We start from the raw sequence: 72,089 nt of genomic DNA, 5'->3' as shown, positions 1-72,089 counted from the left end.
TGAATTGACATCGAATCGAATTTAATCGGTTGCTCATTGAACCGTCTTTGATTCCGACTAATATTTAGATCACATGAGTGGTCTGATTGATACGGTTCATTATATAAAATGTCCTTTTCGTTTAAAAGTTAAGATAAAATACTTTGGGTAAGGCTTGAAGTTTTGCGAGAGCAGAAGATAAAAGGCTTGAAAGACAATAGGAACTTTCATGGAGAGGCTTATAGGGTTGCCGTGGATGCCCTTAACAAACAAATTAAATGCAACATCACAAAAGAGAAAATTGTTAATCGTTTGAAAACTTTAAAAGCATAATGCATCTTGCTTCACTTAAAAAGAGTGGTATCTCATGGAAGGATACCACAAAGAAGATAGAAGCAGGACCGGAAGTTTGGAATGAGTTCATTAAGGTACATAGAAGTATAACAGAAGAAAGCATGACCAAAATGCCCCTCAACATGACGGCCATAACTCTCATAGATCAATAATCTTTTAATTGAACTTAATTTAAAATCTCAACATTGCAAGTTGTTGCTAAAAGATATAGGCTGATGAAGCTTACGAAGGTTGAAACCATATATCTCATTTGGAGTATGCAGTGGTTCTTGCTTCGTTAATATAGGATATGTGATTTTTATTTCATATTTAATGAAACAGGTATTGCTTCCGACATTCTCTAAAAAAAATGATTTTAGTTTGTTCTTGTACTTCCAAAAATTCAGTACTACTGGTAAGAAACAGGTGTACCAGTACCACTGGTACGCATTCTGGTACAGCAGGTTTTGGAGATCCAGCGGGGACGATTACTGGTAAGAATTTTGGTGCGAATCAGTTTCTGGTACAAACTTCGGTACCACTGGTATGATTTATGGTACGTGCACTGGTACGGATTGAAAGACTGATATTAATCCCGCCATTACTGGTAAAATTTCTGGAGCTGAGTAGAAATACACCCAAGATGGATCAGAAGTGAAGCAACAATTTTTTTTTGTTATATTTTTAACTTCTGTTTTCTTAGTCCCATTTCATGTTTTCCTTTTCTGTAATTTACATTTATTTTTTATAACTCAATTGTATTGAGCTTTTTTTTTCATTTTCAACTTGTAATATTGCCTTGTTGTTTCTTGTATCCTCCGATGATCCTATTTAAGCCAATTAGTAGTTCTTTGCCATGCCACTTTGGTTGCAAATAGATCAATTATTTTTCTAGTTTTTCTTAAGATGACTGGTACACTTAAAATGGTTTACTGTAGCAAGGAAAAATAAGGCTTCAGATGGCACACTTATTAGTAAATACGAGTAAGATGAATTGATGGGATAGAACTGGGGTCACTCACCCAAGTTTCTAACTTTTTTTTTATTTCAAAACTCTGATGTATGGGACCTACAGGCATGTAAGAAACCAAAAGAAAAAAAAAAAAATTTAAGTTATATGAGATATTCTATATTGCTGAGTTAGACGAGATGTTGACCCTCTATATATATATATATATATATATATATATATATATATATATATATATATATATATATATATATATATATATATATATATATATATATATATATAGTGTACGGCTAACGCGCTTCCTCTAGCATATGGGCCGAAATGCTTTCGGTGGAAAATTAAAATTTCAAAATCCAAAAAGTCGATCTGAACCGTTCATCTTCTTCTCCATATTAATATCTGCTTGGAGACCAAATTTTACATTTTTCTGAAATTTTTTACTATTTATTAAGCCATTTTGAAAATCGCTGATCCAACGGTAGCTTCTGATTTTTACTGTTTGGTAAGCCACCGTTGGATCAGCAATTTTCAAAGTGGCTTAATAAATAGTAAAAAATTTTAGAAAAATGTAAAATTTGGTCTCCAAGCAGATATTAATATGGAGAAGAAGATGAACGGTTCAGATCGACTTTTTGGATTTTGAAATTTCAACTTTCCACCGGAAGCATTTCGGCCCATATGCTAGAGGAAGCGCGTTAGCCGTACTCTATATATATATATATATATATATATATAGGAGTTAGGCTGGGGTGCTATGGATAGCATAGTGGCCTCTATGCTACGGCTCAATATTCGAGTTTTCAAAATCCAAACGGTCGATCCGAACCGTTCATCTTATTCTCCATATTAATATCTGGTTGGAGACCAAATTTTATAATTTTCTGAATTTTTTTACTATTTATTAAGCCACTTTGAAAATCGCTAATCCAACGGTTTTACTGTTTTGTGCAGCCACCGTTGGATCAACAATTTTGTAAAATACTTAATAAATAGTAAAAAAATTCAGAAAAATGTAAAATTTGGTCTCCAAGCAGATATTAATATGGAGAATAAGATGAACGGTTCGGATCGACCGTTTGGATTTTGAAAACTCAAATATTGAGCCGTAGCATAGAGGCCACTATGCTATCCATAGCACCCCAGCCTAACTCTATATATAGATGGGCTATGGTGCATTGCAATGCATGGAGGGATTTGTGCATTGGATCATGAATCTAAAATTCAAAATCCAAATGACCGATCCAAACCGTTTATCTTGTTCTCCATATTAATATGTGCTTGGAGACCAAATTTTACATTTTTCTGAATTTGTTTACTATTTATTAAGTATTTTACAAAATTGTTGATCCAACGGTGGCTTAACAAAACAGTAAAATCAGCAGCCACCGTTGGATCAACAATTTTGTAAAATACTTAATAAATAGTAAAAAAATTCAGCAAAATGTAAAATTTGGTCTCCAAGCACATATTAATATGGAGAACAAGATGAACGGTTTGGATCAGTCATTTGAATTTTGAATTTTAGATTTATAGTCCAATGCACAAACTCCTTCATGTATTGCAATGCACCATAGCCCATCTCTCTCTCTCTCTCTCTATATATATATATATATATTAAATCTTAGCAGTTGCTGCTAAGCGGACCCTATATTATTAACACTCAACTTTGATGTTATTTTTAGTTCAGCCAAAGAAACACTAAGCACAAGGATAAAAGTGTCATTTTTTATTTAAAGTGAAATCATTTCTTTCTATTATATAGACTTTTCAATAAAAAATTAGAAATAAATTTAATTCTTTTCTATTTTTATTCTGATCAACAAAATTCAATTGAAAATCATGTCTATTGAATACTATTGAATTGAAATCAATTCTTTTCCAACAAATTGTTAGACCAATCTTTTATTTGACGAATATATCATATGATTTTAAAAATTGGCGACAGTTAACAGTTCTCTATTATTGGCTTTTGAAATTTAGGCCCTTTTCAAGATATCTAGCTCCACTTTATCCCTGTATCGCCTCTCCCAATCTATGTCACATGTCATAAAGAAAACGAAGCAATAATCTAGTACCTGTTCGGCAGCCTTCCTTAACGCTCCTTAACGTCTTAATCCGTCTTAATCTTGCCGAACGGAGTCTCCTTTGCTCAGATTAAAGGGACCTCCTTAGAGTTGCAGCTTAATCTCGCTCCCCCCTCTCCTTCCTGTTCGGCAAGGTAAGGAATAGCAAGAGAATAGAAGAATTGTGGAATTGAGAATTGATCACTCTTTCAGTCTATTCCAAACGTGTTCGGTAGACGCAACAATTAAAATAATGAAAGTAGACATTCATTTAAAATATAAAATAATAGGAAATGACTTGTGATTTTGTTGAGTTTTGACTTTTGATTAATGCTTCATAACGATGAATATTAACAGATAAACAAAATGCATATTCAGCAAAATACTAACAGCGAAATGTGATAAGTAAATTTATAAAATTAAATTATACTGTTAACTTCTTCTAGCTAGTTTTATGTTTTATTTGTTCAATTCTCTTAAAATATTTAATATCTATTTGCATTAAATAAAACTAGCATATCTATTGTTTAATAAAAAAAGACGCTAAACATTGCAGAAATATATTGTTAGAAGATATCTATTGTTTAATAAAACTAAATATTGAAGTTTATTTTAGTTTACTGTTTACTATCTATTTCTTCCAAACTGGCATAGAAGAAATAAATAAACTAGCTATAATAAGTTTTCATAAACTAAACTGTAAATTGAAGATAGAAATGAAAATATAAATTTGCAAAGAAGCATTACAAATAGCAATGAACATGAGTTGATTGAAGAAATTAGCTAGGAAGAGGAAACAAACAAAACAAACTTCAATCAAATATAAATTTACAAAATGTAAAAACGGAGTTCACTCAATGAGAATCTTTATCAATCTAAACTCGTGCGTAGGACAGATCATATTTCTTTAGAGAAGGCAAGATGTGTGACAGGGAGAAAGAGACGGACATACAAGCATGCTTGTATCTCGTAGTTAAGAAGCCATTGATGTCCGCCTTGAACTTCTTCGTTAAAATGTCAAGAAGGCGACTCTGACTAAACCAAGGCATTATGAAACTCATTTAAAAAAGAAAATCGAGTATAGTACTCTCCTAACATTAGATTTGTTGTTTGCTCAAAAGAATCGCCGGAGATGTGAGTTAAAATGAAATGGAGAAGAAACCCTCTCTCCTCTGGAAGCGTGCAAATTAAAGAATAGGTTGAATAGAATTGAAAGTGAGAATACCACGTCAGCACAAAAAAATAGTAAAATAATCTTCTCAATTCTCTATTCCACCTCAATTCTCAATTCCATGTCTCCCCCGGAATTAAAAAGTGGGGAAAAGTACTCTATTCCATCCTCTTTAATCCTATCAATTCCATAACTGTTCGGTAGGAATAGAGCTCTAATTCCATAACTGTTCGGTAAGAAAAATGCCTTCTTATGGTCTCCTTAAAACAATTTTGGTGGACTCTTTTTACGTTTAAAGCAATTTTGGTGGACTCTTTTTACGTTTTCACCCCGCTCCTTAAGGAGTTGCTTTTTTTTATTATTTCTCTTGTTCTTCTTTCCTGTTGCCTACACGGAGCCCGAGGTGAGAACTAAAACATTTTCTTCTCTCCCCGATCTAGATAAGTAGTTATTAAGCGATAAATTCACGAATCTAACACCACAGGAGGCTTGCCGTCAAATTCCTCTTTCATTCGATATCCATCTTGATAAGTTTTTCCTCCGTTCCTTTTCTCTCTTATTTCTTCATTTTTTTTTGATGATTTTCATTTGTTGTTCTTAATTAGTAGATTTTGGATTACAAAATAGTTGTTTACAATTCCCTTGTTTTCTGATTTTCGTTTCTTCATTTCTCTGTCCTTCGTCTGTTGTTTTCTGACAGCTCCATCTCATTCGTTTCTTCATTTCTTTTACTGGTTTTCGTTTTTTTTTTTTTTTTTAATACTTTGGATCAAGAATTTAAGGACGGTAAATCAAATGAAAGTCCAAATTCGAAGTTCAATAAATCAATTGGAAGTTCCTTTCTTTTTTGCACTGTAGTCTTCTCTCCTTACCGTAAATCAATTGGAAGTCTAAATTGAATGTCTCAAATCCATAAATCCATGTCCAGTGCGTTGTATTAGTTGGTACCGGTTGGGTGCTTGTTGTTACTGTTCTGGCACTAGTACCAGTCAGTACCAGTGTTGTTACGGTTCTGGTACCAGTTAGTTAGAATTCAAATTTTGTATGAATTGGTAATTTTGTACGTATGAATTATTCCTTATTAGAAAGATCTGAATATAAAATTGAAAGTATGTCTGATGTACATGCACATATAGAAATAATTTTCATTAGAAAGTTTTTTTTATTTGGTTCAAATGCTTCTACCGTTGAATATATTTTTTTCGCAGCTTGTAAGGTGACAGTAAAAGGAATGAAAGAAACTTTTTGAATCATATTTTTCTGCTATTTGTTAAATATGCAAGGGTATTTAAGTCTTTACACACTATAATCAATATTTTATTCATATTAAGTCTTTGTTCTTAATCTTACTATCAACGAACAAGTGTTCCTTAGTAAGGATTAAATTTTTAATCCTTCACCCTTAAGGAGCTCATGCCGAACACCTATATGACTAGGCATGCATCTAGGTAATTTTAATTATATAATCTTAGAGATGATTTGTTATCGTAAAAACAATACGGAAAAAATAAGAATTATCAAGATAAAAAAGTTTGAAAAGAAATACCATCATCAAATAGTTAAAACTATAAAATAGACTGACTGAGCTCTACAACTCTTTGAAATACTCGTTTCAAGCCATTATACTTGCATATGATTTATCAGTTTTTTTTTTCTTTTATTTTGCTCCTCAAACTTTTAAACGTATATCTACAATCCTTTAAAGTACCCGTGTTAAACATTTTAAAGTTTATATATAATTTTTCAGAATTTTTTTCTCAAGTTTTAAACCTTTATCTACATAGTACCCATGTCAAGTCTTTAAATCTCAGTATCTAATCATTCTTAACTTATTAGTTTTTATTTTTCTTTAAAATCTTTTAAATATCTATCTACAATCCTTTGAAGTACTCGTGTCAAGCATTTAAAACTCTGTCTACAACTCTTAACTTAAAAGTTTTTTTTTTTGTTTTTTTTTGTTTCACAAGCCTTTAAACCGAGTCAAATCGATGAAAAACCACCCTCAACTGCCAACAGTGAAGGCCAGAGGCGCCATTTTGGAGATCGTCGGCGATCTGTCATTTTGCCCAATCCAGTCTGTTCGGTGTGTTGAAGATTATCTGAATCATCCAAAGCCAATCTTATAGCTAGATCTCGGATCGTATTGTGACGAGACGAAGAGAGATAAAAGAGAGAGAAGCACGATTCAATATTAGAAAGCCGTTTGAAGACGGTTAAACTAGTTAGGTGTTAGGACGGGATTGAGGGATCGGAGAGTATGACTAATATAACATTAGTGTCATTTCAGCTTATATAACATCAATTATAAAATTTATTGAATTGACTTCAAATGATAAATTCAAACCGATCTACTTCATTAGTTGTGTGTTTACATTAAAATTTATAATTTTTTGAATTTATTTAGTATCAAGTCAAGCGGTCAAATATGTAAGTTTAAAGTTAATTTTAATACATTCATTTTCCAATATTTTTACCGCTTGGTTTGATACTAAAATAACTTGAAAATATAAAAAAAAAAATTGTATATAAACACATCACTCATAAAGTAAATCGGTTTGAACGGTTTGGATTAGTTTGTTTGAAGTCTATTTAATTGATTTTAAAGTTAGTGTCATATAACACCGATGTTATACTAGCCGGACTCGGGTTCGGAGGTCCGAACATTATTCTTTACGTAGAGACTTAATATTTCTCCTTATAAATAAACTTTGCTTTTTTGTATTTTAATAAATTAACTTGCCGTTTGACCCAATTTTCCTTAAATAACTTTAAAAGTATATAGTACTCATGTGCACAGTTGACATATTTTTAATATTCAAAGGGCTGTTGCTGATACTGGTCCAATTTCATGCATGTTAATTGGCATCTGATTAATTAATTGTGTACTACTTTGCACAAACAAATATGAAACTTTCTTTCTCCGACTTCTCGACTATACTCGGAACGGTGCATGTATGCATTAAATATATGATGGTGCCCAGAGTGCAGGGGAGGCAGAAATTTATTTTAGGAGGTACAAGTTTATTTTATACGGTTGGTATTATACGAATCTTCAATACACAATTACACATCATATATATAGTCATACTTTAGGTCAATTAATGATGCAAAATAGATAGTTCAAATTTGTACATTTAGCATATTAGTCCCTGTATCGGTTTACTGGTACGCATTGTAGCACCAAGTTAAATAAACTGTCAAGAAAACGGATGTGCATGTGTGTGCTGATATCAAAATATTTCACCACTGATTTTGGTTATAGTTAATAATGGGTAGCAAATAGATTTAGGAATTAGTCTTTTGAGTGTATTAAGTTGTGATTTCAATTAAATGAAACGGACATTTGTCTTTTTTCATTAAAAAAAAATATATATATATACTCATATATACTTTAAATTTACCGCTTCAGAGAATATGGAAAATCGACTAGTGAAAACTTCGAGACTAATTAAGTGAAAATTCTATTTAATTCTTCCAATTTATCTAAACGAAGCATAATAATTGGCGTGTTTTGAAAAAAAAGAAACATGCAAGGTGTCAATATATTGAACCTTCAAAAAAAAAGTGTCAATATACACATATATTCAGATAAGTGTTTATGGATCGATGTACAGACAAGTGCATATTTAATACTACTAAAATTTACACGGTTGAATTTACTATAAAGTGTCAGTATTTTGATTCAAAAAACAGATATAAAATTATAGGGAAAATTGATTATTTGTCTCTCCAAAATCTTCAAATTTGAAATATGTCATTCCAAAATTTAAAATTGTAATAATATTACTCTAAATTTCATTAATTTCTAATTTTGTCGCTCCAAATAATTAATGATTAAAATACCCTCATTTCTTTTCCTCCTCTTCTTCTTCTCCTGTCATGACAAAAGGCTCATTCTTATCTATTTGTTGTTTTCTATATCAGTATAACTGATTATAGAATAAAGTTCATGAATCCAAAATTATACTTGTATCCTGTCATATATGCACTTATTTGGATTGAGAAAGGATAATCATTGGGTGTTTATTAGTTTATACCAATGGTTTAAATAGCGTTTATCGCGAAATAGCGTACGGGTTAAAAAAATCGCGCTATGCTCAAATAGCGGCGCTATAGTGCGGAATAGCGCGCTATAGCGGCGCTATTTGGACATAGCGCCATAGCTTTTTTTGGTCGGAAAACGCTATAGCGCCGCTATAGCGCACTATTTAAAACACTGGTTTATACGGATATCATGTCCTTTCAGATTTTTTTTTTTAATCTTTTTTAACTAAAATGAATGGCTTGTATTTCTCTTTTGTGTGAACTCAAGCTGGAGCTTAATTTGAAATTTGTCTTTGCACAAAAAGAGGAATGTTTAGGACTAACTAGGCTAGACATAGTTCTCGATATTCTTTCCGTGTTAATTCTATTCTTTTGATTTTGTTTCCATCAAGGTATCAATCGAATTGACAGACTGGATCTCAATAACAGTACCTGTTACCTGATGTGTCAATTAAGGTAGGCAAAGCGAAGTGGTTTTCTAGATCGAATAGGCCTTTCGTCATGGCAGGAGAAGAAGAGGAGACAGAAGAAGAAGAAAAAAAAGAAAAGAGAGTATTTTAATTATTAATTATTTGAAGTGATAAAATTAGAAATTAATGAAGTTCAGAGTGATATTATTATAATTTCAAATTTTAGAATGATATTTTTTAAATTTGAAGACTTCGAAGTGACGAATAACTAATTTTTTCAAAATTATAATGTGGTGGGTACACTTCTCAAAAGTTGAACTTTAAAAAAGGAAAGTGATAATGACGCGCGTACGGGTCAAAGGTTTGCATAAGCAGCCAAGCAAATTATTTTGGGGAAAGCAATAATAAGCCAATTTAAAGATGCGATCATGTTATAGTGACATTATAATTAAATTTTGGGTAGATTTAAAACTTTTAATTATACGCATCATACCTGTACGTACTAATTAAAGGTCGACTAATTAATTGGTCCAAATTGAACAACTCAACCAAAATCATATCGTTATGCTTCTGCTTATGATTATTATATTTAACGATTTTTGATGAAATATTAAATCAAATTATATAAAATTTAACGAATAATTAACTAAATTAGCAACATGTTTATAAATTATATAAACTTTAGTAACACGTTTATATTTTTTAATCTTTTAAATTATTGGGCTTACTTTGCAAAAAAAAATGTTTTAGAGTTACACATTTATCATTTCCCATAAGAATCTACTTTTTTTTCATTCGAAATTTACATTGAAATCTTGTCTTTTGTTATTATTTTCTTGTTAGAAGATAGTGTTTTGCCACTAGATGAAATACTGTATTTTTTTGTTATATTATTTTTATAGCATACCTTTATAATATTTTTTTAATTAACCATGTTATATATATATATGTGTGGCAAAGGCTTCTATCGACATAAGGACCTATTTGTAAAAATGAACATATTTTTATTTTCAAAGTTCAAATGATCGATCCAAACCGCTCATATTGTTCTCCATATTAATATGTGCTTGGAGATCAAATTTTACATTTTTTTTGAATTTTTTTACTATTTATTAAGATGGGTACAAAAAATATCAAATTCAGACCATTGAATTTTGTACCCATCTTAATAAATAGTAAAAATATTCCAAAAAATGTAAAATTTGGTCTCCAAGCACATATTAATATGGAGAACAAGATGAACGGTTTGGATCGATCATTTGAACTTTGAAAATAAAAATATGTTCATTTTACAAATAGGTCCTTATGTCCATAGAAGCATCACTCTATATAGAAATTTGCGAAGTAAAGCGATTATTTTACTTCACACTCATATTTTGTGATTTTAAAGTTCAAAACGTCGATTCGAACCGCTCAACATGATCTCCATATTGAAATTTGCTTGGAGACCAAATTTTACATTTTTTTGGATTTTTTTTTACTATTTATTAAGTCACTTTGAAAATTGCCGATCTGGTGGTTCAGAAATTTTTAATGTTTTTACTGTTCACCCGAATTTTTAGATTTTCAAAGTGGCTTAACAAATAGTAAAAAAAATTCCAAAAAAATGTAAAATTTAGTTTCCAAGCATATTTTATTATGAAGAATATGTTGGAAGGTTCGAATCGGCTATTTGAATTTTGAAAATTAAAATATTGCGTGAAGTATAAACGTGTTTTACTTTGCAACTCACCGTAGCCCATTTCTCTCTCCCTCTATATATAGAGTTGGGCTATGGTGCATTGCAATGTATAGGTCCTATTGTACATTGGACTACAAATCGTTGGTTTCAACATCAAAACAACCGATCCAAACCGTTCACCTTAATATCCATACCAAAATGTGCTTGGAGACCAAATTTTACATTTTTTGGAAATATTTTGCTATTTTTTAAGAATTTTTAAAAATCGCTGATTTTCTATGGTCCAGAAATTTCTGAAAAACAACGATTTTCAAAAATTCGTAAAAAATAGCAAAAAATTTGCAAAAAATCTAAAATTTGGTCTCCAAACACATTTTGATATGGAGAACATGTTGAGCCCTTTAGATCAACTATTTGAACTTCGAATCCATTTGTAACCCAATGTACAAGATGACATATACATTGCAATGCACCATAGCCCAACTCCTATATATATATATATATGGTCCGGCTAATTTGCTGCTGGAATTATTTTAGTCGGAGGTGCTGCCACTATTTTTTCTATTTTTTGATGTTCAAATGACAAATTTAAACCGTTAGATGTTTAATCTATATTATAATCTACTTGGAGACCAAATTTTACATTTTTGGAATTTATTTACTATTTATTAAGCTGGTTTGAAAACCGCTGATTTTAGTAAATTTCTGCAGCATTGAAATCAGTGGTTTTCAATCTAGCTTAATAAATAGTAAAAAAATTCCAAAAAATGTAAAATTTGGTCTCCAAGTAGATTATAATATAGATTAAACATCTAACGGTTTAAATTTGTCATTTGAACATCAAAAAATAGAAAAAATAGTGGCAGCACCTCCGACTAAAATAATTCCAGCAGCAAATTAGCCGGACCATATATATATATATATAGAGTTAGGCTGGGGTGCTATGGATAACATAGTGGCCTCTATGCTACGGCTCAATATTCGAGTTTTCAAAATCCAAACGGTCGATCCGAACCGTTCATCTTATTCTCCATATTAATATCTGCTTGGAGACCAAATTTTATAATTTTCTGAATTTTTTTACTATTTATTAAGCCACTTTGAAAATCGCTAATCCAACGGTTTTACTGTTTTGTGCAGCCACCGTTGGATGAACAATTTTGTAAAATACTTAATAAATAGTAAAAAAATTCAGAAAAATGTAAAATTTGGTCTCCAAGCAGATATTAATATGGAGAATAAGATGAACGGTTCGGATCGACCGTTTGGATTTTGAAAACTCGAATATTGAGCCGTAGCATAGAGGCCACTATGCTATCCATAGCACCCCAGCCTAACTCTATATATATATATATATATATATATATGAGGAGGCTTCAAATGCACCCAAATGTACCCTATCCTTTATCTCCGTTTTCAAAGTCCGAATAGTCAATCCGAACCGTTAGATGCAATCTATATATTAAGATGTGTTTGGAGACCAAATTTTACATTTTTTGGAATTTTTTTACTATTTATTAAGCCACTTTGAAAATCGCTGATCCAACGGTCCAGAAAATGCAAAATCAGCGATTTTCAAAGTGGCTTAATAAATAGTAAAAAAATTTCAAAAAATATAAAATTTGGTCTCCAAGCACATCTTAATATATAGATTACATCTAACGGTTCGGATTGACTATTCGGACTTTGAAAACGGAGAAAAAAGATTTGAAAGATAGGGTGCATTTGGGTGCATTTGAACCCTCTATATATATATATATAGCAAACATTTAGTGAATTTCTTCTATGCGTTGTGTGTACATTATAATTAATATACTAGATTTGACAAATGGCAAAAAAAATGTAGCTAGTTTAGAAGGTGGGATTACAAAAGTGATATTTTTATTTTTTATTTCTTAGCTCATTAAAACTGTATATCATACATTGTGCAAGTTTGTCGTTACTAATTTACTGTATAGTAATTATAAGTTTCGTTAACCATAATAAATTCAGATTAGTTAAGTTTATATTGTACAAATTATGTAATAATTTCTTTTATTTCAGTAAGAGCCGCCTGTCTGACAACTAATATGAACTTTTAATATAAAATCTCATCAGGTATATTTAACTTTCATGTCTCAATATAATTACTTAATTAGTGAATTGAATATAATAGCGATTCTTACAAAACAATAACTTGCAAGCTACTCATATTAGATGCGACTGATCTTTCGTAGCATACAAATTAACTAATATGGCTTAAAATATATTTATATCAAAAGAAAAGAAGTATTAAAAATCGCAAAGATTTTGGTCAAAAGTCAAATTTGCCCCCCTTATAAATAAATACATGACGTTACTGTCTGTAAGTCAACCTCCCTTTATTTTAAAGTTTTGGGAAAAACGATCGATAGAATGAGATATCTTAGCATCTAGATTCGATGTACTGGTTTCTGATAATATACTTGTGTGTATGAAATTAAATTTTAAATTCAAATTCAATGATTACCAACAACGTAACTGAAAGTCGGTTGCATATATATGTAAATCTCTTTTCTCTTTATACAACTAATTAAATAATTAAATTTGCTTTCATGGAAATTAATTAGAGCCATAACATAAATAATTCTTTTTAATTATCAATAATTAGAAGAACCACCTTTATAGAAAAATCATATCCATTTCCCTAAAAATGATCATTATCCAGGTGCTTCATGGAACTTTTAATATTAATGAATGTTTCCGTTGAGCTTAAAAATAAACAGCTGTACTTGCACATAATTAACATCACCATTGTTCTTTGGAATTGGATTTGTACAAATAGCTTTGGACCAATCTTATTCAAAATATGAGCAAAACCATCCGATCTGTGTTGAGATGCGTGCCAAACATTTAAACTTAGTAAATTCAGTTGGTCCCGTAAATCGAAACCATTCGTACGAATTTTGACACAAACGATTTTTGTTCAAAGCCTTTGACAAGAACTCCTAATTTTTTTTCTTTTTCTTGTTTAATTATCTGAAGGCTGAAGCCACCCATGTGCCTTTCCACTTGACCAGCCCATCCCTCTTTGAAGTCCTCTCTCTCCCTCTCTCTAATGCCTCGGCAGAGGCTGCCAAGTTGTCTCTCTCACTCTCTTGCCAATTGGAACGGATTATTCTTCATAGTTTCATTATTTTTAGGCTTCGACTACTTGCACCAATCCCTATTCATAATCACTTCCCTTGCTTCATACCTATTCACACTTTCCTCTCCATCCTTACTCTATTAATTAGCTCATTGGTATCTCTCTTTGAGCATATATAATCTCTCTTTTCTCCAACTTTAGATTACCTCCACTGACTTATCATTTTGGAAAAAGTGATCAAACTAGTGCATGCACATTTAATTAATAGCTCTATGGATCTTCAATCACCACCACCCGATGTGTTTTCTTCTCCTTCTCCAGCTGGTAATGGGGTTCCTATTGCAGCAATAATAGCAGTTGGTTTCTTCGCCACAGCACTAGTGATGACCATTTATTACCTGATGGTCGTGAAATTCTGGCTCAACGGTCGGTACCAGAGACGGCAGGTCAGCGATGCTTATATGCCACCGGCTTTTTTCTCCTATGAAACAGAAGGTCAAGGCGTTGATTCTTCTGTAATAAAATCTATCCCTGTAGTAATTTTCAGAAAAGGTGAAGATGGTGAGAAGATGAAAAATCTCTCTTTTCATGAATGCTCCGTTTGCTTAGCAGATTTTCAAGAGAAAGAGAGTATTAAAGTACTGCCAGGTTGTTCGCATGCTTTTCACATAGATTGCATTGATACATGGTTACAGTTCAATGTAAATTGCCCCATGTGCCGTTCAGTCGTCACAAGCTCAAGTCTGGCACAGAAGCTAGATGATCACATAGCGGGTCAACCCGAAATGGAAGCACGAGGCGACGCGAGACGTGAAGGTGATGATGGGGCACATAGAGATGAGAATGGCATAAGGAGATCTTTCTCCATGGATTGGTTTAGTGAGAGAAGAATTAAAAGAGGAGAGACAAGTAGCAGCGGTTCAGCTGCAGTAAATGGAGATGCAAGTGGTCGCTTCATGCGGTTAGTTCACTCGTTTAGACTTGGCCGAAGCTCAAGAAATGCAGTTCTTCCAATTCAGATGGAGCCATGATTGATGTCCTTTCTAATTTTTATTTTGTTTAGTTAACAGACATTAATAGGTTTTGTATATCACCACTTAAGAAAAATTTGGAATTGTCTTAATTGGTGTCTAAATTTTCATTAGGTTGCGTGGATTTTGACTTGATGCCTTGCTTCCTTTCTTCTTTGATATTGTTTTAATATTTTATTTTATTATGTGCATTATTCTTTTCCACAATTTAGTATACTATACAAAATAATTCTTGCAAATTATGTTAGTAATTCACAACATGAAAAATATATATTTTTTTTCTATTTTAAGAAGTAGAACATGATAGTTGTTCTGTTTATTACTTTTAGGCAAGAATAAATATTAATGAAAGGAAAAGGAAAAATAATTAATGACAATACTTTTAACATCCGACTCTAAATTAAGATGCATATTAATTGGAGTCCCAAACATCTGATTTCAATTATAAACATCAATTTGCTAAATATATTTCTTCATATCAAAGATATATATTACTTTGTATGAAATCAAGATCAATTTGCATTTGAGTCTGGTTACACAGATTATACTTCTCTCCAACAACAACATTTGATCAAATTATAAATATAGTAATGTGGTAGGATTCATTATTAATTAAAATGTCATGTTCTGGTAATGATTGATGTGTACTATTTCTTCTATTGGCGGTTAACAAAATTAAGAAGATTAGCTATATAGTTGAAAATAGAAAAAAGAAAACAAAGCAAAGAACGATTCAATATTTTGAAAGATTGATTAATAAAATGACATGTTCTGATAGTGATTGGTGTGTATATCTTCTATCAGCCGTGGACTAAGAAGGATATTATATAGTTTAAGAAAGGAAAAAGGAAAACAAAACAAAGAATGATATATTCAATTTGAAAGATGGATCTTCTCTCCAATTGTAACATACATTGGAGAGGCCAGTGGAGTGTGTAAACAACTAAAACCGATGTACCACGTTTTACATTTACATGTATATATTTTTCAGATAAAATTGGATAGCAAGTTTCTCAATTTTGAATATCCATAAATAAATAAAAAATCAAACCGAGTTTGAACCTGTACTTCCTACATAAAATATTGCTTCATATTCATACTTACACTTAAGGTTATGTCACTGTAGGCAGATTACTTCCTAAGAAAATTCAATTAATTACTCATAATTAGTCATAATGATAACTTTTTTATAATATAACTAAAAAACTACAAAAAAAATCCAAATTCATTGTATAAATTATTTTTTCTATAAAAAAAGGATACCTCTAGTTTAGTGTACAAATGGAGATGAGATTGAAATGACGTGTATTCTGTTGACTTTGAGATGTAACTTGATCTTCACGTGGACTCATAAGGGATTCCATGGATGCAGTAAATTAATTATGCAACAGCACTGTCATTTGCTGTAAGTCAGGGGCGGATCATAGTGGACGCTGGGATGCTAAGCTACCCCGAGTTTTTAAAATTTTATTATCAAGTATATTGAAATCTTACTTATTTGTTTCTTTTATATGTATTAGCCCCCTAATATAACAAGGTTAAAGGGGCTTGAACGTAAGTATTACAATCCAAAATCACGGACTGGGCTTGTTATTTCCTTGTGTGCAAAGTCAAAAAAGGAAAATAATATTTTTCAATTTGAAATTGGGCTTGTTTTTTCTGTTTGGACGCATTGATTTCCGTGTGTGTGCAGTAAAAAAAGGAAAAGAATCTTCTCCAATTTGGAATGGTCAAATAGTATGATTTCTCGTACTGTTTTTTATTTGTTTAATGAAAAAAAGGAAAATAATTCTGGGGCTTTTGTTTGTTTTTAATTTTTTATGGTAAACGGTAGGCTGTTTGCTGACATTCTGTTGCTTGCTGCAAATCTATGCATGAAGATTAAGGGTAGCTCAAAGGATGCTTTCAAAGCACTTTAATTTTCATCATATAATGTAATATGTTGTTAAATAAATATGGAATTATAGGGGTTTATACGTCAAAATAAAAGTATGACTCGTACTAAAAAGAGAAAATAATGTCTAATTCAATAAAAAAAAAAATTAAGATATTATTTAGCCCCCCTATACTCAAATTCTGATTCCGCCCCTGTCAGTAAGAAGTATTTACAATAGCATTAAGTTTATTGCTTGTAACAGTTGTGAAATTAAAAATGATTTTAGCTGTTGGGTTAAGTCTCGGAATCCGGGTTACATATAATTGAGTAGGGCTAATATAACATCAGTGTCATTTCAGTCTATAACACCAACTTCAAAACCTATCAAATCGAGTTCAAATGGTGAATCCAAACCGTTCAAACCGATATACTTCATTAGTTGTGCGTTTACATGTAAAATTTATAAGTTTTTGAGTTTATTTGGTATCAAGTCAAGCGGTCAAATGTGTGAGTTTTAAAGTTAATTTAATACATTCATTTTTCAATTTTTTTGTCGCTTGATTTGATACTAACATAACTCGAAAATATAAAAAGTTTGCATGTAAACGCATCACTCATAAAGTAAATTAGTTTGAACGGTTTGGATTCGCCATTTGAACTCGATTTGATAGATTTTGGAGTTGGTGTTATATAGACTTAAATGACATTGATTTTATATTAGCCATACTCCATATAATTGGTTAATTTATGAATAAGTTCTGTTATTTTACATTAAAAAAAAAAAAAAAAGCTATTTTGCTTTTACTAGTCAGCGGTTGTTGGTTGGACCTACTCTATAAATATATTGGGCCTCTTTATGACTTTAGTCACTTTACAAACTATTTTAAGTTCAACTTATCAAAAGAAAATAATGTTTTGGGAGGTTCAAATGGGCCATAAATCAAATTTGTACAGTAGCCTTGTGATTGAAGTAAACAGATATATACACATCACACTTTCAACTTGTACAGTTGTTCCACCTCATGATAAACGAACAGAATATCCTCTCAGATACCATAAAGTAGGGCCTAGAACTTTACAGTCCAGATTTATTCCCAATCGAATCAAACTCAATCCAGTGCCTCTTTAGATGCAGGGGTTTCCTTTGAGTTTCGTGCCAAGTTAAAAAAATAGTTCGGATCCACTAATTCTAACGGACAGTACCCGTCATGTACCTGGGTCCTGGGAGTATCCGAATTCATGATAAACAATCTCACAAGCTCTTCTATATACAAATTAGCATCATCAACCCAGAACTATTTTATTACCTTTTAGAGCCCAACTTATTTTGATAAGGCCTGTTAATTTTCTAGGCCCATGATTTTTCTCTGATTTAATTTACCTTTCTTTACTCATTTTCTCTTGTATTTAATTTACACTTCGAAATTTGTTGTTACTAAAATCTAAAACCCTCTCTCTTCTCGTTTTCTCGCGTCATGAAAAGAGCTTACCGCCTCGCGTGCTTGTCTCTCTCTCGATCCCTTCTCTCTTCTCATACCCCATTCCTCTCAAATCCTCCATCTCTCCGTTCTCTCCAGTACCCGTTAAACCGCCTAATCCAGTCTCTCTCGCACAATCCAACCCCTCCATCTGTTGAGTCTTCTTTCCAAGGTGATGAGAGGAAAACCGGACTTGATTTCTTGAAGACCGCGGAGCTTCTTGTTAAAAGCCAAGATACTGAAAATATCAAAAAAGCTCTCGATTTTGGTATCAAAGCGTTGAGTATCTTTGAGAAGTCAGATGGAGGCTGGCCGTTTCAAGTCGCAAGGTCACTTCTTTTGTTGGGTAAAGTTAGTTTCAAATTAAAAAGGTATAGTGACAGCTTGGATTCACTAAGTGCTTCGATTGAGATATTCGACAGTTTAGAAAGGGGAAAGTATAGCATTTCTGAAATTGGGTTATTGGTTATTGACGTCCATAGTCAAATTGCAAAGGTGAAGAACTCTATGGGTAAAAGGTGGGAGGCGCTAGTGAATTTCAAAAGGGTTGTGGAGCTTAAAGTCAGAATCTTTGGACCTGATAATAAGGAAGTGGGTACCGCTTTTGGAGATTTGGCTGAGGCCTATATGTTTGCATTGAAGTACAATGATGCCTTGCCTTTTTGTTTAAAATCATTGGAAATCCGTGAATTGGAACTTGGAGCTAATTCCTTAGAAGTGGCCAAACTCAGAGATCAACTCAGTGTAATCTACACTGGACTGGGACAATACACACAGGCACTAGAACAAAATGAAATCGCAAAATCAATTTTTGACAGTTTAAATTTGGTGAATGAATCAGTCCATAAGGAGATTGATATAGCAAATCTGCTAATTATGATTGGTCAGTTGGAGGAGGCAACCAAGAGATTACAAAAAGCAATTTCAAATGTTGATATAGATAGCGAACTAAAGGCATTCTTACTGGTTTCCATGGCCAAATCTCTATTCCACCAACAGAAATTTGGAGATTCAAAAAGGTGTTTACAGATATCTCTTGAAATTCTCGACAAAAAGGAATCGACCATCCCGAAAAGAATTGCCGAAGCATACGCTGACATTTCCATGTTGTTCGAGACCATGAATGAATTCGAAATCTCCATCTCTTTCTACAAAAGATCTCTCTCCATTGCAAGACAACAAGAAGAAATGCACCATGTAGAGGGGAGCATATTGGCCCGGCTTGGCTGGTTACTTCTAGTCACAAAACGGGTTGATCAGGCAGTGCCTTATTTAGAAATGGCAATTGAGAGGTTGGAGGGGTGTTTTGGTAAGAGGCATTTTGGGCTAGGGTTTGCATATAAGCATTTGGGCCAGGCCTATATGGAGACAGACCAACCTGAAATGGCAGTTAGATATTTGAGCTACTCAAAGGAAATAATAGAGGAGACATTTGGGCTGTCACACGATGATACCATTGATGTAAATCAGTGCCTAGCAAATGCTTACGGAACTATGGGAAGGTAATTTTTTTACTTACTCTTTTATTTTACTCTTTTGCAAGTTGTGTCCATATTGTTTGTTGTTAGGAAATGATTCCTTCAATTTGTTGTTTGCAAATAGTGCATACTATAAGAACCGTGAAAATGAATGCATTGTAAGAAGTTTTTTTAGCATGATGTTTTGGTTTATAAATCAATGCCTTGCAACTGCTTATGCTATTATTATAAGGTGTTGAAGTTGTTTGTGTTTTGTTTATCCTAAGGATGCCAAAACTTTTTAGAATAACTGAGATTAAACACCTAATTGTTTTGCAAGTAGTTACTGTTAGTGAAGGTCAAGCAATAGAAAAGGAATTGCCCTTGAATTTCATTTGAAGGACAAAAATGAAAAATTTCAATTCATAGGAGTGGCTTAGCCCCCTTTCACTTGTACATAGTTCCACCACTGAGGTAATACAAGTAGTGAGGCAAAAATGGGGATCTCAGATAAATAGAATTTTTATTCATACTAGATACTGCAGGTGCCATAGGCAAATAAAACTTAATGTGCAATATTTTCAAATGGAGAAGTTATATGTTACCTGTCGTGGGAAGACTAAGGTGCAAGCTGCTGTGGAGCACAGCTAATTTGCTCAATTTCAGCTATTGCAATATTTGTGCCACTATTTTTTTTAATATGGTATTTTGGTTAGAATTTTTTTTTTTTTTTTCATTTGGCCAAAACACAAATTTGTTCTTGTAGGATGACATACCAATGTATTTTTCTTTTTTTTTGGTTCAATAATACTACATCGGAGCTGTCAAACTTTTGCAATATGTCAAGTGTAAATTCATCCATGGGTAAGTAAAATTATTTGGCATTAGTTGGGGTAATTGCCTTATATGATTCAATCTGGTGCTGTTTTCTGCTTTGCTGTAATACATTTATGGGCACATGACAAAGTATCATTACAATTTGGAAATAGGCTAATGATGTTTAGCTGTTGAAATTGTAGTTATAAGCTTGCTATGGAGTTCCAGCAGAGAGTGGTGGATGCATGGGAGAAACGTGGGGCTGATGCCACAGAAGATCTAAGAGAGGCTTACAGACTTCTAGAGCAGCTGAAGAAAAAACTAGAGGGATCTCCACATGCTGTTTTTCCCGCAAATTCGCTTCCTGTTATGTCCCCTTCTAGGGAGTGACACTCTTCTCCTTTGACCCCTGGTAATTGTCCATTTTACATTTTGTTTCTTCTTTTGTTTGTTAAATTCATTTAAAATACTGCAATCCAAGTTTTACAGTAGCAGATGACAGTACAGTGTCCTCATGGTTATGTGCCAGTAGGTGCAGGCTAGTTTTGAGAATATTCTTGTTTATTGAAATGAGCTCTGCCATTAAGATTACATCATTAAAATTGAATTCCCTAATAGATCACAGCATACCCCTATTCATGCAAGTATTGTCCTTGGTATTACAAATTAGAAGGTTTGCAAGGCTTAGTTGGGGAGCTTAGTCGGGTATTTAGGAATTGGGGGAATTTCATGTATACCCCTCAAAAACCTTGAAATTACATATTTCCCCTTCTAAATTTCATAATATCATATTTACTCTTATAAGTTGTAAAAACTCACAAAACCCAATTTATTGCCTATTTTTATAAAAATTCATTTTAAATTTATAAAATACCTTTATTAAAAAAAAATGTAGCATGTGTAAGAGACCTAATTGACCAGTTCATGAGGGGGAAACTATTCATTTATCTACTTGTGCATACACGATGACATTTAGGTATATGCTTCTATGCGTCACAAGTATGAAAATGAATCATTTGTTCTCATATACATGTTAATTATAAGACTGAATTGTTACACATGCTACATTTTTTTATATTTTAATAAGGGTAAAATGGGAACTTCATAAATTTATAATGATTTTGAATATAAAAGCCGCCATTAAATTGGGTATTTTGTGAGTTTTTGAAATTTAAAAGGGTAAATATTATATTATGAATTTATTAGGGGAAATATGTAATTTCGATGTTTTCCAGGGGGGCATACATGAAATTCCCTCTAAGAAATTACAGGTTGGATTTACAATTTTCAAGAGAACTGTAGTATTCTTTTCTTTTCTTTTTATTCTTTTTGTTTTTTGTTTTTAAAATATGGGTGCCTTCATTTTATTCAGGAATACTTTGATGTCCACAATGGCTAGATTTCCTCATTTTTTGATGTGAAATTGGCATATGATGCGGAAGGGCCTTTATTCATGGCAAGTTTTTATGCACAACTATATAGGTATAGGATGGAGAAGTTCTTGTCTGCTGCTGGGAAATTTTTCCGAAATATGGCATCTAGAAATTTTTTCCGCATTATGGGTTACACAGAGGGCTGTAGAAATTTTGAGGGAATCTGGGCTGAAACTGGTATAGTTTTGTCCTTTGTGGCCTCAGAAATAGCATTTCAGAAATTTATCTTGAATTCTTGCTCAGAAAAAGTGAACATTCATACAAATAATTCTCTTTTTTTTTTTTTTAAACCTTCGCAGAGACTACGAAGTCGTGAGGGGGGATCGAACTCTCAACCTTTGGGTAACTAAGAGTCCTAGGACTTCTTCCTAGCCACCTGTGCTACCTCCCCTTTCTCTATACAAATAAATCTGTAACTTGAGCAGTGCATGCCTAGCCTTACGAAACACTATTTCCTTGCATTGAGGAATTTGACTTGAGCAGTGCATGCTTAGCCTTACGTATAGTATCTCCTTACCTTCTCTCTTACAATCTCTATTTTAAATCCTTATTTCTCTATGAAATTTTATTTGAGAAAAGGCCTGTCAAGTTGGGTTATTTTGGTAATAGCTTCTTACCTTGGCTCTTGCATGTGGGACCGACAATGTACACATCATTATCTGAACTTGGCAATTAATAAATTGTTTTGCTGTATATATTCCTGTCCTGAATAGGAGCAAACAGGCCAATTGAGCTTAATTGGCACTTGTATCATTTTGGGTCGGATTGAGCCTTGAGTTGCAGTTATGTGCTGGTCAAGGTAGATACAAGTGCCAAGCAGTTATTTAACTCCTGAATAGGAGCAAGCAGTTATGTGCTGTATCATTTTAGTTCTAATTTGGTTCAGATCAGTTATTTAACTGGTTCAAGTCGATGGATTTTGCCTAGTTGAGTTTTCAAAATTAATCCTGTTTGAACAGGTCCCATTTTAAATGGATTTTTCAGGTCAGTTAGAATTTACCCCATCTAGTACAATGTTCGTTGTGGCCGAGGTGTACCAATGTTATGCAATTTTTTTCTCTCTTATTTGTTCAAGATTTCATCTACATATATCTTGTATTACAATGTGGGAGAATGTGATTTATCTCATCATATGTTGCAACTTTTATTTTTTATTTGGACTTTGTGAACCTACCTAAATAGGATTAACTTTGTGAACCTATCTGCACGGCTTTTTTTTTTTTTTTTCTTCCAAAGTGTAAATGTGGTGGCTGTGATGTAATGAATCAGGGTGTTCACTCAGCTCAGTTAAGTAGCTAATTAGATCACTTTGTTCTTTATGTGTAATCCTCACGGAGCAAAGAGATATAATTAGTGTGTATCTGATCTATTTAAGTGCGGGTTTGATAAAAAAAAAAAAAAAAAGGATTCAATGAATTAGGCTCATATAGCCCACAACTGTATCACATGATGTACAAATAATTGTTGCAACAGTTCACTGAAAAATGAAAAATAGTGGAAGCCAGTACTGACTACTGAATAGTTATTTTGGAGTTCTGTAGATTAGCAACTGGCAAGTAGGCTATGTCTTCTTAATTTCAATCCGTAAGTAAAAAGTTGGAAAACAATTATAAACTAGAACGAATCAAAGAAAAAGAAACAAATTAGCAATTGTTTTCCATTGGAATTAAGAATTTGAGTAAACGACAGATACCGCCGTATGCATGCATCAGGCAGTAGATACAATTCAGGTTATATTACTATATTATAATACCATACAACATTTCAAGTACCCTATTTACTGAATTAAGTATTTTTCATATTAATTTAATTAATACTACCGCCTGCTGTATCAGGCAGTAGAAACAACTCGGAGATATTAGTTCTACAGAAATTATATTATAATAACATATAATATTTTTAGTACCATGTTACTCTTTTAAGTTTTTTTTTCCATGCTAATTTAATTAATAAATGGACAGAAATAAAAGAGCTAAATAGCCTAAATGGGTGGTTCACCACATAAATCTGTAATGGTCCCCTTAATGTGATAATTAATAAAGTGGCCATCCTTCAACCAACTATAAAGCAGACTATATACGTTGACATCCTAACTTCCATTTCATTACTACAATTAATTATCAATGGATGTACTGTTGCACCCCCCCCCCCCCCCCCCCCCCCCCCCCCATCCCCGCCCCCCGTTTTTTTTTTTGCTGTTTATTGCATCAGCAGCTTTTATGTTATTAGTTATTGGATAATCTGGTCTGAGACATGGTCACATGCCATTTTTATGTTCTTATAGAATTATTACTAACCTGATGTAAAAATAATTGCAGAATTGTATGGAAAATATGGTAAGATATATTCACAACTGAACTTATTTGATAACCGAGACGACCGCCGTCAATATTTATTATTTACAAAAATGAAATTGTAGTGTAGAATTCATCATTTAATGAATTAATATGTTGCAATATGTGAAGTTTTTAGTCACAAATCAATGTTGATAACAATAAACCTTGATATTTCAATTCACTTGATTGATGGCCAACTAGATTTTATGTTATTTAGAATAGATACATCACCTATCTGAATCATAAAATTATATATGTACTATTTTTATTTTGTTAAACATAATATTAAATGTAATAGTTGTCAAATATGTTTACAGTCATAACTTGTAATAGCTGTAACAGTTGAAAAGCATCATTGCAAATAGATAACAGTAGCATTAGTAATAGTGAGATTATCCATAGACTAATTTTAATACAAAAAACTTAAATATGTTCTAAACTAGAGGTGCGATAACAAACAAACAAGATCGTTGTATAATTTTGCTTTATTAAGTATGAATTTTACACCTTTAAAAAAAATTGAATTATGTATTAATTTAAATTTGCATAGAATTTAAAAATGCTTCCTAGATCCAAACATTCCTCTCAAACTAAATGTGCTCTATGTATATTTGACTATTTCTTTTTTTTGACGAAATAAGATAGGCTTTACTAGATTCATATGCGCGAGTTTTTTTTTTTTTGATAAAAAAGTACGGTCTTACTATTTCAATTAAGACCATACGATTTAAAATGCACAGACCGTATTGATTTGGTTTTGAATTTAGAAAACATGCTTTGTTCGTTTTAATCGTAAGGTTTGATTTAGAATATATAGTACCTAGTTTTCTTTTCAGAATAATAAAGGAGGGGATACTAAATCAGATATTACTCATCAAGGACAAAATGGGTGCAACTGTGGGATTCATTATCAAATTAAGTAGCAAGATAACTGAGGACAAAGGACAGAATAGACCGAATAGCTCATTTCATTGTCACGTTTGGTCCGGATTGTCGTTTTGGGACCATCTCCAGTTGGAATAAATTAAAGCTGTCTTTCTTTTTAGTTAAGAATCTGGTGAATAATTACTAATTAACTGTATATCACCCGTTATTATAATTTATCATCTTTCATGCATTGCTGTAAAACTATTGTAAAATATTTTTGGATTATGACCTTGACAACTAATTAATTATCATTACAATCACTAAATTTAAAATAAGGGTAATTTAAACATTTATGATACTATATTTTGAAAAATATATATTGTTAAAATTTCAAAAGTAAAAAAATGATTCTAGTATACCTTTATATATGTTAAATTTTAGTCCATTTGAAATTTCCTTGACTATTAAACTTCTACGTAGTGTGAAATTTTAAATTGTTCAATAAAATGTTAAACTACTTTTAAACTGAACCAAATTGTATACAAATGCTATTTAAGAAATAAAGAACATGCAACTTTATAAATTGAACCGACGTACAAGATAACATTGAATGTACCGGCCGTATGTGTAACAATTAAATAAACAATTAGTGGCTCTAGGCAAGTTCTAGCTTCGCAACAATGATATGCGTAACAATTGAATCAAAAGATGAGTACAATGATATGTACATCAATTATTCTCGTGTCATTACTAATTGGTACTTCTAATATGATGATGTCATTACATTGGTACATCTAATATGATGACAAGTTTGAAATTTTATAAGTTTATAGTTTATTTTATATTAGATAAGAGGCTGAAACATATATAAACACACTAAAATTAATCTATCAATGTAAAATAGATTTGGTCATTTAATGGACTCGTAATCTTGTTCAAAACAAACTAAATATATATATATATATAATTTATCCATCGTGTATATCAAAATAGGATCAACAATTTGAATTCATCAATTGAGTTTAAAATTTTAAAATATAAATGTACAAATATGTTATGATATTTGATGACACTACACTATTACAAAAATGGTCATTGTACACTGCATATTGTACACGGATTTGACAATTTTATATAAAAACCGTATAGAAATTGTAATTTTTTGGAAGCCCGAAATATCTGTGGGATCTCTACACGGATATTTATTAAAGAATCAGTGTAGAAAATCATGAGAGAGCTACACGGACGTTTATTAGGAAATATACACGGCTTATTGTTTAAATAACAGTGTAGAAAGCCTTGAGAGAGCTACACGGATATTTAATTAAAGAACTGTGCAGAAAGGTAAGAATTATACACGGATATTTATTTAAATAACAGTGTAGAAAGCTTATAAGAGCTACACGGACGTTTAATAAAGAGTCGTGTATAAAGGTAGAAATTGTACACGGTTTTATTTGGTTTAAATAACAGTGTAGAAAGCCTTGAGAGAGCTACACGGACGTTTAATAAAGAGCCGTATAGAAAAGTTATTTTAGGGTTTTGGTTATATAAAAGACCTTCTCCTTTCAGCGCCGTTTTGATCAATTAATACTCTCTCTCTCTCTGTTGGTTTGATTTCTGCGCACAAAGAGACCAGATCTGAGATCTTTAAAGTTAATTTGTATCTCTCCTCTCTATCTCTCTATCTTGCTAAGGTTATCTCGGTAAGATTAGTCATGTATATATATACTTCTCTCTTTTTTGTGCCGAATTCTCATATTGGCACAGAGTGTTTTTTAGTTAAAAATAAATATATAATTTGTAATAGTTCTTCAGGTTTTTTGGCTTATTGCCGAACCAAAGTCAAAGTAGCTTCAACTTCATCTGCAGTGTGGATTTTCTTGCTTCGGAGAAAGAGATAGCGAAGTTGGTCTTGCTCGCTGGCTTCGAGTGTCCATACCTTCCTGTCGGTGATACTTTTGAATAGGAATAGCGAACAACTTCTAAGAGCGGCAGGAGTGGAATGACTATTTACTATAGCTACCTATAGAGTGAGGGTAAGAATTCGAAATAGTATTAGTCGAGAGAAGATGAGGACTTCAAGTTGTAAAGGAGAAGTCCAAATAGTTGAGTCAAAAGCGGATACTGAAAGATGCATCATTCCAACATGCTTTTGTGAGATAAAATGCAACAAGAGGAATGTTGAAACGGTCGATCTGTTAGTCAACAATTTGCTTGTCGTAGGAGAAAGAAATAAATATATTTGGTGCCGAATTCCTTGTGCCGAGATATATTTATTTTCTTGTGCCGAATTCCTTGTGCCGAGATATATTTATTTTTGGTTAGAAATAAATATATCTTTTTGTGCCGAATTCTCATCTCGGCACAAACATTAAAAAAAAATTTGATTTGCTTTGGTGCTGAATTCTCATCTCGACACAAGATTTCTTTCAAAAAAAAAATTGATTTTCTTGGTGCCGAATTCTCATCTCGACACAAGAAAAAGAAAAAATTGGAAAAAAAATAATTATACACAGATATTTAACTAAAGTCCGTGTATGAAGTATGCGTAAAAAATATTAATAAATAAAAATGATAACAGAGCTAAACGGACATTTACTAAATATGCTTGTAGAAATGTTTTTAAACATTAAAAAATATTAAAAAAATTAATAAAAAAAAATAAGAGAGCTACACGGATATTTAGCTAAATATCCGTGTAGAAAGGTGTTTCAACATTAAAAAATATTAAAAAAAATAAGAGAGCTACACGGACATTTAACTAAATAACCGTGTAGAAATCTAATTGTACACGGCTTTTTATGTAATAATCCGTGAAGCTCGGTTATGGAGAGCGCCAGTGTCAAGGATTTGTAAATGGCTGTTTATGTAATAATCCGTGTAACTATCAGTAATTATACACGGTAAATATCTGTGTGTATATATACAAGGATTTCTACACCGTGGCAGCCCACGCGGCAGGAAATCCGTGTAGCTCGCTTGTTTATGTCCGTGTATAATTACTTATTCTGTAGTAGTGCTAGAATCATCACCTTCATCATTTCTATAGACAGTATTGAAGATGATAACAATTTTAGTCGTTATTAACAAAATTCGAGTTCAAGTACCAAGTAGTAATTGAAGTTGGAGGTTAATAAAACATGTATTCATACTTTTAGGAATAAATAATTTATAGTGAGAGTTGTATTTGTTTATATATGAGTATGGTATAGATTAAGTGGACGTCACATCGGAGCATTAAGAAAGTGATATTCAAGCTTATATATATACTATGATTATCGCTGTTAATAAATATTTTGACATGTTAATATTTTTCTTGACTAGCTAGTTAATTAATAAAAAAAAATTAGAAAAAATTCAAGTTTGGGCCTTCATTTCTAAGATAGAAATTGGTACAACAACAATATATTCTGCAGTTCTGTCGTAATAAATTATGTTTAACACTTCGATAATAAATTATGTTTAACACTCCTATATATATATATGCTATCTCCACTAGTGGAAAAAACATGAATCAAGATTGGCCTATCTGGATCGGTTATATGAAACAACCGATACTAATACCTATCTGGATCGGTTTTCTGAACAAAACCGATCCTAAAAACTAGTTAGATCGGGTTTTTTAGTCAACCGATCCTAATAGTTCACAAATTAGGATCTGTTTTTTAGAACAACTAATCCTGATAGTATCAGGATCGGTTTTATAAAAAAACCGATCATGATACAATTTTTTTTCAAAATTGGTTCTGCAACAAAAAAAACAAAAAAAAATCAGGGTCGGTTTTTTATAAAAAAGCGACCCTGATTTTTTTTTTTTTTTTTTGCAGAACCAACTTTGAAAAAAAAAATTGTATCAGGATCGGTTTTATTGCTAAAAACCGATCCTGATAGTATCTGGATCGATTTTTAGCAATAAAACCGATCCAGATAGTTTTTTTCTTTTATTTGGAAAATCTTTTCATATGGTTATGTTTAAATAAATATAAAAAATTACATATTAGAAATATAAGTTAATTATTTAATAGAAATTTTATTTAATTTTCAAATTCTACTTAAATAATATTAAATAGCAGATACGTACTATTTGACATTGATATTTCATTAATGTAATTTTGATGAAAATTAATGTAATTTATATTATTAAAATTTATGTGATAATATAATTAATTATTTGACATTGATATTTCATTTTGAAGTCATTTTGACTATTGAATTTTTTTATACAATCATGCATGATGCATCAATGACTTGTGCCATATAATAATATACATAGGACTTGAACCCTTGTTGTGTGGGGTTGTGAAGGAACGAATATGAACATTAGCATTTGGTCGATCGGAACCGTTAAAATGAAAGAATGTCATATTAATTTCACCATTATAAAATTTGATACAATTCGGGATTCGTTTACTAGTTCATCAAAGCAAAACAATATAGCAACATCGCACGGCAGTAAATAGTTTACGTTGGATCAAAACTTACAGTTGTCGGGCCTTCGACACTTTTACGTTATTAACGTTCCATGTTATATCTTGATCATTTTAAAAATTATTACATGTCATTTAATTACAGATCCACCGTTGGATAATCATGCAGAAATGAACGGTCTGCATTCCATTTAACAATTTGATGCCATTAATAATAATAAAATTGTACAAAATTGATCATAATAGAGTTGATTTGGCCATACAAACACAAATAAATAATTTTTATATTTTTCACATTTTTCTTAATATTTATCAGTGTACATGTATTACCAAACAGAAAAGAAAATAAATGGTAGTCGTTTGATGGTTGATAGACCATCAATATGAGTGGGGTTTACCTCAGTGATTTTTCTTATATATAGTATCAGGATCAGTTTTTTATAATTAAAAAACCGATCCTGATACTATTAGGATCGGTTTTTTATAAACAACTGATCCTAATGATAACTTCCTATATAACCAGCTTAGCTAGGGTTCTTCTTATTTTCATTTCGCGCCTCTCATTTTCAATTTAGCGTCTCTGTCTCTGTCTCCGTATCTCCCTCTCAAATCCTCAGTACTCTTTGTCTCTTTCTCTCTGTCTCCGTCTCTCCCTCTCCTCCGTGTCTCTCTCTCTCTTTCTCTCCGTCTCTTCCTCTCAAAGCCGAGCCTCTCGCACCTCCGGCTCAATTATGTAAGTTTTTAATTTTTTTATTGTTTCAAAAATTAATTAATGGTGTTTGTATATTGTTTTACAGTTTTGAGGACATCTCTCTCAAGTTACTTAATCATCCGGCCGATCAACTATCATGGTATTAGCTTTATCTAATTTTCTCATTATTATACTTTTAAAACACATTTTTTTGTATTTTTTATTGGAAAATGTTTTTCCATCTAATTGTTACCTTTGTTTTTGTTTTTAAGGTCTTTTTTAATCTCAAGTGATGTGATTGCAAAAGAGGTAATTATTGATTTTTTTATTGTTGTGCTTTACATTAATTGCATAAATGTGTATATTGTATAAATGTGTATATTGTATAAATGTGTGTTAATTGAAGAAATAGCCCAATTAGTCAATTGTATGTTTGTTAATTATTTTTTTTTGGATTTAAATTTCTTGTTATAATATGTAATGCTTCACAAAACTTTGTATGAAGTACATGAATTTTTTGTAATAGTTTAAGATGTGTATGATAATTAATTTAGAATGTGTATATGATATTTAATTGATTATTGCTTCTTACTGTGCAAAAAAAAAAAATTTAGGATGCTGGCCAGCAAAATATATATGGAAGCTGGTCAAATAAATAAAAATATTTTTTTTAGCTTCAATAAAACATCAGGATCGGTTATTTTAAACAACCGATCCAGATTACTACTATTAGGATCGGTTGTTTAAAATAACCGATCCTAATTTGAAAAAAAAAAAAAAAACTTTTAGGATCGGTTTTCAAATAAAAACCGATCCTAAATTTTTTTTTTTTTTTTTGGAATTATGATCCGAAATACTATCAAGATCGGTTTTATTTAAAAACCGATCTTGATAGTACGTATCAGGATCGGTTGTTATGTAATTTAAAAAAAAAAATCGAAAATACTATCAAGATTGGTTCTTATATAAAAGCCGATCTTGATAGTACGTATCGGGATCGGTTCTTAGTCAAAAACCGATCTAGATAACAACTATTAAGATCGGTTTTATTAAAAAACCGATCCTAATAGTTTCTATTTGGATCGGTTCTTTAAAAATATAAAACCGATCCTGATAGTATCAGTATCGCCTTCATCAGGATCGGTTGGATTCCGATACTGATATGTGTATATAACCGATCCTGATTCATGTTTTTCCACTTGTGCTCATTTCTTTCTTTTAATGAACCATTTCTTAATTAAGGAGTCTAACAGGGAGGTATGTTGTATGCCAAATTTAAGCATAGAAGCAATTATGACCAAAAGATGAAACTTCCACAAATCGTTGTCTAGGTTAGAAGCATGCATTAGTTCGATTGTACTATATAGTTTACCTAGTTGAAAAATATTTAGGTAGGGACTTTGATTAACACTGTTTAACAGGACTCTTTGCATGTGAACCTAGAGCCTTTCTGGGGACAATTTCCTCCACAAATGACCCACTTATAGAGTGAATACTGCATTCTCCATTTGGTACTGGTATTGGATATATGCATATATATATACTTGCCATTTAATACTAATAGAGTAAATTAAATATCACACGATATCGAGTATATACATGGCTATGTATGGTATTAAATTATTAAATAATACTATAACCAACTCCAATTAGTACTTATAAACTAGACTAATTTAAACCGTTTATTGTAGCCAAATCCCCAAATTGGCTAAAATTCTTTGCCAACTAATAATAAAGAAATGATCAAAGTAACATGAACTGAGAATATATCCGATACATCAAACCAATGTTTAAAAAGTTGCAAATTGATGTTAGGAAGGGACACCACAAGACAACTAAAAATTGAATCCTAAAAAAGAAACATTATTTTTTTCTTAACTGGGCGTATGATAAGTAGATCAGAATTAGTTAACATAGAATATATATATATGACCGATGGTTCTAATTACAATTTTATAATGTTAGAAGAAAATGAGAAGGGTAACTCGAGAAAATCGAAAATGAATTGAAAAAACACTAGCATGCGCAGAGCTTAAAGGTCATGTAGCCGTTTTATACATTTATTCACTTAAACAAAAGAAATGGGAGGAAGGCCAGAATCTTGGTACATGATACCAATTAAAGGAGAGTTACCAAAATCAGACTAAAAGAACCACAAATCCACAAATCCAACAGGAATCAATTGCTCAATCAATTGTCCATATACATATATAAGCCCCCAAAAAGTACTAATTAACCATCAATGTAAATCCCTATATACCCATTGCTCCGCTAATATTAAAAATGTGTATAATTCAAGGAAGAGTAGATAGATACACCTTATAATGAGTTATAACCTAGAAAAAATCAACCTAAAATCTATAAGTTAGCCGACTATACGAACCGATTTCCGCCAACTCCTGCTTTGGCTGAAAGAGAAACACGTCTGCACACTTCTCGTCGAACACTCGGCACCGTCTTCAACCTCTGATTGATAATTTTGCTTTTTTTTTAACATCTCTTGCACTGAGAGATAAATTTGCCTCTCGTTAGAAGAATCCATAGATAGCGACCTCCGTAGAGGTTGAACACGCAACTCTTCCTCATTTTCTCTTACATGAACAATACAATCATCTCCTAATAAGCTCCATTTCTTATCCTTAATGTCTTCTCTTCTCATGAAATAATTCTCTTCCTTTTGTTCTTCTTCCTCTTCCCTTTCATTATCTGACGACATTATTATACAGTGATTTTGTTTCAAATAAAGTATCGGATTCGTAATATAAACTCTACACAAGGGACAGTTGGTGTTGCTCTGAAGCCATGTGTCAATGCAATCAATGTGAAAAGCATGAGAACAATTTGGTAGTAACCTAAGCTTCTCTTCTACGTGAAACTCATTCAAACAAATGGTGCATAATATGGTACTAATCCTGGATGTTGAGAATTTGGTGATTGGAATCGCACGAATGATAGATGGTTTGAGGCCTTGGGGTTTAGTTGGGAAGATAGGCATCACAGGAGCACTGTTCTGAACACTTGTGTTGCGAAGGTGGCATTTGGTAATGAAGAAGTAAAAGCTGACAAGAATAAGAGTTGTTGTGAGAATGCCAGAAATGATAATGGCAAGAATTGGGAAGTTGGGGGAGAGAAATGAAGATGGTGTTGCCATTGTCAACTAGAAGAGAAGAGAGAGAGAGAGAGAGAGAGAGAGAGAAAGGTTAAGAAAGTAGTTGCTAATATGGTTTGGGTTAGGAGATTGATTTTAGGCGCGTGCTACCATACCAATGGGAAGTTATATTTACTTGTTTAAATTAATGATTGGTTGTTGATAGGATTAATTAGGTGTGTGGATGATGTGTATCTTTTGTGGAAGTTGTGGTATTGTATATTTATTGAAGATGAGATGAGAATTTATATTTGTCTTTTCATGAACAAGATTTTGGCCGTTGTATAGAAATCATTTTTTTTTATAAGAAACCAATATATTAATTAATATTATATATGATGTCTATTCTTTTAGTTATTAACTATTATTATTGATCAACATTTTGTTATATATGACTTGTCAAACTTACAAATAATCTAACAAGAGTTCATGCAATTGAAACATGAAGTGATGAAACAATTGAATTAAATTGAAACAATAGATCTTAAACAAGTTGTATATATAAATTGAAATATGAAACAAGTGAAACATAAAATCCGTAAACTGAAACCTCAATTTAGAAAAAAAAATTAAATATAAACTTGTATATATTGAAAGTGTTGTCTTTAACGGCACTAGAGGGTGGTGAATATGTGACATTTTAAAATTTTAATCCTAGATAGTTTGATATTCACTCTTAAAAATATATCTAATGTGTGCGTAAGTTGTTCTTGGCGGAAACAAGAAAACTTAAACTAAGCAAGTATACGTAAAGTAAATAGAAGAGTTAAGAGACACTTGATATAAGATATCTAAAGGCTCTAGTGTGTTTAAACAAACAAGAGATCTCTCACAAATCACTCTAATTCTTACACAATATTGAGTACGGTGGAGTATGCTTGAGATTGTTATAATGATATTGAAGTTGCCTGTACAAGCAACAATGGAGAATTCTAGATCTGAAAAGAATACGAAATATTGCAATTTGAGCCAGCTAGATTGTTATCTCAAATCTAGATTTTGCTTCTATTTATAGAGAGAGAAATAAAAACTGATAATTGGCGTCAACCGTTGCAATGCTTGAATTAGCATTGTAACGGCTAGCCCCAGTTAGTAGTTTTGGCTACGCTGGAAAACCTAACGCTTGTCAAGCATTACAATAGTTTCTACAATGGAAGACTCTGGAGGATTTTGGGTCCGAAATGATTTATTCTGTCGTAATGTTTGATTAACCGTTATAACAGAATAAATCAGTTTCTCTGTGAATTTTGGCATATCACTTATTATGTTGCAATGCTATCTTAATCGTTGTAACAGTTTATATAAATCACCTCAATTTCAAACATATTTTACCAATTTTACAGATTTCTAATTAGTATTAATCTTAAGCTAAGTCTTCTTAATCCATTCCCTGATTCATTACAGTACATCATTGATATGTGCAGCATTTGCATTTGCATCCTTGATGTTTATTGAAACTTTTATATCTTAATAATTAACCTGCATAGTATCTCAAGACAAAAAACTGTAAAATTTAACAAATATGTGTTGCAAATTTAGTCAAACAAACTAGGTAGATTATTGCATATATAGTCCAACAGAAACCTGAAGAATGTAAATTAAAATCTAGATTCTTTAAGAGTGAAAATATGAAGTTTTAAAATGAATTTTGATATCTGAAACTTGTAAACTAAAATATACAAATTTGTACATATATGTTGAAACCTAGAATATAGAAAGCTTTAAACTAAAAATTAATTAAAGCATGATGACTTGATCCCTTTTTTCCTCCAAAAAAAAAAAATTTAAAGCATGCAAACTAATATTAATTTTAATATAAAAATCTTAAGTTTGTAAATTAAAATCTAAGACATATATATATAAGTTTATATATGACTGAAACATAAAGTTTGTAAATTGAAACTTGTATCTTTTTATTGAATGTCAAAACTTAATCTAACGAATTTCTACCAGTGCTCTCATATGAACCGAACCACGTACCGAAAGTTTGTCAGAGGTTATGTAAAGTAGAGGAAGTAATTATTCAGTGTTAGCTAGCTAGTCATATTGTTTATAATAATATTTTAGTAACAATGATTTTAACCATATAATATTTCTCTTTTTTATAACCCGAAGTTCAATTGTAGAGCAGCTGTAATATTGAGTATAGTGATATCATATTAATATTATCATTCACATAATTTGTATGTACGGAGATTGAAAACTGAACATTGATATTATTAAAAAAAAAAATTCAAAACATAGTTACCTCTTTAATTCTTATATAACTAAACCAAAATAGCTTTATTTATTTCTTTACCCGTAAATCACTAGTATACAAGAAAGAAAAACCAGTAAGTAATTAAAAGGATATACCGACAAAGAAATAGTATGTCTGCTTATTGGTGTTTTTTTTTTTTTTACAGAATAATGAATATACTCATGACTTCTTTCATTGAACCTGTTACAGGTCGTCCATGTAGTTAATTAACAAAAAAAAAAAAAAAACATGCATGCTAAATGTTTATTATCGTTTTTGAACGGCTTAAATATGGCATGCAGTTTTATTACATAAAAAGAAATACAAAACAGATCCTACGAGACATTCTCCTGAGAAATTATTAATAAATTAAAGAGAACAGTCAACATGTAGCCATGTCATATAATATTATGTTTATGTAAAATTTGGGCTTCAATTTAATTTCAATTTATTGTACTAGGTACTGATAAAACTTTCTTTTGGTGTTGTGAAGGCACCAAACACGCTGACATGGCAAAAACATGATATTGTTTTCTCTCGGCGTGAATGGTCAGCAGCTCTGTGTTAAACTGTTAACCCACAGTGTGTTAGGCACACAAGCTTGTCTGGCCCGTGTTATGGAGGAAATGAACAAAATATTTTTTGTTTGGATGTATTTGGGCTTGGGCCAGAGTCTTGACTTTATTGAAAGTCATTAGTAAACGACTATATTAAAACTCCTGCAAATACAATTAACATTTCGTTTTGTTATATAAAGGAAGAGATGTAAATTAAATCATGTTCAGAGATCAATTCAGCTTGAGGTGAAAAAGATTATATGAATTGGTTAACTACATCGTATGGTCCTATTAATTAACTAAATTAGAAACAAAAGGACCAAGAGTCCAAGACTGTTTCTTATTGTCTTTGTTCTTTTACTAAAATTTGATGTTACTTGTTAATAAATTTTGGTGGTGTGATCTTCATTTTTCCTTATAAAAAAAAGGGTCCAGTGATGCTTCTTTTTATTTTATTTTATTTTTTGCGATGATTGTAGGTGATTCTTATTTATAAAACAGTGATGTAAATAACGGTATGCGCTCGTGAGATGGACACCTATCAAGTGATTAATTGAGAATAATTGGTCATAATCAGAAATAATCGACCAATTAGTCGGAAAAATCTGTGACGGTTTAGTTGCCACCAATGGCTAATCAGCCGATTAATCAGTCTAAATAGACTTTTTTGACAATACTGGTATAAAACATCTATTCATCATCTTTAATTGTGAGGGCACGAGATTTATATGCTCAAAGAAGATAAAATTATTTAAGAATATATTCCATGAAAGTAATTTATTTTTTCATTCGAGCTGTCATTCAGTAATATCATAATCATATTTTTAAATAAAGGTTGAAAATCAAACAATCTAATTATTTAATATTCACATAAAAAAATTATTAAAATTTTAAATATGTGACTTCCTACACAAAAGACATGCAATACTCATTTTTAATAAGTGATATATGTCAAGCATTACACAAGTTTAACATGTCGCACAATTTATCACATAAATTTGTTAACTAGAAGAGTCGAGATCCATGCTAAAAAAAAATATTAGTATTAATTATAAGAATATTGTGTGTATAGTGCAGCCATTTTAACACAAATAGCGCAGGGGACCGGATACCAGCACTCAGACAATGCCCCTTGTTCATGCAAGGAGATTTCAAAGCTGCAATACTCAACTCGCAAAGGACTGAAGTCAGAAGGATGTAGGTAATCATGTGTTTTGTTATATGGAGAGAGCAGTGTGCAAGAATATTCAGAGAAGAATGCAAGTCGGCATAGCAACTGGCAATAGAAATCCAACAGGAGTACCAATGATTTTTGACTAACCAAGCGCAGCATGAGCAAGAACAAAAACAGCAGCAGCGTAGTAATCACCAAGAAGTAAATCTCATTAGGGAGATAGTAGCATATCAATAAACGGGCATTGCAATTGCCAGACATTAGTTCCTTTCTTTTCTTTATTTTATTGCTTTATTTCTTTTACTTTTTTTTGTAATTGCGAGGCATTGAAATCTAGAGGCTAGACCTCTACATTTTTTTTCAAAAAAAAAATTCTAAGAATATTGAGGAATACGAGTCCAAATAAGAGAAGACTATGGAATATTAATTACTAAATTTCTTCAAAGTGTCACATAGCACCTTTAAATACAATTATCAATACTTTGCATTACACTTCTTATTAATTTATTTTAGTTTATCTCTGTCACTAGCTTCAAGTAATTAAAGGTAGCTATTTTTTTTTTTGGGGAAAATGTAATGTCTCCCGGGCTACAGTCCCCCAAAAATCCCCGTGTATAAAAGTCTTCCCTTTTTAGCTTAGTTCTGACGCGTTTTTAACTGCCACAACTGCCATAATTTCAACTGCTATAATTTCAAGTACACTATGTATGTTTACAGAATTATATGTGTATGTTTACAGGATAATATGTGTATGTTTACAGGATATTATGTGTATGTTTACAGGATATTATGTGTATGTTCACAGAAGGTGGTCCCCAACAGCTGTCACGCGTTTTCAACAGCTTTCACGCATTTTTAACAGCTTTCACGCGTTTTTATGTTTACAGGATTTGTTGAATTAGTTTACAGGATTTAGTATTGATGTTTACAGAATTAGTTGAAAATCTCTGGGGATATTTTGGGAACTGGAGTTGGGGCACTGTTAGTTGCTTCCATTTTTTTTTGTCTTTCATCTTCTACTGGTTGTCTTTCATGTTGTACTAGTTATTTTTCTGGTTGTAATGATTGTCTTTCATATACTACTAGTTGTCTTCATTTTCTACATGTTGTCTTTCATGTTATATTGGTCGTCTTTTATGTTATACTAGTTATCTTTCATCTTTTATATTTAACTGGTTGTCTTTCAACTTCTACTAGCTTTCTTTTATGTTCTACTGGTTGTCTTTCATCTTCTACACGTTGTCTTTAATCTTCAGGTTGTTTTTCTCTATTGGTTATCTTTCATCTTGAACTGGTTATCTTTCTTGTTGTACTGATCGTTTTTCATTTTCTACTAGTTATTGTTGGATTGTGTCATAATCTACTTATCTGTTTGACTAGATTTGCAAAACATATATTTGTTAAATTTTACAGTTTTCTTGTCTTGAGATATTGTGCAGGTTCATGACTATAAAGATTACAATATACACATCAAGAATGGATGACCAATTGTTATATTTATCGAGGATGCAGTCATGAAGCACTTGGCACTGGACATAGAAGCATCACCTCAAGATTAGGATTAGAAATCTGTAATATTAATAAAATATGCTTGAGATTGTGCTAATTATAGCCAACTGTTATAACAGTTCAGGAACTGTTATACTGGATTAAATCGGGACCTTTAACCGTTGGGCAACAGAACAATTCATTCTCTACCATTGCTCAACGGATAAAATCATATTAGCATCCCAAACTTCCAAAGAACAATCATTGTGCACCCATTACAACGGTTGATAACCGTTATGGTTCTTGACAGCCAAACTTGAAGTAATTTGGCTAAATGTGTAGGGTTTTCATACTACTCTTTGATTAGGCTTAAGCTGCGAAAAGACCGTAAAACAAAACATTTTACTTCTAACTCAAGCCGAGGATTAAAAGAGGTATGTCAGAAAGACCACCGAAAGTTCATTTTCCAGTCTTTTCTTGACAAAACCTTTTAATCCTTTAAAGATCTACTCCTTGATTGATTTCTAAAAATTAAATCTATTTAACAATTAAATAAATTAATATAATATTTATACCTCGTTTCCAAATTCCAATTGGAATGAAGTCTGACTCATCTCGAAGCACCAGATGTCTGATGCCTCTATAGGTTATCCACCAGGACTAACCAAAGAGTAGTTTATTTCTTTTGCCAGAAATACTATAAACTGTGATATTTTGCAAAACCACTATTCATGGAAAACGTAAAAATACTATTCACGATCCGCTTGATATACTGATTCACAATAATATGCAAAAACATAAATACCACGAGCTTCGCAAAAATACTATTCACGGATCCCGTAAAAACACTATTAAATAACTTGCAAGATTATACGTGGATTATGTATAACTTTATTTTTCTAACCGAAACACTATTTGGGAGAGAAAATGAGAAAGAGAGAAAATAGATACTCGAATCGATCAGACACGATATCTCGGAATTAGTGATTTTCTCTCTACCCTTCCACCCATATATATAGGCATTTGTGACGGTTTGGAAAATATCAAAATTCCCTCATGAGGATAAGGATGATGACATGTATGGATAAGGATGAAGTAAAAAGACCAAAATGCCCTCGGCCCAATATGTATTGAATTGATTTGGGCTTTTAATTTTAATTAAGGCTTTATTTCTAATGGGCTTTAAGTCCAAAATATTAATCCATAATTAACATTTAAAATCCAAATCAAATCTATATAATTGTTCTGAACAATTATATTTCTTGCGACTGTTGTTTCGGTAACTTTTATACAACGTGTCGTGCACGCTTATAAATTCACCATTGTTTTTGCTTGTCATCTATTATGACATTTATAATTTAATTATATCACGTATAATTAATTATAACCTTCTTATTATTAATTATAATCAATTTATAATTAACGATAAGATTCTCCGATTATATCCTATACGGTGTGATTCGATAGGATCTGTGTTATGTTGGTAAATAGAATTAAAACTGTTTTAACTTCCACAAATCATAAAAGGCACCTGGCATAATGCATTATGACCATCCAATTACACAGATGATCTTGTACTGTACAATATCACGGTCCAGTAAACTATTTACTCGTGTTAATTCTTTTGTCTCATAGTTATCAGATCAGTTTCAAGGTAGGTGTGTGTCATCCTTGCAAACTTAATCTTTTATTGATCTTGAGCAGATTATCAAATATGATTACTCTTGTAATCATACCGCATGTAGATAATTTTACTCGTATAGAAATACGAGGGACAATAGTACTTTTGGTGAACATCTCTTCCTCTGCATAAGTTATGTATACCGAAGTGCCACCGTTATAGCTACCTTTTATGGACAGCGTTAGACAACACTCACACATATACATCTCTTATGTAAGATGAATACCTCATACTTTAGAACTTAACACTGAATGAAAATATTAATGACACGAACACAATTCTATTTAATGTTTCATTCGAGGTCTGTCAAATACCATGTTCCTGGAACATGTATATGTGTGATTAAAATGACATTTCTTGTCTATGGTCTGTAAAACTTAACCATTTTTTAATCCACATACTAACTTTGTAGCGGTTCTACTTGTTATCTTTTAGGTTCTATTTGTTGTTTTTTGAAGTTTTACTAGTTATCTTTCAGGTTCTACTGGTTGTCTTTCATCTTCTTCTAGTTGTCTTTCATTTTCAATATAATATTTTTCATATTCTTCAAGTTTTCTTTTATATTCTACTAGTTGTCTTTCATCATGTGCTGGTTGTCTTTCTCGTTGTATTTGTTGTCTTTCATGTTCTACTAGTTGTCTTTCAGCTTCTTCTAATCGTCTATCATCTTCTTCTAATTGTTTTTCATCTTGTATTGGTTGTCTTTCATCTTGTACTAGTTATCTCTCTTGTTTTACAGGTTGTCTTTCATGTTCTAGTTATTGTCTTTCATCTTGTACTGGTTGTCTTTCATGTATAGCTTGGTTTTCTTCCAATATCTACCAGTTGTTTTTCCTGTTTTACTGGTTGTCTTTTATTTTCTATAAATTGTCTTTAATGTTCTACTAGTTGTCTTTCATCTTGTAAAAAATAAATTCAAATTTTGAAATTGTTGCATGTAGACGCATCACTCGTAAGGTAGAAGGGTTTCAACGGTTCGGATTCATCGTTTAAAGTCAATTTGATATGTTTTGGAGTTGAGTTTACAAAAAGACTTGGTGAACTTAAGAACACCCTAGTTCTACTCATGGTTGTGATATGCATTTTTTGTGTATAAACATCTATTCATCATTTTAAACTGTAAATGGTGAAGAACTGGTTTTTGGTCTCGTGCTGAAAAATAATGTTTTTTTATATAAAAGTTCATAAGTTTGAAACTCAACTCGAAATATTGTACCGAATCATTCCCGAATTATACTTGAATTATACTTAAATCATGATTTTTTGACCCCGCTGAATTGAACCCAAACTATTTGTTTGTCACTATAGTTTCAACTACTTAATGGAAATTGGAAATTGTGATCTTTTGTTCGAATACTTTATTATTGAGATTAGAGAAAATCAAAATATTGAGAACCTCTAAAATTAATTCGTAATAATTAAAAATTAATATAACTTAATCTCATGAACCAAAACTAACCAAACTGGATAGAACGATCTAAATATAGTTTATTAATTTAATATTCATTGATGGTTTAAAACAACAAGAGGATGCACTAGTACAAAAAACCCTTTCACCGACCCTTAACCACCGACTGTTTTAAGGGAATCATCAGTGTTGCTCATACTATACTGACTCTTTTATTAAATAACAGTCAGCGTTGTTGTTCAACACTGACACTTTAAAAAGAGTCAGTGTTGGTTATCAACACTGACGGTTTAAAAAAAAAAACAGTCAGTGTTAGTTGTCAACACTGACGGTTTTTAAAGCGTCAGTGTTGAATACCAACACTCACGGTTTTTGAAGCGTCAGTGTTGAACACCATATGGTTCAAATGCCTCCATTTTTCCTTCTCAAATCAATTTCATGTTTGAAGAAATTGCTTGCATCATTGATCTTATTTGTATTTGAAAATATTAAAATGATGTATAATTGAGAAAATAATGCGAGAAATAATTTGGGAGAAGAGAATTTAATTAAACCATGATGAACGAAAGCAAAAATTGGTTATTTTGATTTTAAAGTCGGTTTAATTTTAATAACTTTAGATTAAGCAGTTCGAATTTATTGTCAAGATTTCTAAATTATTATTTTTTTTGTCACCTACATTGTTATATTATAACATTATAAATGATATTTCGTTAAAAAAAAAACTAATATATTCATAAAGAAGTGTCTCAATTTTTGTTCTCAAGGCATATCATGTTAACACGATTTTATTTTAGAAAAAATTTCTAGTGTACCCATATAAAAATTTTAAATAGCCAATTTTTTCATGAAAACACTATTGTTACGTTAAGAAAATTTTTATAATAGAAAAATAATAATAATAATGAGAATGTTTAAAACATAATAAAAAATATATATATATTTTGTTGTTGAACTAGGAGTTGAAGATTAAAACAATTATAACATAACATTAGTCTGAAATTTCGAAACAGTCAGACTTAATCAAATCTTGAAATTTATACCTTACATAAATTAAAGATTTATTAAGAAATATGGAGATTTTTATATACATATCTATATATGTATATTCTTCTTTTAGTAATATCAAACAAGTGGAGGGTCTATTTTGAAAAATGTCCAAAATGCATGTAAACAATTCAACCCTCTCTCTCCCTTCGTTGCTCCCTTGTGTGTTTGCTGCCAAAAGAAAGAGAAGGAGAGATCATCTCTTCTCTCTCAAAAATCCACCAAGAAACCTTGAGAAATTGAAGAAAAGAATGGAAATTGTTGAGAATCTCTCATTCTAGTGGCCATTTAGCTTCCCCATTGGTACTCCCTTTCTCTCCTCTCTCATCAAAAATCTGAATTTTATCTCTATTGCTAGGGTTTTGCTCAAATCTGAAATATTTGTATAAATGATGAGTAATCTATCTCCATTATGCTTCTAGGTTGTTAATTTAGTGATTCTCTTCTCAATTCTATCTTAATCTTGATTTTCTATCTAGGGTTTGGTTCAAATCCGAAAATTAGATAAATATTTTGATTTGTCTAGTCTAATCCAACAAACAAAAGTGTTGATTGGTAAGTTCTTCTCTCACTCTCTTAATATCTGAAATTAATTTGGTGTTGATCTCTTTTCTTTGTTCCCTCCTTTGTGTATGGTGATAGTTAAACAAAGTCATAATATTTTTGAGGAAGTGCTAATATTGTCTCTGAAAGGCTTAATATTTATTGAGTATGGTGATAATTAAACAAAGTCATAATATTTTTGAGGAAGTGCTAATATTGTCTCCGAAAGGCTTAATATTTATTGTGTATGGTGATAATTAAACAAAGTCATAATATTTTGATGAAGTGCTAATATTGTCTCCGAAAGGCTTAATATTTATTGAGAAAGGCTTGATCACTTATTCCAAAATGGATTATCTTAAGGAAAGTATATAGAAAATAATATCACTCAAGTAAGCATATCAATCGTCGAACAAATATTGAATTAAGTATATATGTTAATATAGGTGTAGGCTCGGTTGAGCAAGATTTTGCGGGATCTTTCAAGACGTCCGAACTATAAGTGCGAGATACGCTTTTCATAACCAGGTGCGGGGTTTCTGGACTTGTTTGATATTTTATATTCAGAATTAAACTGTGTTTCGATTGACATGTTGATTATTGATTGAGTTGCATTATCGGATTGTGTTGCATATGCATTGCATTGCCCAAATAAGTGAAACTTGAATTGTTTTATCTGATTGATTTGCATGCTGGTATGGTTATTAATTGTGTTGATCTGAATGATCTGATTTTGGAATTAAAGTCACCGTGCTTCATATCACCATTGGTTGGTGGATATGGTATTATTGTTATCCACCGTGATGACGTTACCCAGGGGGTGAAATCGGATTTGTCAAAGTCTCTGCAGAGACTTTGATGCCCAGTGTTCTAAAGCTTTAGATCGTCTGGCCCTCGGCAGTTCCCAGTACCGGTTGGGACGAGGGGTAAGTGACTTTGTATTATGATTGTGGTTATATGTGACTTGTGCATCAGAGGCATTACCCAGGGGGTAATGCATTTGGATGGTCAATTTGATTTATATGGATTTTCTGGATGTGAATTGAAACCAGACTTTTAATTAAACGGTTAGGCCTGTAACTACAGATGAGTGTCATGAGAAAAGGTTTTACCTGGCGCAGCCGTCTGTAGGTGTCTGTAACCCTACAGATGAGAGGGAACGAATTGGGGTCCAGATTGGTGGAACATTTGTAGTTACTACCAGATATTCTGAAACCGAGTTAAACCAAATATTGTGTGATTGAATTTCATCTTGACAATTCTGAATTGTGATTTCATTTGGATGTATGTTGTTGAATTTATGCATTCTTGTTTATATATGGTTATAAACTGATAGGAGCTTTATTTGTGTTTTATTTTTGAATATAATCTGTGATTGCAAGTCCAGGAACGATTTGTGGCAATTTATCGCACTGAGAATTTATTTCTCATCCCCTCTTTTGGGTAAATTTTTCAGGTGCTGGTTCGGCTGATCCGAGAGAGGCACGAGGTCGGTAGGCCCTGGTTTCACCGCTGCCTAGCTTGTCTGGTATTGTGACATTAGAGATTATGTATATAGTTATGTTTTGGTTATATATATATATTCTCTATGTCATTTTGTGATGCGTATCCATCGAGATACGGGTTTTGTATACTGTAACCTGACCAGCTGGGATTTGTGATCTGTTTATGTTATTTATTGGTTTTGTTTGCGCGTTATGTTTTACTTTCTATCATATCGTAATTGCCTAGTAGGTATACGGGCAACCGTATGCCTACGGCAGGAGCATCTGTCATGCCTCGTGGGCCTCGGGGTGTGACAACTATAATATCCAATGTCCCCATAAAAACTTAACATTCTTTTTTCTATCTCCATTTTTATATTTAACTTTTTGTTTAGTTATTTTTAAAATAAAATTGACTAATTTACCCTTCTTTTCTTCTCCTCCCTCTTTTTCTTCTCCTTCACTGTGAACGCAAAACCAGTTTGACTTTGTATGATTATGAAACTACAAAACAAACCAAAATACAAAACATACCCACAAAGCAAATTAAAAGCCCTTTATCCATATCCACTTCTCACTCCAAATAATGACTCGGAGAATGAAGTGATATCAGCAGGACTCGATAGTGGGGCCACTAATATCCCCCTTTTCATTTGAGAAATTAGATTGCCATATCTTTTGTGCCCTAGCATCCATCAAATACGGTGCAAGATTTGATTTTGAGGCGAAGTTGGTTTCTATTGGAACAATTAAACCTCTAACTAATGGAAAAATTAGAACTCTGGTGCATTCAGAACTTCTGAAGAGGTACCCAAATGGTGCCCACAATATTTATCTTGTGCCTGTTGACCCATTTATGATATTTGAAAGATATGCTTTGTTAAATGAGGACTAGATCCTCGTTGTTTTCTCAAAAAAAAGAAGATATGCTTTGTCTTTTCTATAAAGAGGAGTTTGACCCGGTGATGCTGATTTTGTTCAGATGCTAGTTCTTGACAATCATACGGTTGGGTGTATGAGGATTTTCATAAGCTGATTCGTTGGAACTATGGGGTAAACTGGTTCACTAATATGAGCGGTACACAAGAGCGTCAAACTAATTTTGGGTATAAAGGAGAAGGAGAGAGGACATACAAGGGTATATTAGTCAATTTTAATTTTAAAATAATTAAATAAAAACTTAAATAAATAAATGGGGATAAAAGATAGGATGTGAAGTTTATATGGGGATATTGGATATTATGTTGTTTTTACGGGGATTTTCACTATTTTGGATTTTTGTATGGGTACACTAGAAATTTTTCATTTTTTTAAAAAAAAAATTGAATAGTTTTTGTTTGTGCGTATTTTGAAAATTACGAAAACATAATTGATTAACATATTATATATGTTACTAGAAAAAGTATTCTTTGCCAATTTTAGTGAGATATGCACAACAACAAATCCATGTATCCATGTTTGGATGGAGGCATGGACCATGACCAATTCTGGAAACAAAAGACCAAAAAGAGGGAAAAACACACACACACACACACACACAAGGTGGAAAGCTGTGTTTAAGTCAAATTGTGAAAGAATAATTCATTTGGCTTACATGGAAGTCACCTTACCAAACCTTCAATAAAGATAGTGTTCTCCACTAAAAATTATTTCGTTTGTCTTTTTGATGAAAAGTGCCTAATTATACCCCTTGGAGCCTTGTCAGGCAAGCTTGTCTCACCCACTACGCATTTAAAAATAAATGCCGCACCAAATGATACAAAATCATAAATTTGGTTTTAAATTTACTATCTTTACAGCCTGGCACCAACTATATGGCACGGTGCTTATTGCACATTAACATTAAGGATGTGTTTCATAAAAAATAAAAGATAAGATAAGAAGGAGAGAAAACAAATTGGTTGTTTTTTTTTTAGAGTTAGTGGAAAATTTTCCACTAAAATATATTGATATAGAAAATTATTTAGAGGTGTATTACTTGGATCAAGCGACCCTTGTAACCTTGTTTGGACTGAATCGAACTACTCAGGTCTTTAAAAATTCAGCTAGTAATATTAAAAATGCTCCTAAAATATTCAGATCCCTCCCCTACTATCTCTCCTAACAAATTGGTTGTTACATGCTCCATAAATTTATGAAAAAGAAGAAAATGGGTAGATTAATTCATCATTCATCGCGCCTACATTTTAAAAATAAAAATATAGAGGAGATGAATTATATTTAATAACATTTTTATCCCCTACTTCTCTTCTTCTATTTTGTTAATTTCCCTTTTCCACTGATATCAACAGTGAAAAAGCTCAACCAATATTTATTTTTCGGTGGATAATGTACCGAAATTTTTAAATATACCATCATCCCAAAAAAAATAAACCCAAACACCCCGGTTTTGAAAATTTTCTAATTTTGACATGACCGCATCGCCCAGATGCGGCCACTTTTCTGCGGGCCGCATCTAGGGGAAGCGGCCCATTTTTTTTTTTTTGCTTTTTTCTCATGTGACTTTGAACTGAAAACAGGGTGGCTGCTCCCTCGGGATGCGGCCGTGTCAAAATTCGAAAATTTTCAAAAAAATGGTGTTTGGGTTTATCTTTTTTTGAACCATGGTATATTTAAAAATTTCGGGATAATGTATGATAACTTGTATGAAATTTCAGAGAAAAAATTTAGGCTATTAAGTTTTCCCCATCTAACGCATAATAAATTATCAAAAATATTGAGATCGTTGCAACCCCTATAGTCCATACTAAGATCTGTTCTAGGATACCAATATTTAATTATTTTGGAGCTGTTTTTTTTTCTCTTTTTTAAGAATTCTCATGCTTGAGGTTAAAAGCAAAAGAAATTGTATGTTTTTTTAGTGATAGGGAAGTCTCTCTCATTATATTGTGTTCAATAAATCTTGAAATCAAGATCTTTTAAAATTCATTATATATCAGCTGACGGCTTAAACTACAAATTAAGTTAATTTCCATTACTTTATTTTATTTTGAGATAGGTGAGGCAAAACAAAATGAAAAATATTTCGACTTATTTAGGTTCACTTTACTAGTTCAATAACTGAAATTTTTATTTTAGGTTGAACTTCAATTACCGGTATATCTGGCTTCCATTTTTTTGTCAGTCCAGGGATAGAGGGATTTCATTATTGTCCTTCAAAAATTATATTATTTTACAAAAACTAATATTATCATCCCCTCATAAAATGAAATTACATGAGACAGCTCCCTTGTTGCGTCAGTCTGTATGAAATTGTTCCGAATAATCATGATTGACACTAAAATGAAACAAGCAAAATCGAACTGCCAGTTTTAGACACAATATTGTGGCTCAAATGATAGGAAGTTTTATACAATAATTATTCTCTGTGCTCACTTTGAACTGTTTGAACAAATTTAAACATAACAAAACACAAAGTGGAAGCACCAAGAAACAATCAAATTGTGTAGTCACGATCAAAATTGCTAATGCACGTACCACATTATCCACCGATATTAAAATGTGAAGCTTTAACTTAATAGATTCTCTTCTAAAATCTTGTTACTATTAGCTAGGTCTCTGGGTATTAAAAGGTGCCGCATTATAAATAAATAAATTAAAAAAAAAAAGAGAAAGAAAAGAGAATCCGAGTCGGCAAGGCATTAACTTAGTTGGCTAGGCATAGTGGCTATCCCCATCTCATCATAATTATTTGTAAATTGGAAATTCAGTAGAATCAGTACTGATGCTATTTAAGTGATTAATTTGCAGAAACATATCTTTGAAAAAGGCCGAAATTTTTATTAGTTACCACCTGAAATTTTCAAAATTTACACATTACCACTATTTCCTAAAAAAATTCAGAACTTGCTACGGACGCAGACTAGATTTTGCATTCCTCTTTTGTTATATTCTATTAAAAAAATTGAAGTCTGCACATTTGGTAAGTTTTGAATTTTTGAGAAAACAGTGGTAAGATATGAATTTTGAAAGTTTGAGGTGGTAACTAAAAAAATTTCGGTAGAAAAGGATACTAATTGTTATAAAGATGGTTGAGCATTAAAAGTTTAAAACGCTCTAAGAGATATCAAATCATTAAAAAAAAAAACAAGCGCTGGTTCAATCATTAATTATCAATTTAATAGTACAGCTGAAAATTATTTATTTTTTCTATTAAATATAAATCAATGTGTGATGTATGCATACTTATATGAAATAAATTTATTATTGCATGATTATCTATTAATTATTTATGCAAATTTTTATGTTGAATTCTATTTGATAATATTTGTATCAGTTTAAAAGTTAAATTCATTCTTCACTATAAAATCTTATTTCCACATGATTTTGTATAAAGCTACTTTGTATATAGAGCAAAGTTAGCATAATTCATTTAGTATAAAGTCAAGCGGTTAAAAAAAATAAAAAAATATATAAAATAATTTATAAAATAACTTTACAGAAAGTTCATTTTTTTTTCTTCTGCTTGACTTTGTACTAAATGAATTCAAATTTTACATATGTATACACTCATTACTCATGAAGTAGATTGATCAACGGTTTAAATTTATCGTTTGAAACTAATTTGATAAATTTTGCATCTACAACACACAATAACTTTGCTCTTATATAAAATTTGGTGAACAATAAAATAGCCAAATTAAAGCACTACAGAACTATATAATAAAGTAAAAGAGTTAGGTGACAAAATATAATTAATTCTGTTTTATAAAAGAGATGTATTAAATTATTATAAAAATATATTTGGCCCAAAAAAAGATCAGTTGTTCCAATCAAACATTTTTTTTCAAAATTAAGATGGCTTATTAAATACAAAGTGAAAGAGTTTGGAGGCAGCTGATTCAATAGACTTCAACATCCAATTTTTATGTAAATAGTACTAAATACTTAAATTTTGTTTCAAGGTATAATATATCACCAGTCACACAGAGTATTTAATTCTTCTTCTTCTTTTTTTTTGTAAAAGTTAGAGATCAAACTATTCAACTATTAAATATTATAGATTTCTATTCATGTTTTGAACTTGTGATCTTTTACACAGACACGCTGAATATTGCTTTTGTTATTAGACCATCTGATTTTCAAGAGGCATTTAAATCATAAAAAGATGCACCAGGTGTTTCTTAATTTGTAGAGGTTTCATTGTATTCTGAATATATATAATGGTAAACATAACAAGGGAAAAGAAGGTTGATTGGGGAGAGACATTGGAATCACTACAGAATCTTGCCGCTTGTGCAAGATGTAAATTTTGGTAAATGAAAAATTTTAATGGCCAAAAGAGTATAAAACTTTGTTTATTATTTTAATAAAAAAAAAAGCCGAGCAAGGACCATAATGTAAAGCCAAAAGGCAAAACAATATATAGGGTAAATAATTTAACAGAGCTGTTTTGACTTCATGCAGCTCCAAAACCATTGCAATACTGTTTTGATTCTATAGCTAGTGCGCTGCATGAAGCCAAAACTGATTTGTTAAAATCTTTACCACAGGCAAATGCAAGTTCCAGTGGCCAAACACAATAGGAAATTGTCTTTTTTAATTAAAAAGGTGAATAATAGTGCATCATTAAAATAGAAGTTCTCTGATACTCATGCTACAAATATTCCACTTGCCAGATGCATTGTATAAAGCCAGAATAATTCTCAAGCAACATGAAAGGAATTACATATTGGCGTATCTTCCAGCACACCATATATATATCATGTACTTCACTATAATATTTAATTAGAAATCTCAAGTGTGCATTTAAGTGTACGTGGTTGGTATTACACCACTGCACATTGCCAAGTGCCAACCTCTATATATGAAACCAAGAGAGCACTCTTTAGCACACTGTATTCATTTTGCAAAATATAGTTTTTAGTTCTATACTAGAAAGCAGAGAGATGGGGTTCCAGAGTTTGGGTTTTAGGAAATACAAAGCACATATCCTCATGACATTGGCACAAATGGGATATACAATTTTGTATTTTATTACTGAGGCGGCATTTAACCGTGGCCTTAACCCGTATATTTACATAACATACAGACATATACTTGCGGCTGTGGTCGTGGGGCCTTTTGCATATTTCCTTGAAAGGTATACTGATGTACCCATTGGTTTTTAAAGAAAGAAGCATATGCTACTGATTGAATTATGATTTAACTTTTGGCATCTTATAGGAAAATTAGACCGAAGATGACATGGGCACTCTTTCTCGAGATATCAGTGCTATCACTTCTCGGGTAAGAATATTTCAAAATTTACATTGTATATTGAATAAATGCTAACTAGCTATATGTATTTGATGATTATAATCATGTTATGGTTAAACAGGGTTAGTTTGACACTGAACATGTACTTCACAAGTTTAAAATATACATCTCCGACATTTGTTTCTTCGATGGTGAATACCGTTGCTTCAATGACATTTGTTATTGCCATTCTACTTAGGTAAAGTAATCTAATTTTTTTTACAAGCAACTTACGACATAACATGTATCTACATCTATTTAAATTTCTTAAAAAGTAATAGCTTTTTATCATTCAAGGCTGGAGTATCTAGATGCAAAGAGTGCAAGAGGGATAGCAAAGATACTTGGCACCATAGTTTCTCTGGCTGGTGTTACAATTATGACTTTATACAAGGGGCCAGCTGTAAAAAATCTATGGCACGGTATAGGGCACATAGGAGGAGGTACCATACATGAGGACTGGTTAAAAGGAGCTCTTTTGACCATTGCAAGTTGTATTTCATGGTCTATATGGTACATCATGCAGGTATACCCAGAAAAAAATGAAAATCTAGTTGCTCTTAAAAAGAAGTTACAACCAACAATATGTATGAAAGAGAAAATAAGCTAGTTAATTAATAAACAATCTTTTAAATCTTGCAAAAAAAGGAGAATTTTTAATTAATGCTTTAACTCTTATGAAAAATGAATGATCCTTACAAAAGTACCATCCAAAGTGGACAAAGAGCTGAGTCAACATATTTATAATTCGAAAGAAGAAACCAAATGAAAAAAATAAAGAGTATTCAGAGCCTTTACATTCCCATAAAGTACGTAACAAAATAATTTCGAAAAAAACCAGAAAAAAAAATCTGTTAATGTTAAATTAAATTACTGAGAAGTACATGTATTAGCGCACTCTTTTCTGGTAAGAAAGGTAAGCTCAGTTTTAATTGAAAGCTTATTTTGCTTGTTTAATTGCGTGATGTAGGCGGTGACTTTAAAAAGATATCCTGCTCAGCTATCCTTGACTGCTTGGATGTCACTGATTGGTGGAGCCCAATCAGCCATCTTTACAGCATGCATTGAGCGTAAACCTGAAGTGTGGATTATTGGATTTGATGTGAAATTATGGAGCATAATTTACACCGTACGTTCACAGGAAAACAAATCTGATATTTTATCTTAAATTTCCAATTTTTAATCTTTATAGGCCTGCTAGTCAGATAGTTATAGCATCTCATACAGTACCTAATTGTTCTTATAGAGTACCAATAGCCCTATAAGTACTTGTGATGTAGTGTATATGATGAGTTATATATGAAATTGTAGGGACTGGTATGCTCAGGATTGATAATATACATACAATTGTGGTGCACAGAAGAGAAGGGACCTGTTTTTGTGACCATGTTTAATCCTCTGTGCACTATCATGGTGGCTGTTCTAGCATACTTTGTTTTCGGCGAGAGATTATACATTGGAAGGTTAGTGTTCACAAATATTGAGAATAATTTCTTAAATTAATTAGTTGTTAATTTGTTTATCAGAAAATATATTGTAGTTCAATATCAAAGGAACGCAATCAATCTGATTAAAAATTGTCATGTCAAACTGAAAAGCTAACAAAATAAAACCTTAAAAAAGTAAAGCAAAAGAAATAAAAAGACTGTAAAGATGGCTTAAAAAAAGTACAATTATGGCTGATGGAACTGAAATTTAATGCTTTTTTTTTTTTTAACTTTTGATATCTTAATTAGTTGTGATCTATTATTCTATACAAACACAAAAGCCACACTAACATTATTGTCTATTGCATTACAGCATAATTGGAGGAGTTATTGTTATAATTGGTTTGTATTTGGTACTATGGGGCAAAGACAAAGATCAAGTGCAAGAACAGAGAACAGAGAAACCTTCAGATATTTCTAATGAAAACTGTGAAAAAACAGAAGGTACATGCAATTGTAGTTGTGGAGATGAAGATCATTCAAACGGATTACACAAAGTATAATGGGCTTTCCTTTCCTGGTTTCTTCAATTTGAGATTGTAATTGTAAATTGGTAGGATGTATCCAGTGCATTGAAATTAAATCCATATTGTTATATGGGCCTTTATAAATTCTCCAAGGAATAAACAAGTTCCATGAATTTCAAGAGAGAAGTGTAGGGAGTTTAATGCTGGAAACATGTTTTAATTCTTATTCAATCCCAATGCTGATCCAAAATGCACAAGGTTTATATGATTAATTACTCTCTAGTCACTTCAAATTAGGCCTTTTTCTCATTTGAAAAGACACTTTAGTAGGCCTGTGTTACTCAAAAGGAACCTTCAAATTTGACATGAAGTTCAAGCCCAAATGGGATTTTGAGCGCCAGTCCAGATTCTTTTTTTTTTTTCTTTTTTTTTAAAGCAAATGGGATTATATCATCAACATTCATATTTATCAGAATCTATTTTATTTTTACAATTATTATAATCGAAGGGTTCATATTTTTTTTCATATTCTCTACTCGTAAAAGAGAAAACATGTGTGTTTTTTTTTTCTCTATAGAAATTTTAGTGCGGTCAATCATATTGTTTTCTATTATATGTAATTTTAGAGTTTGAAAAATTATTTATATAAGTCTAAAATTTATTGTCCGGCTTTTTTTATAAATTAATCATTGTATGATTTTAATTTATTTTGAAATTAGTATTACTTTTTCAAAGCTAAGTCAAATTTAAAAAATCGGAAGTCAAGCCTCCCAACTATTTAATATTTATAAGGAAGAATATTGTCTTTGTCACTAAATCAAAGACTGGTTCTCAAATCTAATATTAAGTTGTTAACTCAATAGAAATGGACAGCCATATTCATTTACCATTGAGTCAAATATTTTCTCTAATTTTGATGAAGGATATTCGCTTGAACTAACATTATATATTTTTTTTATGAATAAGATTAAAAAAGTTATTAAAGCTAGATGCATTTTTAAAATATATATATTAGTACTAGATGCAAAATGATTGTACGTGCTACTGATCTGAATCCAAATTTAAAATAACATGAATGGTACTTAGCTTGCAATGTTTAATTGAGCAAATTAAATTCGTTAATTTGTTGCTGTCTACTCCTATATTAATGATTACACAATCATTAAGTTAGAGATTAGTTTCAGATTCTCTTGTTATTAATATGAAATGCCTAATTATTTTCTGGAACTGTATCGTCCTATGCGTTATCCTACATAGATACAGATCATACAACACAAGCGTGTGCTTTAGTTGTTGCGCCTAATCATAACTTGTACGTACTTCCCATTCTTTTTACAATTAAATTTTGTGACACCATAATCGATGACGTATTTGTGTTCAGATGTTCTTTCTTTTTCATAACCTGGAAGGTTGAAGCTCCTTTTTTTGGAAAAAAATATAATAACTTCATTAATTGCTTACAGCAACTCAAATGATCGGTGTGGTCCCATTAATTCCGTTTCAATGATAGCAAAATAAAAATAAATAAATAAATAAATATGCATAGTAATTCGCAAAATGTGAAAGTCATTATAGTTAGGAGTGCAAATAGGAACCATAAGAATCGGATGGAAGTATTTTCATACTCATAATAATTTAAAATTAGATTTATCAAATTCTTACTTTTATCCATTAAATATTAACTTATACATATTTTAACCCGTTAAGATAACATGTAACAAAACAAATAACGGTAATTAACGAATAAATTGATAGCATATATAATTTAATCTAAAAATATAACAAATAAAATTATAATACATCATGTATCTAACATTACAAAATAAGGGGAGAATTTCATATATACCACTCGAAAACTATGAAATTACGTATTTACCATCCAAATTTCTATAGTTACATATTTACCATCTAAAAATCTAATAACTCACGTATTTACCCAATTAATCAAAAAAATAAGAGTACTTAAGTTTAAGATTATATAAAATATAATAAATAAGTTATTTAGTCACTTCTCCTTCTCTGTCCCTCCTCTTCTACGCACATATTTCCCTCTCTTCTTTTTTATGTAACTTCTTATTTTCGCTAAAACACTTTCATTATCTCATCTCTCCCACTTAAACTCGAAGAGTAGGGGCAACTGACTCGGATATAAGGATTTCAACTCTACCTTGATCATCTAAAAACAAGGTAACCACTCCAACTTTTACAACAAAATAACTCATACTGAATTCGACACTGATATCACCACCGGATATCAAAGTAGTAATTGAGTTTGAGAATCTATATTTTTTTACCGGCACAGTTTGGAATATTTGTTTTTAATTTTTTCTATTTGATATAAAGGAGAACAGTTATAAGTAAAGAAAGAGAGATTGTTAAATTAATCCTTTTAAGAAAATTAAACATAATTAATCTGAATTTTGGGTATATTTGATATATACTAAAATTATATTGGATAAATATGTGAGTAATTTGATTTTTAGATGGTAAATATGTAATTACAATAATTTGGATGGTAAATATATAATTTCACAGTTTTTGAGTGGTATATATGAAATTCTCCCAAATATAAGAAAATTATAATTTTTTATTCCATTTATAATTTTTTATCATATAATTTTAATAGATATAAATTATTAATTAAATAAAATGATGAAATATTGTACAAATTAATTTTACCATAAATTACTAAATAAAAAATTATATGAAATGTAATATAAATCAATCAATTATTACTCAATTATGAAATGTAATATAAAATAATTTAGCTGTCAACAAAAATATTATCATATATAATTTTATATTATTTTTTGCCATATAAAATGAGGGATATAAAATAGCTCGTATTTATAGCTATCTAATAAGCTAATAAAAAACTTTCTTATCCATACTCAATAAACTAATAAAAAAATTATTCATACCCACTTTATCAAATACAATACAAGTCGGATAAACGGCTAAAGAGATATTATTAACACCCCTAACTCTAGTAGTTACTTAGCGATAATGCATATATACTTAAAAAGAATCTCAAACACCTTTCACTCTTGATTTGCCTCAAACTCAAAGTGAACATTTTATTTATTAAATGTCCTGATATTTCCAGCATCTTTTAGATGTTAATCTCAAAAGTTGAACATGCATTTCTGTATAGAAACAGAACTCATGTCATTACACTAAGTCTGTAGCAAATTTTTCGTGACGATTTTTTCAATGTTTAATTAAGCAGAGTAAACATGATTAAATATTTTTTTTAACTGAGTAATACATAAATAAAATATAAATTTATATAGATCCTTTCACATCCTCATAGTTTCAAGTGGCGATATCTACCAAATTGTGGATACCCGTTTTGCACGAGACCATTCCAAGCGTCACAGCTGATCAGCTACAGAACTATGGCACAAAGTGGATTTCTCTATTTCTCATCCCCACTCCCCAGTCTCTGGAAACGAACCCAGCAATTACTCAGGAGGAATATACAGGAAACTTAACCAAAGGCCTCTGGATTCGGAAATAAATCTGCTGTGATTCCCCTGTTATTCTGATCTCAACCATTCAAAGTTTTTCTTGAGCGAATCTCAACGAAGTTGAATGGTTTGGATCAGAAAAACAGGACCCTGTTATTCCATTGGAATCACAGCAGATTTATTTCCTCTGGATTCTGGTATTCAGACCCAACACTGATCCCCATTCAAATTGGGTCTCACAACAATTTTGTCTTTTGTTACCTCTATCTTCTTCTTTTTGGTTTCTAGAGTATATCATTTGCAAACTTCTTTTCTTTGTTATGTTGTTTAAGTAATTTTGATGCACTTGAAACTTCTAAGAAAGGACTGAAGTTTTTATGTTGAAATTAAATTTTGCCCCAAAAGAAGTTCTTTTATCTGGAAGACCTAAATATACAATAGTTTTCCAATCTGACAGAGAGATTTGCTCAAGAGGATTGAGCAAATGTTAGAAATGAAGAAAATAATATAATATTACATGAAATTCATAATTAAAAAAAATTGAATAGTTTTTCATTGTTCTACAATCTCTTGTAAGAGCTGTGTTATTGTCTTCTGTCTCTCAGTGAATATATGTTCACCATATATCACCAATTCAAAATGATAACAATCAATTTGAATTCTTCCAATTATGCTCCATTAGTAAACAAAAGAAGTAAATTCTCTACTGAGATACTATGCCAATTTGTGATTGCTAGTAATAACTCTCTGGCCCGTCAAAATGCATTGGCTTGCATGAAAAGGGGGCAAGGATATCATGTAAGATTAATATAATGCGAATCTGTTAAGTAATAACAAATGAAAGTCCCAGAAAGATATCATAAATGATGAAATGCCTAAATTAAAGTTCCTAAAATATTGATCATACAAGGATTCTCATTTTTTTTTTTTTCAGTTAAGTCGAAGCAGAGGAATTTTTTTATATATATATCTTTTCCAAGTTTTATAAATTTCTAACAATTTCATACCCTTGCCAAAGCAATACAATGCTCATTTTTTAATGTGCTATGTGCCTATGTAAATACCAAAAACGCAGGAGACCATAAAAGAAAATCAATTTTTATGAGGGAAAGACCTCGCCAGTGATATCATTTTGCAATGAGAAAATACAATTTCGAGATTTTTTTTTTTTTGTATTCTTGTGAGAAGTTCAATTGCTTTAAGCCTCGATTGTAAATTTTTTTTTTTTTTTTTGAGAAAGGGAAAAAGTGTTTTGTTTATAATTGCATGCATTCGAACTAATACTTGGCAATTGATATATATATATAGAGGAGGATTCAAATGCCTCCATTTTTTGTGTCTCCACCATGTCTCTATTTTTTAAAACTTTAATAACTCAAAATTTGAAACTTAAAAGTCAAAATAAAACCGTTGGATATGATCTACGTCATTTTATTTATGCATGTGTAAAAAATTATGACATTTAAATTTTATTTTGATTGTCATCAAAAGCTTGTAAAAAATGCATTAATATGGATGATTTTTGAACTTATTGATTCCTATAAAAACAAAATTAAAATGTGATAATTTTTTATGAGCACATAGAGAAAATAACATAGATCACATCTAATGGTTTTATTTTGACTTTTAAGTTTTAAATTTTGAGTTATTAAAGTTTTAAAAAATGGAGGCATTGTGGAGGCATTTGAACCCTTCTCATATATATATATATATATATATATATAATATAATATGAGTTCGGCTAAATTGCTGCTGGCAGCAGTTCTGCCCTAGTGCTGCCGGGGCTATATTTAGCCGTGTGATGTCCAAACAACAAATCCAAACCGTTAGATGTTTAATCTATATTATAATCTACTTGGAGACCAAATTTTACATTTTTTAGAATTTTTTTACTATTTATTAAGCTGGTTTGAAAACCGATGTTTTCAATGCTACAGAAATTTACTGAAAACAGCGGTTTTCAAACCAGCTTAATAAATAGTAAAAAAATTCCAAAAAATGTAAAATTTGGTCTCCAAGTAAATTATAATATAGATTAAACATCTAACGGTTTGGATTTGTTGTTTGGACATCACACGGCTAACTATAGCCCCGGCAGCACTTGGGCAGAACTGCTGCCAGCAGCAATTTAGCCGGACTCATATAATATAATATAATATAATATATAGTATGGCTAAATTGCTACCGGTAGCACTTTGACCTAAGTGCTTACGGGGTCAAATTTTAGTATTTTATGTTCAAACAACAAATCCAAACCGTTAGATGTTCAATCTATATTAAAATATGCTTGGAGACCAAATGTTATATTTTTTTAGAATTTTTATACTATTTATTAAGCTGGTTTGAAAACAGTTGTTTTTCAATACTGCAGAAATTTAATAAAAACAGTGGTTTTCAAACCAGCTTAAGAAATAGTAAAAAAATTCAAAAAAATGTAAAATTTGGTCTCCAAGCACAGTTTAATATAAATTGAACATCTAACCGTTTGGATTTGTTGTTTGAACATCAAATACTAAAATTTGTCCCCGTAAACACTTAGGTCGAAATGGTACCAGTAGCAATTTAGCTATACTCTCTCTCTCTCTCTCTATATATATATATATAAAGTACGGCTAACGCGCTTCCTCTAGCATATGGGCCGAAATGCTTCCGGTGGAAATTTGAAATTTCAAAATTCAAAAAGTCGATCTGAACCGTTCATCTCCTTCTCCATATTAATATCTGCTTGGAGACCAAATTTTACATTTTTTTTGAAATTTTTTACTATTTATTAAGCCACTTTGAAAATCGCTGATCCAACGGTGGCTTAACAAAACAGTAAAACCATTGGATCAGCGATTTTCAAAGTGGCTTAATAAATAGTAAAAAATTTCAGAAAAATGTAAAATTTGGTCTCCAAGCAGATATTAATATGGAGAAGCAGATGAACGGTTCAGATCGACTTTTTGGATTTTGAAATTTTAAATTTCCACCGGAAGTATTTCGGCCCATATGCTAGAGGAAGCGCGTTAGCCGTACTCTATATATATATATATATATATATATATATATATATCACTTTAGCAAAAGATGCTTTGTTTACGCAATTATTTGTATATATATCTAATATGCAGAAAGCAGATAGGATAATAATAAAACATTGGAAGTACACATATATCATGGGCTAGCTAGGTCAATTAATTATTAGTTTCAACAAACTTTTTTTTCCTAATCACCAGATATCCAATGCAAATACAGTTCGTATTTAAATTGTTAGTCGTCTGGCAACACCCCCTCCCCCCCATGCACACACACAAACACACACAAAAAATAATTCATTCCGGCACAGTAATCTTCTCGGGGATTAACTAACCTATTTTGACAAGGTTGTGTCATAAATCTACTTATGAGTAAATTAATTATAGGCAATATGTATACATTATCGATCTAATATTTGCTAACATATATATGTTTTGAGCTGGATTTTGCAGCTTTTCACAATGTATACTGGAAGAATAAAAATGAAGCGAGAGAAAGAAAAATAGATGTGCACATATAATAAAAGGACCCCAAACTGCTGCCCAGTTCAATCCCAATTGTTTTATGATTGAAACAAGTTGAATAAGAACAGGCAGAAGAAAAAAGAATAGTTTTTTTTATAAATGAAAGAGAAACAAAAATAATAATAGTTGAACATTAAGCTTCAAAAAACCAACTTCCAAGAGGCAAATTAAATTTCAAGTTTAGATTCTTTAAAAATGCTTTGGCGCTTATTTTAAGATTGTGTTGTGTCCCAGTGCAATAATTGAATCAACAGTTAAAGATTAGGTTTTCTAGAGAAATTATAAAACAAGTAGGACTATGGAAGAATTTGTATTTTTTTTTATAGCTTCAATCATACAAACAATGAGAGAATGAACGAACTTAGTACTTAGTACTAACACCTGCCACCAGACGACCAAAATATAGCACTCTAACTAAATACCCACACATGAATCTGTTTCTAAAATATAAGCTTCATGCATGCTCATGATGACAGAAGCTAAAACCTAGTTATATCTAATAGAAACATGCTATATCAAATTATTATATCACTGGCCATGGAAATAACCATAAGCAACTGATTGAAGTTCTTCTAGTACACCATCCCGGTATACAAGTCCTTGTTCAATACATGTCGGCACATCTACTGTAGATGAATCATGGTTGAATTGTTGCATGGATTGCACAAAGTTTGAATCAAAGAGAAGATTGTTGTAACTGTTATTCAAGTCGTCGCCATTAAATGGTGGAGAATGAATTGCAGATGATGTACTGCCTGATCCATTCATTGTTTGATTTGGAGTTGGGAAATTAGTCTCTTGCTCTTGTGCTTGTTGGGCTTTTAGTGTGGCTACTTGCGCTTGCAGATTCATCACCTGATTATAGAAGAGAAAACATATGTTAGTTTGATATATTTAACTAATAATAGTATGGGGCAGGCAATAATTGCAATAACTATTATGTAACAGGAAGATTTGACAGATCGATATGATTATTCAGGAATTGTTGATTTCTCAGCTTACCAGAAAAAAACTGTATATTATATGACTAAACGGAAATCATTAATTGTTCATCAAATTATCAAAGGTAGCTACTTCAAAATAAAATGCCTCTTGACTTTCGATCGCAGGATCCTTTACTTTAAAAGATTTTTTTTATATGTTTCTTTCAGATGAACATTGTCTGAAATGATCAATTTTTGTTACCTTAATTATAAAGTATAAAGTGTACTTTTGTACTTCAAGTGATAATTTTCTGAAGTGAATTGCATAGCCATTAATAAAATATCTCGTTTATAATTTAAAACTCATTTGATTTCATTCAATTAGGGCATGTATAAGGTAACAAAAATTTGAATTCATGGCACAAAATTGAAAACTGCAGAACTCCCATATATATGCACTTTTGGAAATAGTTACCAATATCATATCCATTCTAACAATGAAATGAAATCAAGGAACAAATTTCACCTGTTGCTGAAGAGCAAATATATGAGAGACACAACCATATATAGGATCTTGAAGACGTGCCTGCGCCTCATAAGAAATGGTCACCGCCGCCTCCGGGCGGTCAGCTACGGGCAGATGCATAAGCAATTTGGACACATTACTTGCACCGAAAACCTTATGTATTGCCGCAAAGTGTGCTGCGCCTTGCTCATGGCAAAAGTAAGGGGCAAATACACATCCTCTGGCACACTTTCGCCGGAGGAATTTGCATGCGCCGCATGGTGAACCGAATCCAGTCATTTTTATTGTATTTCTCAAATCTATTTATCCAAATATGTCTCCTTTTCCTTGGAAGTGTTTACTTAGGGTTTGGAGGTGCAAGCATGGACCTCCTTGGTTGGCTTATAAGGAGTAGAGATAAAGGCTGTAGATCATGGTATAATGATTTTTTAATGAAGGTTTGTCTCCTGATGGGTTACAAATTGCAATATTTTAGATGTGTATAGTTTGCCCTTTCACCTCACCTTGTATATTATACCATCATTTGTAGGTTTTTTTTTTCTTCTCTTGTAGCTCAAAGGACAATAGATTGTGTACCTGTACCAAGGAAAATGATAATTTATTTTTCTTGGTTTTATAATTGCTGCCTGCCAAGTCCTAACTTAAAAATTGATGTATATGTGGTGTGAGTTGGAGTTAGTTAAATAAATGATTAATTCTTTAGTGCTATTGAGTTGTTTTTTGTATTAAGTTAATTAAACCCCCACGAATGGGCTCAGCATTAAAAAGGCTTGTTCATTTGAGTATAATTTTGTTAATAATTTATGTTGTATGATTGCCTCCAAATTAAAACAATACACGTACGTACGGTACAATATTTTTTGTATGCTTTTGAGTTGTTGTCTGCTTTTTTAAACCATGATGACTAACCACACAATAGAATTAATGCATGAAATTATAATATGTTTTCCTTCATATTAATAACAGCTCAAAATTTACCCTTTTATGTACAGTGTAGTTGGTTTAACATTTCATTTATCAATCGGTTGTACTTGTTCGAGAAATAAATTTGTGGGACACCGTCATGGCGACTATGCTACTTTATATTATATCCCCACCATGGAATGAACCCTGACATGTGTACTTGTTTGCCACTTTGCTATTTTTTCAGAGGTTTATTTTTGTTTTTACTGCTAGAGCAGTGGATGAATATAGTATGATCTCTTTTTCCTAAAAGAATTGAGCCCACTTCTAGTCACTTCAATGAAACGCGTGACATGTTACAGTTTTTCACATCCCCTGTATTAATTGTTCATGAAAGCTATGTAACAAAGCATGCCAACTAATCAAGTTATCATTTACAAGACTTGAGAAAAGTAGAAGTTTAATCAATTAATTAATCAAGTGTTTGGTAAAGTTGTCACTAAAAACAAAAAATATTTTTGACGTTAACAGAAACAATTATTGAGTCATAATACTTAAAATCGAATTAATAATTATCATAAAATAAAAGTATACCCTCTTCTTAAATTTTAAATTTTGTATATTTTTATAAATATTGTTTGATGATGCATCACGAGCCGTTAATTTTAGATTATTGAAATTCTGACTCACTTGAAATACGATGAAACATATACCAAATGTTATCATATATTTTTCATAGATTGCGCAAACGACGTCGGATTCTAAATTTAAGTTTTAATTTTAAAGATTTTTAACATTATCAAAATATAAATTTGTTCTTCTCGTTAATTAAAGCCAACTTTCTCTCTCCTATTTGTTTCTCTCCTTTTGTCTTTTTTTTCCTAATTGATGAGATGTCAGACATGCAGAGGCGAAGATCAAGTGGAGTCATGCAGGGGCAAAATCAAGTGGACGAAGAGATGGACAAATAAAATTTTAAATATATATATACAGAGAGAGAGATGGGCTATGGTGCATTGCAATGCATGGAGGGGTTTGTGCATTGAATCATAAATCTAAAATTGAAAATCCAAATGGCCGATCCAAACCGTTCATCTTGTTCTCCATATTAATATGTGCTTGGAGACCAAATTTTACATTTTTCTGAATTTTTTTACTATTTATTAAGTATTTTACAAAATTGTTGATCCAACGGTGGCTTAACAAAACAGTAAAATCAGCAGCCACCGTTGGATCAACAATTTTGTAAAATACTTAATAAATAGTAAATAAATTCAGAAAAATGTAAAATTTGGTCTCCAAGCACATATTAATATGGAGAACAAGATGAACGGTTTGGATCGGCCATTTGGATTTTGAATTTTAGATTTATGGTCCAATGCACAAACCCCTCCATGCATTGCAATGCACCATAGCCTATCTCTCTCTCTCTATATATATATATATATTCCAAAAGTAGTAATAAAAATATATTTAATTTTCAAAAATTATAGAATTTGGCACCTACACCTGATATTAAAAATTATAGAATTTCTCCAAACTATTTCTATATTTTTCTTAAAAATATCTAATACTAAAAATAATTATAAAATTAATTATATCTCATCCAATTTTTTTGTTAATCTACTAATTAATTATCCTGCCTTTGGTAATCCCAATATGAGTTTGACCAAAAAAAAGATTAATTTTCTCTCGAAAGTTACAAAAGATTTAAAATCTTAGTTAGATGCATCTTATTAAGTTCAATTAAGTTAAGTACATGATTAGTCGCAATGTTTGTGTCAACATGGGCTTCAGATATATTTTCACATCTTTCTATTCCTCTAGTTAATTATTTGTTACTTTTGATCGATATCTGTATGTGTCAGCAGATCTATAGACACATGCTTGATAGATCACTGTAGTATATATAGTGTGTTTACTATTTTTCTATTTCTTTGTCGAAATTTGGGGTTGGCCCCAGAAGACCACTAACTTAGACTCTTATATACTATTTATCTTATAAATTTGTCCCTCTCTCTTCCTAGGTATATGTATCATCTTATCTATATATGAAATATATTTAATGCTCTCTTGATTTCAACAAATTAATAACTGAACTTCAAATTTTGGTACAATATTAAGGTCCGGATTTATTTTATTAATGCAGATTCAAATTGTTTGTACGAATATTGACGCGAATCAAACTGCTTAGTCCAAAAATCAAATAAATTTTGACCCGATAATTGTTGGAAAACCCAGCTCACTGTAGCCTCTAAAAGGACGGAGCCAGCTTTCGAACTATGAGGATCAATCGTATTTCCTTTTTTTAATTAGAGAATAAGATCAATTTTACAATATTATATTATTTTACTCTAAATTATATAAAAAATTATATGTAAATTTTACATCCGATAAAATTGTTTTTTTGCTTCCAATAGGTATTGTTTTTGCTGTTATTTCAGACTTGGATTATAAAAACAATCTGTGTATTCATTCGTCCGATGTAAAACAAATGTGATAAATTCATTTATTGATATCAACAAAAATTCGATTCTATTTAACGCTAACCAACAAATTTTGTTATGTTCGTGATAACCATATATATTTAGTATAGTGATTGTAGTAATTAAAAAAAATGTCCAGCAATTATTTTAAATGAGACATCAAATACAGACAAGCTGCAATCTCCTGATATTTTGGTTGCGTTTGGATGGGACAAGAATAGAGCTAACCTTGAGTTAGCTTCACTATTCTTAACCTTGGGTGATCCAAACTTAAATTAGAAAATTAGATTAGCTCAAGAATATCTTTATTCTACTAACCCATAGAAATGGTGAATTAGCAAGAATAGAGCTAGTGGGATTAGTGATATTAATTAAAAAAATAGTTTTCATTCCTCTCAATTAGAGTTAGTTTAAATATTAAATTAGTATTAAATAAAATATTTGATTAAATATTAAATATAATATAATATAATATTATTTTAAATAATAAATTAGTATTGAATAAATATAGTATCAAATTAGATTAATATAAAATAAAATGTTAGATTAAATATAATATAATATAAAATTAAATATTAAATGTAATATAATATCAGTTTAAATATTAAATTAGTATCAAATAAATATATTATCATATTAGATTAGTATTTAATAAAATATTATATTAAATATAATATAATATTAGTTTATATATTAAATGTAATATAAATATTAGTTTAAATGTTAAATGTAATATAATATTAGTTTAAATATTATATTAGATTAGTATTAAATAAAATATTAGTTTAAATATTAATTGTAATATAATATTAACTTAATTATTAGATTAGTATTAAATAAATATAATATCAGATTAGATTAGACTAGTATTAAATGTAATATAATATTAGTTTAATTGTTAAATGTAATATAATATTAGTTTAAATGTTAAATGTAATATAATATTAGTTTTAATATTAGATTAATATTAAATAAAATATTAGATTAGTATTAAATAAATATAATATCATATTAGATTAGATTATATAGAATTAAATAAAATATTAAATTAGTATTAAATAAAATGTTAGGTTAGTATTAAAAAAATCAATTTAAATGTATATAATATTAGTTTAAATATTATATTAGTTTAATCATTATTTTAGTCATTCCCTCCATCGTTATTCCAAATATACAACTCAAACGATATTTTTACTAACCTGAATAGTTCAAAGTTAGCGCTATTCTTAAACCACTCAAATTAGCACTATTCTTAACCACTAACTCAAAAATCACTATTCTTTCACTAATCCTTGCACAATCCAAACTTACCTAGTAAATACCAGTATGAATGTAAGATATCAGCGTCCCTCTGATATACCTCAAAATTAAAATTAAAATTAAAAATTAAAATGAAAGGCTAAAGAAAGCAATACCGATGATTGCAATCAAGATAGATCTTAATACCAGTATGCATATATACGCTTAAGGACTTGATAGTAAAACAATGGACATCATTAATTTAATGAACAAGACCAATAATTTCTTAAATTGATTTAATATAACAATAAAGAAAACGTAGAGCCGCAATTTTATAGATTCCCTTTGGGATCCTCGTCCGCATGCCCTCTTTTTCACAGTTCATCAACTCCAACAAATTTCATTGGATACCATGTGAAGTTTGTGATTTTCGCTACCAAGTTTTTCAAAACAAAAAAATTGTTTGTTTAAATATTTCAAGTCACATTTTACATGATCTGTAAGAATTTCGCCAAAATTGTGTGCTTCTAGGTATATAAAAATTAAATTATCGAAAAGCAGATGAATTATTTTTATAGTGACCGAATGAGTGGTTCGGTCCTATAATACCCGTAAGTTTTTGGAAACCAATCCACAAAAAATTTGAAAATTATAGGGACTGAACTATTAATTTGATTCCTATAGAGGCGATTAGAGGAACCGAACCGAACCGATATTTTGGTCCATTTGGGCAGAGGCCAAATAGATCAAATAAATAGTTTGGTTCCTTTAATTTTCCAAACTGTATGATCGTTGGTATGCGAATTGTGAAAATTCAAAGGATCATACCTAGGAATATTCAAATACGGTCCTTCAAAAGAATATTCAAATACGGATAGTTAGTGAATATGGATATGATTTATACTCATTGGCGGACCCATGAAGGGTCAGGGGCAGGCAAGTGCACTTGCTTATCGCTAAATTCAAAATCTTTTTAGACCCAGTAGTATTTTATACTTGTGTCTACCCCTGAATGGATATAATGCATACTCCTGAATTTAATTTACGATCCAGTAGAAAAAAATTGTGAGGAAAAGAAGTCAACTCAGATCGATTCGCATAAAAGAAAGAAAAAAGAAAAGATGCAGTCCGATTCGGTACTCTACTTAAAATAATCATTGATTTGTTAGGAGAAAAAAGAGGTCCGCTACTAAGGATATAAATACGTACCGTGTCGTGACTAGTCACGCCGTAACTTGGATCGCGTGTCTTGTCGTGCTTTGATCAAATTTAAAAGGATGATCATGACACGTAAATGGTCACAACATGTTAATCACGCTGTGGCCATGGCACACTGTAACCATACATGACGTGTCCAAATATGACCGATCACGTTTGTCACATTTAAATATATTTTTTTCATAATTAGGTTAGTTTATTTAAGATTTATCATTCGATTAAGATATAATGATATTAATTACACGTGATCATGTGTTGTGTCGTGCCATGACCAAATTTTTTGCGTGATGTACCTTGTTGTGTTAAATTTTCGAAAAATGGTCACGTCATGTGAATGGTCACGACACGTAACTGGCACACGTGCCGTGATGGAAGCGTGTCATGCAGTGACGTATCCGATCGTACCATGAATTTTTAGATCCCATCCACTACTCCGTTTCAATTCATCAAGAATATTCTTATCAATATTTTGTGCCTACTCCTGACTAAATGTTACGTTACGAAATTTTTACAATTAAATTGAAATGATTTAAAAGGAAGAACCGATAAATTGTGTTAATAAAATGGAAGTTTAAACCTTAATTAAGGTTTCCCTAAATAAGTAAGTTAATTGTGAATTGAAACCGCGTCGAAATTTTGAGATTTCGGAACTTTATGGGCTCAGTGCGGATTAGATTGACCGCAGTGCGGATCAACCTCATCCGCAGTGGCTCAGGATTTTTCTGGAATTTTGACAAAAATATGACTAAGTAGTGAGTGCGGGTGAGGGATCCGCAGTGCGGATTAGTTTAGCCGCACTCATGAATTTCTGTATTGCACTGAATTTTCCTGAAATCGGCTAAGTAGTGAGTGCGGATGAGATTGAACCGCAGTGCGGATCAGGTTCATCCGCAGTAGGCTCGGACTTTTCCTGGATTCGGCTGACAACCGACTAAGTCTCGAGTGCGGATTAGGTAACCCGCAGTGCGGATTGGCTAATCCGCATTCAGGGTAATTTTAACCCTAAAACCCAAATTAAACCTTCTCTCTCTCTCACTTCACCATTATCCCCAATTCTAAGTTATTTTCGGTTAAGAGAGAAGGAAAAGATCCCGTGAGTTTCCGTTTCTTCCAGACTCCCGATTGTTGCGAGAAATCGAGTTTGGAACCGAGAAAGCAGCCGAGGATCTCTCAGAACCCTTCTATTTGGTATTTCTTTCTCTCCTTTTTACTTTCGAAACCTCGAATTTTCTCGATTTCTCGGATTCTCGTTTTAAACCCGAGATTTGTGCTCGAATTGCTCGAGGACTAGTTCCTCTACACTTCTTACTAGTTTGTTTGTCATTCTTTTTCCCGATTTCTTCCGATTTATGAAATCTGATTTCTAGGGTTTCGTGCCAAAATTGAAAGTTGGCCTAATCGTGATTTGATTTGCTTAACCCGACCAATTAGACTTGTAATCGGTAGGGTTGCCTCCTGATCGTGAATTTTTAGAACATTTAACAGCCGATTTGAGGTTTTGACCAAATTAGGGTTAACCAAACGGTAAATTGAAATGAACCGAGAACCAAGGTAGTGAACCGGTGATTGATGGTCACCAAATGGAGAGTTGTATGGTCCCGAGGACCTAGAGGATTTTGGTAAGAAATAATGAACCGAACGAATTGATACCAAAAACATAGAAATTGAATAGGGAAGGTATGAGCCCTAGCACCACTCGATTAAACTCCTCGATCCTGAACCAATGTTAAACCTAGTATACGTATAATATAGGTGTAGGCTCGGTCGAGCAAGAACTTGCGAGACCATACGAGACGTCCGATCCTTAGCTTAAGCGGTACGCTCGTCATAATAAGGTGCGGGATTCTTGGACTTGTTTGATACTTTGTTTTCAGGAATTAAACTGTTTATTCGTTTGTCATGTTGAATGATTAATTGTTGCATATTTTGGAATTCATGCTGTATATTGATTATTGCATAAATGAGAATGATTGAATTGTTTTAGTTAAGGTTGATTGGCATGTTGGTATGGTTATTAATTGTTTAGTTCTATGAATTGTGCTTGTTGTGAATGAATCTGCCAGGCCGGCCTGTTTAGGTGGCTGGATAAGGTAACGGTGACCTATCCGTTGACCTGTGTTTACGAATTTGCCAGGCCGACCTGTTAAGGTGGCTGGATTCAGGTGACGCTGCTGACTTATGCGTCGATCTGTAGAATTTGCCAGACCGACCTGTTTAGGTGGCTGGATTCAGGTGACGCTGCTGACTTATGCGTCGATCTGTAGAATTTGCCAGACCGACCTGTTTAGGTGGCTGGATTCAGGTGACGCTGCTGACTTATGCGTCGATCTGTAGAATTTGCGAGATTGACCTATATGTGTGGCTTGAGATATATTTGCTTGAGATTTAGCAAAGTTGACCTGTATAGGTAACTTTGAGTCCGTGTGTTTGCATATGTGTCAAGTTGACCTGTATTGGTGACTTGTAACCGGACCTTAGGAAATGGTTAAGCCAAACAGCAATTGCAGATGGGTGTCCGATAAAGGGTCCAGCTTGGTTGGCCATCTGTAGGCGCTTGTAACCCTACAGATGTGGGTTTGATAACGGTTCAGCTCGAGAGAACATCTGTAATTGCTACAAGCCCTAATGAACTGCGTTAGGAATCGAGTTAAGCCAAAGTACATGTTGTGTGTTGAAATCCATATTGAAATTCCGTAAACTGTGTTTCAGGTTGATTAACTGTTGTCGAGTAGTGGCATTCTGTTATTTATGTTTTCTTATATAACTGTTGCATTGTTTATTGTTTGGGTTTCATCTTTGAATATAGAGTTTGATTGCAAGTCCAATAATCTAAACTGTGGCAAATTCGCACTGAGAATTTTATTCTCACCCCCACCCTCCCGGTTATTTTACAGGTACAGGTACGATTGATTCCGGAGAGGCACGCGAGTAGTGGGCCATAGTAGCTGACCATCTCAGGACCCTAGATATTTTGGTTGTATAGATATAGGGTAGGCCTCATGGTTGGTATCCGGATGCGATACTTTCGTTGTATTATTACTATCCAGACTGTGTACTCTGATTTTATATTAGAAACTTGTTTTGAATTGCGTGTTGTTTGGTTTAAATTGTGATTAGCCTTGTAAGCATACACGGCGTTGTATGCTTACGGCGGGGGACTGTTACTACCCGTGGCCGCGGGGTGTGACACTAAAATTCTGAATTCACCCCTTTTTATACTGATATAGATATTGTTTCATTTCAAAAAGTGGATACATATACGAGTAATTATTCAAATTTGTATTTTCAAAATTTTCGGATATTTGTTTGTGCAGATACGGATTTGGATACGAACACGGATAATTATCCGTATCAATTTTTTTATCTGTTTGTTTTATAATCATATATGTTCAGAGAGAAATGTTTTTTTTGTTGGTATCTTTTGATTAAAAATTTGATTATGTTGGTGATTAATTTCTATTAATGAGATATATAATTTGTAATGACATACCAAGTTTAACATGCGAAAATTATTTTGTTTACCATAATGATTAAATGTCCGAATTAAATGTCCGAATGAAATTCTTATTTTACGTTATTATTTATTTTCTAATGAAAAATTATTGAATAATATATTAATTTTACTATAGCATTCAAATTAGATATTCGAATTATACCTGTATTGTATTCGTATCCGATAAATAAAAAAGATATTATAATTTTACCCCTATCCAATCTGTTTTCACCGGTTCATACCACTTATTTGGTCCCTTTTATTATGTATAAAAAAATATCTTTTTCAATAATTTATTGTTTATATTTCTAACAAGAAAAAATATTGGAATTTCACTTTACTTAACTCACGTCCCTTCAAGAAAATACTTGGCAGGCACAAGAGACACCAGTCTCAATCAAAATAATAAAAATGTTTTTTAGTAAGTACAAGTAGGATTGGAGCCGTAGTGGGAAACAAATTAAAGTGGAGAATAATTAAGAAAAAAAAGAGACATATGTATATAGGACATGTCATGAAGAGACATATATGTATTCTTTTGGTGGGGGTTATGATGTTCTCAATCTTCCCAACATTGATGGATTATCAAATGATATAATTTGGAATTTATTTTTAGCCTTTTTTTTTAGATGGCTTACAACTGTACAAACACATTTAATTTACAAACTTGGCATTTAAGGGGGAAAAAAAATGAAACTTTGTAAGAAAGAATGTATATACATCTTTATGAAGAATCCATGCTCTATGTGGCGCAACTCTATCCATCGGACCTACTCGAGATTCCATTTGCGCTAATCACAAGGTGAATCAAACGGTTGAAATTGTCTACATATAATACATAGTATCATAGGATCACGAATTGTGCTTATAACTTTCTATTTAAAAAATGAGTAGGGTTAAAATGCACCGGTGGTTTTGTACTCCAACCATACTCCCACGTCTTTATCTCCGTTTGCAAAGTTCAAACAGTCGATCCGAACCGTTCATCTTGTTCTACATATTAAAATGTGCTTAGAGATCAAATTTTATATTTTTTAGAATTTTTTTACTATTTATTTAGATAGGTACAAAATCACTGTTTTTGGATGGTCCAGATGCAGTGATTTTGTACCTATCTAAATAAATAGTAAAAAAATTCCAAAAAATATAAAATT

General features: G+C 31.5%; 5 protein-coding genes and 1 long non-coding RNA gene across 10 annotated transcripts; 4 read left to right on the top strand and 2 right to left on the bottom strand.

The window, feature by feature from the left end:
* Window positions 1-13,861: 13,861 nt before the first annotated feature.
* Window positions 13,862-14,895, top strand: LOC144567380 (RING-H2 finger protein ATL16-like). Its single transcript, XM_078317507.1, has one exon. The coding sequence runs from the start codon at window positions 14,033-14,035 to the stop codon at window positions 14,789-14,791; it is 759 nt and encodes a 252-aa protein (XP_078173633.1). The 5' UTR covers window positions 13,862-14,032; the 3' UTR covers window positions 14,792-14,895.
* A 3,220-nt stretch (window positions 14,896-18,115) lies between these two features.
* LOC144567666 (protein KINESIN LIGHT CHAIN-RELATED 2-like) lies at window positions 18,116-22,546 on the top strand. 5 transcript variants are annotated; one of them, XR_013515478.1, is made up of 4 exons: window positions 18,123-19,647; window positions 20,622-20,830; window positions 21,901-22,028; window positions 22,151-22,546. XR_013515478.1 is itself a non-coding variant. In XM_078317833.1 (3 exons), exons 1-2 carry the CDS (start codon window positions 18,143-18,145, stop codon window positions 20,806-20,808), a joined length of 1,692 nt encoding a protein of 563 aa, XP_078173959.1. In that variant the 5' UTR covers window positions 18,116-18,142; the 3' UTR covers window positions 20,809-20,830; window positions 22,151-22,546. The 5 variants fall into 5 exon arrangements, 3 of the variants coding, with proteins under 3 accessions (XP_078173959.1, XP_078173958.1, XP_078173960.1); XR_013515477.1 differs by having other exon boundaries at window positions 21,791-22,028; XM_078317833.1 differs by lacking the exon at window positions 21,901-22,028 and having other exon boundaries at window positions 18,116-19,647.
* A 9,994-nt stretch (window positions 22,547-32,540) lies between these two features.
* LOC144567099 (RING-H2 finger protein ATL16-like) lies at window positions 32,541-33,326 on the bottom strand. The gene has a single exon (XM_078317153.1). It carries the CDS (start codon window positions 33,324-33,326, stop codon window positions 32,541-32,543), a length of 786 nt encoding a protein of 261 aa, XP_078173279.1.
* Window positions 33,327-43,093: 9,767 nt separating this feature from the next.
* LOC144567630 (uncharacterized) lies at window positions 43,094-45,134 on the top strand. The gene is made up of 3 exons (XR_013515463.1): window positions 43,094-43,220; window positions 43,907-43,988; window positions 44,917-45,134. It is a non-coding gene; the product is annotated as an uncharacterized LOC144567630 (long non-coding RNA).
* Window positions 45,135-50,760: 5,626 nt separating this feature from the next.
* Window positions 50,761-53,515, top strand: LOC144567735 (WAT1-related protein At4g08300-like). Its single transcript, XM_078317898.1, has 7 exons — window positions 50,761-51,026; window positions 51,110-51,172; window positions 51,264-51,380; window positions 51,479-51,707; window positions 52,152-52,310; window positions 52,493-52,644; window positions 52,982-53,515. Exons 1-7 carry the CDS (start codon window positions 50,833-50,835, stop codon window positions 53,169-53,171), a joined length of 1,104 nt encoding a protein of 367 aa, XP_078174024.1. The 5' UTR covers window positions 50,761-50,832; the 3' UTR covers window positions 53,172-53,515.
* A 6,932-nt stretch (window positions 53,516-60,447) lies between these two features.
* LOC144567531 (LOB domain-containing protein 29-like) lies at window positions 60,448-61,950 on the bottom strand. The gene is made up of 2 exons (XM_078317695.1): window positions 61,597-61,950; window positions 60,448-61,002 (listed from the first exon to the last, which is right to left on the bottom strand). Exons 1-2 carry the CDS (start codon window positions 61,873-61,875, stop codon window positions 60,676-60,678), a joined length of 606 nt encoding a protein of 201 aa, XP_078173821.1. The 5' UTR covers window positions 61,876-61,950; the 3' UTR covers window positions 60,448-60,675.
* Between the last annotated feature and the right edge of the window lie 10,139 nt (window positions 61,951-72,089).

This window comes from Carex rostrata, chromosome 16 (assembly GCF_964058835.1).
Source record: "Carex rostrata chromosome 16, lpCarRost1.2, whole genome shotgun sequence".
NCBI lineage: Eukaryota > Viridiplantae > Streptophyta > Magnoliopsida > Poales > Cyperaceae > Carex > Carex rostrata.
This window is presented reverse-complemented; position numbering and strand designations above follow the sequence as displayed.

Excerpts from the sequence above, each read along its gene's own strand:
- LOC144567380 (XM_078317507.1), top strand. The coding sequence starts at position 14,033 with ATGGATCTTCAATCACCACCACCCGATGTGTTTTCTTCTCCTTCTCCA.
- LOC144567666 (XM_078317833.1), top strand. The coding sequence starts at position 18,143 with ATGAAAAGAGCTTACCGCCTCGCGTGCTTGTCTCTCTCTCGATCCCTT. Across the intron at positions 19,648-20,621 it reads GCTTACGGAACTATGGGAAG|TTATAAGCTTGCTATGGAGT; the intron begins GTAATTTTTTTA and ends TTGAAATTGTAG.
- LOC144567099 (XM_078317153.1), bottom strand. The coding sequence starts at position 33,326 with ATGGCAACACCATCTTCATTTCTCTCCCCCAACTTCCCAATTCTTGCC.
- LOC144567735 (XM_078317898.1), top strand. The coding sequence starts at position 50,833 with ATGGGGTTCCAGAGTTTGGGTTTTAGGAAATACAAAGCACATATCCTC. Across the intron at positions 51,708-52,151 it reads CTATATGGTACATCATGCAG|GCGGTGACTTTAAAAAGATA; the intron begins GTATACCCAGAA and ends TGCGTGATGTAG. Across the intron at positions 52,311-52,492 it reads TATGGAGCATAATTTACACC|GGACTGGTATGCTCAGGATT; the intron begins GTACGTTCACAG and ends ATGAAATTGTAG.
- LOC144567531 (XM_078317695.1), bottom strand. The coding sequence starts at position 61,875 with ATGACTGGATTCGGTTCACCATGCGGCGCATGCAAATTCCTCCGGCGA. Across the intron at positions 61,003-61,596 it reads TATTTGCTCTTCAGCAACAG|GTGATGAATCTGCAAGCGCA; the intron begins GTGAAATTTGTT and ends TTCTATAATCAG.